The sequence below is a fragment of the Strigops habroptila genome, chromosome 9 (genome assembly GCF_004027225.2).
Source record: "Strigops habroptila isolate Jane chromosome 9, bStrHab1.2.pri, whole genome shotgun sequence".
In the NCBI taxonomy this organism is placed as follows: Eukaryota; Metazoa; Chordata; class Aves; order Psittaciformes; family Psittacidae; genus Strigops; species Strigops habroptila.
The window spans coordinates 19,350,735-19,422,017 of NC_044285.2; the positions used below are offsets into that span (position 1 = coordinate 19,350,735).

The window sequence follows — 71,283 nt, forward strand, 5'->3', positions numbered from 1 at the left end:
CACACTCTACACCTCCTTCCACTGCTGTTCAGGTGAGAAAGAGCCATTCGAGCCAAACAGAACATTCCAACAGAGTAATTTAGGAAGTCTGTTAATTAAGTTACCTACGTGAGATATCCTAACAATAAGGTAAAACCATCATGAAATGAATACATAAGATTAATCATGGAAAGTTACTCATGGAAAATTGGTAATTCACTTCTTGCATACTTCTACATTTTAGAGAACAAAATGAGGTTTTCCTGAAAACACACTGGAGCAGCCGCTCTGCCAGGAAGATGCTTCATCTGGATAAGTCATCTCAGCCACTTTACAGACAAAACCTTTTAAGCCAGTGTGAAACTAGATTAAGAGCTCTAACTAGTCAAAACGACCAAATAAAACATTCACAAGTATTTCCTGCTCTGCTACACCACTGGAATCAAACCATCTATGAGGCAAGTCCAATGAAAGTCATACAGAATTAAATACATCTAATTTACAACAAAGGTAGTTGTTCAGCTGGCAATCTTATACAAGTTGAAGTAAACTTTCTAACTATAGAACCTAATTATTGGAATTCCATAAAGCCTTGGCTCCTGAAACAACTGTGTGTTCTTTTCTTCCTGTCCATACAACTCGTGCATTATTTTTTCCCCAAATATCTGAGAATAAAGTGCTTTAACAGACACCGGACCACCTTTAAGCCACAACGAGTAAGGGGGGAAAAAACTTTGGAGTCCCTTACGAAGCGATTAAAGAAGAACGAAAGCCAAGCTCCACGAAATAAAACATCACAGACCTAAAGTAAACAGAAACCACGCTCTCTGAGAAGAGACCCCTATTAAATTCGAGGTCAGAGATCCACCAGGCAACGCTCCTCCTCCTCCCTGTGCTCACCTAAGAGCAGCCCTGACCCGTCTGTGTTCGGTATCAGCCGCCCGGCACGTAACTAAACCATCGCAATGTATTTACATCGTTTCACTTGCTGTCCCAATCGAAATGCCAGCCCTTCCAGTTTAGTCTCAACTTTACCCGCAATAAAAACAGGCACACAGACAGACGCACCTACAAGTCCAAAATAACCTTCAAGAGAAAAGGGAGCACCGAGAGCCTGGAGAGGATGGAATGTAGCTACACACGTACAGACGAACTCGTAAAGCCTTTCATGTCAGGAATTCGCAGTAATAACAGGGTAAGGACGGAGCCCCGACAGGGACAGCATCCACCTGGCACCTACAGCGGCTTTACCGGGCGGTTCCTAGAAGGTATCCCCGCTCGGGACCCGCGCAGCGCTCCCCAGCAGCGGGGCGCAGGGTCCCGGCGCACTACTTCCCCCCGAGCCGCGGGCCCCGGGGGCTGTCGGCGGCGACCCGCGGGGCGCTCCGCCGCGGCGGGGGCGAAGGCGTCGCACGGCCCCACGGGGGGCCCCGGGGCGGCTGCCGGCGCCAGCCGGACTCTCCGGCCGCAACCAACGACCCGCTGGGGGCGGAGGGCGCCGGCGGGACCCCCTCAGGCGCAGCAGGCGGGACCCCCCCTCGCCTTCCCAACCCGCCGCGGCCCCTTCCCGCTGCCCCCGGCCGGGGCCCCGCGGAGGAAACCCGAGCCGCTGGCGGCCTCCCCTCGCAGCGAGAGGGACCATCACCCCCCCTCTCCGCGCCCCGCACTCGGACCGGCCCCTCACCTGGCAGGGGCTCCCCGGCCCCGCGGCGCCTCCCGCGGGCAGGCGGCGGCGGCGGCGCTGAGGCGGCTCCGCGAGGGCCGGTTCCCTCAGGCAGGCACCAACTGCCGGGACGGGGGCTGCGACCGCGCGCAACAACCAACTCCGGGCGCCGCCGGCCGCGGCCCGGCCCGGCCCCGCCCCCCGCGCGCGCACACCACACGAGGGAGGGGGGGGCGACACCCCCTCCCCTCTTCTCTCTCTCCCCCTCGCCCGCCCCTCCGAGCAGAGAGGCCGCTCATTGGCTGAGAAGCGGAGAGGGGGCGTGGCTCCGCCGCGACTCCAACTCCCAGCGTGCCTCGCGCGCCGCTCGGCCCACGCCTCCCGCCTTTAAAAGCGGCTCGTGCCGGCTGCGCGCGCGCAGCTTCACATATAGTGTGCTTCCGCCTTACGGCTTGAAAGTAGTCCCGGCGTGTTGTTTGAATTCCCGCCCCACGCCGAACTCCTGAGTAAAGGTGGTGGGGCGGGAGGACGGGCGGGCAGCGGCCGGGGCTTCCCGGCCCGCTTGGGGCGTTCTCCTGCGGGGTTTGTCGGGGGAGGCTGGAAGCGGAGGGATACGAGCGGGATTGGGATGGTGGTAACGCGGACGTGCGCTTGAGGGAGGCGGCAGCGGCTGCGCGGGCTGAGGGGAGCGAGCTCCGGCGGGCGACCCCTCGGCCCTGGGGAGCCGCCGCCCGCAGGTCAGTCGGGAGCGCCGCGGCCGCGGGCCCTTCTCTTCTTCTCTCCCCTCCCGGGGCGGGGGCCGGCGGGCACCGCTCCCGCCGCGGTGGGAGCGGGGAAGCGAGGAGCGGCCCCCCTCGCGGCGCTGCCGGCGGCCTGGGGCCGGCCTTCCCCAGCGGCCAGGCCTGGCGGCTTCCCTGCCGGGCTCCCGCGCCCCGAGCTTGCCGGCCGGGTGCCCGTTTGCTTTGGCCCGCCGGTGAGGGGGGTTGGTTTGTCCGCCAGAGCTCGCGCTGGGTGAGGGGGAAGAGCTGGGCGAGGGTCTGGGCACTTGGCTTCCTCTATTCTTCTTTATAACCCTTACCTCTTCCCTCGGTCCCCACGAAGTGATAAGAGGTGGTAATATTTGATGGCTCCTTAATTCTGCTTGTGTTTTGTTTCATTATGTCCATTCAACGTTTCCATCTCAAGCAGGTCATTTGTCATAGCATGGTGTTCTAGTACTTCTTTCCAGGTTTTCACAGTCAGTTGCCTGTTTCTGAGAAACTTAAAGTTTCTTACTATGAAAGAGGCAAAGAAAACCCCGAGCCTGGAAGTGCAAACACTGGAGCCACGTGCCTTGTGAGGCGCCATTCCTTCAAATCATCTGCAGTACCAGGCCTGGCCCTCCCTTCCTGGAGCAAACTGCTGAGTGCTGCCGGAGTGTCGGGCCTTTGGAGAGAGCTAGGAGTAGCTGTGGAGCTGGCTGTCGGGAGGTATTGTAAGGCGAGAACCCCCAAATCATCTTGTGAGTGAGAAAGAGGTGTAATTTGGTGTTAACTTAATGGCATCTAGGGAAATGAAGGAAGGCAGGACAAATGTAAAACCTCCTTTTTACATTTACATTACTCAAAATAAATAAGGAAAGTCCTGTTCACAGGGAAAGGGAGCTTCTGCATTCTAGAGAAGCGGCCTCAATTTTTTGGAGGGCCTTACATGCCTATTAATAAAAACCCCCTGCTTTTTAGCATGCACCCCCAATATATGTGTATTTATTGATTTATCGGTTATCACTACAGGTACTACAGGGACTGGTTTATCAATACAGGTACTACTGTACTGTTGCATACTTAAAAAACATACTCAAATACATAAATTATGGAAGGATAAAAATGAAATAAACCACTATTTTAAAACATTTATTAATGTTTTCTTCTCACATCTCAGTGGATTGTCTTGTGTGTGTGACCAACCTGAGGCCATGGCTCTAGAGCACTGAATTTCCCAGGTTTGGTCAGGACTGCTCTCTTCTGAGCAAAGGCAAGCTGGGTGTCATCTCGTTTTAGTACCACTCCAGGGGAAACTTTACAGTTATTGCCTTTGTCAGCAGGTAGGGTCTTGTTCGATCTTTGCAAACATCATTCTTTGATGTGGAAAGTAAACTGTGTAGGTGGATGGAGCTTGGCTGAGGCCACGTAGTGACAGAACTGGGCACAGTAATGTGGGGGGAACCGTGCTCTAGCAAGTTCATGTATGTTATTGTAAAGTGATCTCGATTTCATAAGAATATAAACAACCAGCTGTTGAAAACAAATAATTTATTTTCATCATCTGTGTTTTGGGGGTTTTTGTTTTGGTTTGTGGTTTGGGTTTTGTTGTTGTTTTAAATCCAGGCCATATGTGGAAGGACACAAACTACCTCATGATTGAAGATATTAGTGAAGTGCTGGTTTATCTTTTTTTTTCTTTCCTTGCACAAGCTTGTTAGAAGGGATGAGAAACTCAGCATTTCTGAAACTATACCAGTCGCTGGCAAATACTGTAACTTTAGAGTCCAGGAAATTGAGGGAAGCTCGTTCTTTTTTTTCTGTCCTTAGCAATCTGGCATGTCTCAGAATAGAGGTTAAGATGACAAATTCTAAGGAGGTCTAGGCTTACAAATGGTGGCTAAAGCAGAGTATTGAGACAAGTCTTAAAATTCTGCTGCTTCTGTGGAGGGTACTAGCAGCTTTCAGAGCAGAATGACTGCAGATTGTGTGTTTTGATTGTGAAGGTTAGGTTTTGCTCATGGTGTGGCACGTAAAAGGTAATGCACCTTTTATGGCTCAGAAAAGGGAGAAGGAATGTTCCTTACATTGATGTTAGTTTAGCACCTGAGAACAGGATTCAGCTGTTCTATGCGTACCTGACTTAGGAGGTGACTATACCAAATTGTAGTACTTTGCAATAAAGCAACCAAGGAGGAGAGAGATTCTTACTGTTTTCCATCTTCTGGTCTTGCAGGACATTTCCCTCACCAAGTCCAGGCTTTCTGTGCCTGATGACCAGCGGCTGCGCAGAGATGTGCTCATTTCCCTCATGCTGCCTCTGAATGAAAGTGCCTGTGAGCCATGTTTTTGCTTTGTACCCGCACCACAAAGTTCTTAGTGTCAGAGCACAGGAACTGAGAAAACTGTAAACTACTGCGTTCAAGTTAACTTTGTAGGTTTTCTTTGTTTAGTGCATTTGTTCACAGTGTATTTAAATAAAGGGTCACTTGGTATCAAGGTGTGCCCAGTTAGCAAGGGATACTTTTGACCTTCCAAAGCAAGCTCAGCCTTCCATAGTAAGTGCTTCTCTTTGATTTAATAGTATTTATTTTAGGGCCAGTTCTCGGATGAGGTTTTTTCTCAAGCTTACCACTGACTGGGACAAAGGTTGCAGGCCAATTGAGCATGTTTCACTACAACAAGCTGATACAGGTTTCTGAACTCTTCTTGTACCTCGTGCCCTCTCCAGGCTGTGATTGAAAAACTTTACTCCCACTCGCTGTTACTGAAGTGTGCACAGAGCTGTGCTGGTTTCTTTCAGTATTGTGGCATGTATTGTGAGAACCAGCTGGATGTTAGAGCACAGGTGAAGAGGCTGCACCTATAATAATGGGGATACTCTTCTGATAATGATGTGTGAGAGAGAAGGGCAACTCAAGGGAACTGTTATGAGGACAGTAAGGTGAGTGAAGAAAGGTGGTCTTTTTTTGATAGTTGTTCGTGTACCCTGGTGAAATGCCCTTTCTATCTATAATTTGATTGGTTTTGGAGAGCTCCCAAAACTAGGTTGTTTTCTGCGTTCCTTTAAGCTTTTTTATTTTTTGCTTCCATGATTTCCCTTGGAAAGAAAAGGGGAATATTTCTTGCATTCATGGGAACTGTTAAACTTCAGTTCTTTTTAAGACACGAAGAGTGGTGAATAAAAACACTTCAAAGTGTTCACTAGGTACGAATTTACTAAGAACAGTTCGTTCTCGGAAACCACTATTATTTCCCCAGTGGATTTGTTCCTGAAAGTGGGTGAGGCCAGTTGATGTCTGAAATATGCAGTGCAACTGGTAACTAAAACTTTGGTTAATAACGTAGGTCAGCGTCCATTGGCAAGATCTGCAATGTCGTGTTGCTGTCTGACTACAGAACTGGCTTGTTCCTGCTCCAGTGGCATTAGTTGCGGGGCTGTTTGCTCAAATGGCAGCCATTAGTTTTTACTGTGTGTAGTCTAGTGGTGGTCTTTGGCTTCTGAGGGCAAACCAACTGGATCTGAGTTTATACATGCACTGCCAGTGTTACTCCCAGTGGGATAGGTCAGATAGTAAGCAATTTAAAACAGACTATAGCCTTGCAATGATCTCTTCCATAATGGGATTGATGGGATGTATCTGTTAAAGCTTTTTATAGGCAAGTTAATCCCAAAGAGGGTTAATTGTCATTAAAGGAATAACTTACATTGTTCATACCTCTCTATTAGGGACAAACGTGAGACTGGCATTCTATTCCTAAAGGACTAAACAGTTTGTTAAGGACAGCTTTAGGTGAATTGCAGCTAGAGTTAGTTTTGAATGACTGTGTTTAGCTGGGAGGAATCTTCATTCTGTGTTACAGGGGAACAAAACCACTAATGGTGGAATAACTGAATGCCTCTAAGTTCTAAATTTATTAGGAAATCTTCCTTGACCCTACTCTCACAAATGCTGATGTACTTTGAAGAAAACTCTGCTTTCAGAAGTGACATTAAGAACATGACTGGCTAGATCTTTTTAATGTTAAATGGGAGCTGTGTGAAGCTGTCTTCAAAGAGCCTCATTAACAATTTTGATCCTAGAAATGAATGATCCTGCTCTCTTTGGCAGGAGACTAGGACAGTAGCTGACTTTCACTGTCTGATTTCAGTCTTTGGGACCACACGTCTTACATGGCACACAATGAATAACAAAATAAATCTTATACCTCTCAAATTCTTACGGCTTGGATTGTTCGTACCGTTTCTTCGGGTGAAAGGGAGTCTGGGACTTTGGCATGTGTCTTCTGGGCAATATGGTTGGGATAAGTAAAGTGGTGAGCAACTGACACACCTTGCTTGTTGTTCAAAAAATTGCAGTAGCCTGAAAATGTGAAGACTTGGTTTAGTCCAAAGACTGAGTGACATAAAGTTGTGTTACTGACGATAAAAATGTGTGAAGTCTGTGAGAGAATGAAGAGAGTGGAAGTGTCAGTTATTAATTGAATTCAAGAGGCTTCAGACTGATAGAATTTATTCTGAATGCTTTTTCCGTTTTATTTCCTTCCACTAACTAGTGCAGAACATAGAGGATTTCTGGGCAATTTAGTGAATTACCAAGGGAAAGTTGACTTTTGTTTTATTGTTGTGTTCACATATGAAAAGAAAAATTCATAACTTTAATGATGCAGCGGTATTTGAGGGATTGTTTGCAGCCAAAAAACTCTCAACAAAGTTCTTAATCATCCTTCAAAATAACCTGTCATCTACAGAACTTGCTAGGACTTTAAGTGGTGGTATATATGACTTGTGCTTTCTGCTTGAGGGTGCAATTCTCAGGGAGCTTGAGCTAGTGAATCTTCACAGCTGTTGCCTTCTGATGCTAGCACTCATGCATGTTTTTGGCAAACTGTTTCAAAGAGCTTATGAGATGAAAACTTTAGCTGGTAAATTAATTTAGGGGCTTTGAGAAGCTGAAAACAGAGCAGTTGGAATGAACATGAGTGTATGCATGAGAAAGGCGTGTGTGTGGCTGCTATGAAGGGAACTGGGCGTAATAAGATGGAGAAGTGGTATGGCCCATGATTTAACTGTAACATAAAACTGATGTACATAAAACATAAAAATGATGTGCAAAATTGAGGGGGTGCTCAACCTTAGCTGCTGCTCTGGATCCATACTGGTACAAGAAACAGTTGCTGAAAGGCCAGTTCTGTTCCTTTTCTGTATCCTTATGCTTAGATGTGGTACATGTCCCAGCAAGTGCAGGGAATGAGAGCAATTTGGGAATTTTCTTAGAAAATGAGCTTAATGGATGACTAAGAAATACTTTTTATTATTATGGTGAGACCTAAAGGGGTACCTCAGCCTGCACTGTAGTTGGATGGGTTCTCAGACAGTCTTAGCTGAATGGTGGTTAAATAGGTCTGACTCAGCTGTGTCTATTCTGTAGTTTCTTTTATTTCAGGTAAGTGGTATGACAGGAATTAGTGGGGGGGTGTGTGATTTTTTTTTTTTGTATTTGTTAAGAAAGAAACAAGTTGTTTCTCTTGAAATTCCCTTGGCTGCTGTTTCAAAGCCTTGGACATAAGATGGTGTGTTGTTTTCAAACTCTGGAGTACTGTTTGCTGAAAACTAGTAATGGAAAAAACATCAGTAATGCAAATGAACTTTTTTGGGGGAGAGGTGACTGTCATTTGGGTAAGAATAGGCTGAATAATAATCTCAGGCTTATGACTCTGGGAACTTAATTATATGTTGATCAAAGGTAGAATTTCTTATATAATGGAGTTAGTCTCCCATACTGGTGTTCAAAATATGCTGTGCCTGACAATATATGGAAAGTGTGAGTCTCCATAGTTGGAAAAGCAGTGGAGAGCTGTGGCAAACAAGTTCTGATAGCAGTATGAGACTATACGATGTAGAAAACAGACCAACACCAAACAAAGTACTAAAAACAGTGAACTGTAAATCTTCTTTAACACTTTTAAATCTGGAGGTTTTCTGTGAAGAAGACGGAATTGGTGGGGAGTGTTCCCAGTACAGGATAAATGGCACACAAAGGTAAGAGGAGAAAGCTTGGTGTACATTTTAGGTTTTGTTTGGGGTTTTGGGTTGGTTTTTTGTTGTTGGGTTTGTCTTTTTTTCTTTTAACTGGCATTCCAACCCTTTTTCTTTGGTACAGTGCTCCTCTTGTGTACCAGATCTCCACAGCTTACTTTAAGAATAAGCATAATCTTCCTTGTTTGCATTTGCACTTCTCCAGCATGTTGACAAAGACATTTTCTGATCCATAAAGGATAAAAAAAATTAAGCCTTCTTGAAGGAAGATATTCCATCTAAAGCTACCATATCTTCACATACACAAGCACCTTGTTGGAATGCCTCATTCATCACAAATTCTCTAGGCTTTTTAGAGCAGAAGAGCAAATCTACTGAATTTCTAAAAGTCTTGAACTACAATAGGTGTATTGGAATGCTCTTTTTTTCCTCCTCCAGGTTGTATTTCTTAACGAGCAGGTTTTACATTAGTTCTTGCTGTTTAGATCTGAATGCCTGTGATTGTCTCAAGGAAGGAGGGCTCTAAAACAGGAGCTGGATGTTTCTAATGCAAACCAGAGTACCAAAGCAGTGATAAAGTGGGAAGAATTTGGAAAACTCAGTGGAGGCAGTGTAGCATTAGAAGATTCCTTGGTTCTTTTGGAGTTTAAACTTTGCTAATGCAAAATTGAATAACAACCACAGGAAGATGATGATGTTCATGTGTGCCTGGTTAGCAGTGTAGTTCTGTAAAAAACATGGCAGAGCAGGATTGTTTTCAGTCTGCAAAAACTTGAGGCAGTTACTATGATAAGTAACCATACTAAAGTCCGTTGGAGCAGATTACTGACTTAGGGTGCATTTACTGCAGTATATTTTAGCTGGTATTGCACATGACTCATGTTACTGAAGAAATGAAATAGAGATAACCAATATTTGACTAAATCTTCACCGTTTCAATACGTGGAAAACATGACAGAATAGACTTCAACTACTCTTCTGCTGAATTCAATGTATATTTGCTGCAATTCATTTTAGGCACACCAAGCCAGTGTGATAAGTATCCCTTGTTAGAAGAAATGAATCAGAGTTTATGGAATTCAAGTTCTGTTTCCAGACTTATGGGAAAGAATCTCAGCTTTCATCCAGGGAATGAATGTTTAGCTTTAGATTGGAAAGAAAAAAACCCTGAATATGTCAAGTCATTTTATGAGATAATCCTAATTTTATCTGGTAGTTGCATTTCCTCCTACTTATGGCTATTTTGGGGCCCTCAGTTACTGGAATAGCTTCACATATTCATTTCTGGCACCATTAGAATTTGAGTGAGAGCTGAATCTCTGGCTATAGGGTTATAGAAATGTAAGTTGCTAACTCTTTGCTTCTTGCATCCCTTTTTCTTCTGCCAGTTGCAATGTCATTGGATCCTTTGCTGAGCCATTTTACTTTTTAATCTGGCATGAACTGGTTTGATAAATGAAGTAAAAGCTATTCTGTTTCTTTAGCATGCTGAAAGGCATGAGTTGTCCAGCAAACAGAGGTGCTAGGCTGAAGATGATGCTATATGAGTAGTTAGTAGTTAAATAGGCTTAGGCTGCCATAAAACGGTAGCCTTAGTCAGTGGAGAGCTATTGTCTGGACCTTCTAGCACTTGGCTTATCTTCATGTAGGCAGATGACCTTTCTGAATGCTTCCCTTATGTCATGTGAACGCTACAACTGACTGCTAGCAGAATTGAGTCCAGAAAGTTATCTTTGGTGGTTGTGGGTGGCTTGTAGCTTAATATGACCCTTTACCACACAAGGAAGTGGGAGTTTCCACACACATTCTTTCTTTAATCAGCTCTGGTATTTATTTGAGCCCTCTGAGTCCTTTCAACTATGTATCTGAGCTGGTGGAAGATACCCAGCTTCCCCTCGTGCCTGCCATTCTCCCAAAGGGAAGAGTTAGGGAGTTAGAACAGCTTTGTGAAAAGTCCAGTAAGCTGTGGCGATTGCCATAACCAAGTGAGAAAGGAGAAGGGAGAAAGACCTTCCCCTCCCTTTGGCAGCAAGCTACTACTCTATAACCTTACATCTAGGTTATAGCAAAATATGTAGAGCTTGAGAAAGAGGTCTGAAAATTGTATTAATCTAATGGTTAACTCATGCCATGGGTATTTTGCTGGTTTCCCATTCTTCATCAGTTGACAGGAGCATATAAATCATTTTGTGACATTATCAGCATTCTGTAGGCTGTTCACCAACAGCAAGCACTTAATCAAAATGGATGCACAAATGATTTTGTTTTAAAGCTCTGAGTATAGGAAAAAGACAGAAAAAAGCATCTGAAATATGTTAGTTTGATCCCTGGCTTCTTAAATGTCAATTTAAAGTCACACCTGGTGACTGCTCTTGATGTCTTTGAACACAATGGCATCAAGTTAAGGCTTCTTGGTTAGTTGGGAGAGGTAACGTGACAGCTACTTTTTCTATAGTTGTGGTTTACTAACCTGGGTGAACTTCTTGTTTTTAAAGACTCAAGCAAACCAGACTTCCCATTTGTTCACATTTAAGCTAGTATATTTTCAGTCCTGAGAATTAATGCAGGTGCTGCATTTGTTTAACTTCTTGAAAGGATACATTAATCAAATAACTTAATAAGAATTTATTGATATAACTTCTTAGCTTAGAGAGTCCAGCCTGTGAAAGCATGACAAGATCTAAGTGACTGCTGCAGTAGGAAGTTGTACAGATTTACTGTGTAACTGCCATGTGGGACAGCTGGTGCAGTGATGCTTCTTTTACTGTCAGTCTTTAAAACAAGACTGGGTAACCATTATGTAGATTTGAATTCCTCCATGTGTTTCTTTTTTTAGCAGGGGGTAGGTGCCAATGCAAATGGGTCAGTCTGGGTGATCACAATCATCCCCTCTAGCCTATGCGTGTGGGTATGCTGCAGCTTTACAGGCAGGAAGTAAGCTTTTTTTAGTTCTAGCCCAGGAAGCTTCCTTGAAAGTACAAAAATCTCGCAAGTTTTCATACTAGGCTAATCAAAATGGTCTTTGGCCATAAGATTTGTTTTGATTGGTCATCTCTTTCCATGTGGATATAAAAACCTATAGATTTAATAACTGCGTGTTAAATTTAGACTGTGAAACTTCACGTGAACTGTTTTGAATGAATAGTGGTCTGAACATCATCCTAATATCAAAGGTATTTTCCTTACTTGAGAAACCTTTTCTGTTAAGGTTTTATTGTCTTAGCCTTAAAAATCATTACAAGCATGAAAAAATGTGAACTCTATTATAGATGGCTTCCTTGTGTTTTCTCCATAGGAAAATGCTTTAAATGTTTGGAGTTTTTTTAGGTACATTGCTTGCATCATTTTATTGCCAATTGTAAAAACATACATTCTGTTCCAATGCCATTTCAACAAAGTATTTCTCAAGGGGAATTGCAGAAAAGACACTTATCAGAAGAGTTTGCAAAGCAGGCAGAAAATAACAGATTACAAGAAACTTTCCATCATGTTCCTAAAGATTATGTTCTTGTGTTGCTGTTGTGTGGAAAATAAAAGTATTGTAAGTATTGATATGCAAGTAAGCACACACAAAGGGTTTAAATATTTATAGTGAGGAAGAGTGGGAAGACAGGAGATTTCTAATGCATAGGAAAGGCATTGGAAAAAACCCAAAACTTCAGCTATTGTCTATGTCTTTATAGCATAGGCTTCTGGGAATTATGTTTAGAAAATGTTTTTACTTTACTGATGCACAGTTCTTTGTTCTCAGCTCTGAGGTCAGTAATGCTTCTCAGATAAGTGTCTATAATTGCCTTTATATAGAGACATTTAAATAATGCTATGTAAATGTAGGAACTTATTGGTCTGTAGCTCTGTTGCGTGGTTGGGTGTTTTTTCCTTTCCAGTGGATCAGTGACTGACAAATAGAAGACTCTAGGCAAGTGATGTGGCAGGACTGTGATAATGCAACCTTGCAGTAATATATTACCTCAGAGTTGTCATGAAAAAAGGTACACTAGTCTGTCATATGCAGGTAAATTATACTCAAATGAGTTGTCAGTTTACAGTACCTTCACTTTTGAGGCTTATAAGTGTTTCTGGTTCTGAACTTGCTTGGTAGCATCTTACTCCTGCAGATGTATTTGTATACCAGTGTAATTAAGAATACAGAGATTTGAGCAGCTGGCGGTTTTTGCAAATCAGAGAAACAAGTTCCCTGGCATTTGCTGCATCTTTCTACTGCTAAATAACTTAGTGCTTGAAAGGTAAATGAAAATAGAAAGTAAATGCCTCAGAGAAGCTAGACAGTACATCAGCAAAAGTGGACAAGGAAATAGAATGGCAATTTATTTGAAGGAATAGAGAAGGAATGACAAATCAGTGAAAGAGTTTACAAATCAGTTGCTTTTTGGATGCTGAATATAAAGAAGCGGTTGCAAGTGTGTTGTGTTAAATACTGCAGTAACAAACCATGATTTATAACTGCCTTGGAGAAACTCAAAGACCTGCTTTCAAACACGGTAACTCCCAGCCTCGCTCGTGGCAGCAGTCGCTCTTGAGTCTCATCTGCTGTACTTGTATTAAGGAAGAAATATTTGGTTGTTTGGGTAGGGCTTGGGAAGGTTGTTGCATGCTACTAGTGGCATGTGTGCTTGGGAGCCTTCATCTCGCTTTGGCACAGATGGTCTCTTCCATTTTTGGTAAAGTGGAGGCTCTGTTTCTTTTCAGATTTAACCCCCTGTTGTCGTGCAGGTAACAAGCATATCCTCTGTGAGGCTAGAAATGAGAACTTGCCTTTTGCTTGTGCGCAATGAAGAGCTTAGTGTTACAGTATATTCTTGGTCCCTTAGTGCCTGCCCCTATACTCTTGCGAAAGGTATACAGCTTGTTGTGTCCTCCACTTGAAGGACAGAATAGACTGAGCAAGTAGATTCCTAGTGGAGTGGCAAGTGTAGGAGCCCCAAGCTAAGCTTTCCATTTGAAGAAAAGGAAAAAACCTACTTGAAGCTGCTACCGAATTAAACCTACTTTGAAATCACTGAAAGTTGGGTTCTGTGTAGTGAGCCTAACATGTAACTCCCCTCTGAAACAACAACTTGCCATTGGTTTTTACAATTTGTTTGAATGGAGGAAATACTGTTTGTTGTGCTTAGAGTTGAGAGTAAATCTGAGCTTTACACAAAGGGTTGGGGAATCTTTGTGTAGGGGCAGTATAATATTGGAAGTCCAGCTCTAGCTTCAGAAGTTGGAGAGAAGATCCTGGATTCCTGGCTAAGGTTGCTCTCAATTAATTTATTTTTAATTACTATTTTCCCTTCCCCCTCCTAGTTAATAGCTCAATGAAATGAAAACTTTCCACCTCTGCTCTGGTGGTAGAGAGAATTGTCTGTTCATACTTCTGCCCTTCAAGCTTCAAGGACTGGGAGAGGTGTTGTCTGATACGCCTCTATTGCTGTGGCCTTTGTAAGGAATTTTTTCAATTGCTTTTCTGTCTTCTATTCATTGCTGTCTCTGTCCTGAGAATGAACAGTGCTTATTTCTTCAGCTGTTGGTAGCCTTCGTAACAAAAAAATGCAGTGAAGGCATTTGATGGGTTACTTCTGTGTTGATCAGAAGCTTTTTAGCTAGTCTGTCGTGGTAGTGTCCACCATAAAAACGACCTTCATTTTGGTTTTGAATAGGTGTTGGGACCAGGTAACCTCCAGCAGTCCCTTCTAGTCCAAAGCAGTCTTTGAGTCATTAAAGACTGATACAAGAGATGTATTTCTTGATTTGTGGAAGTGGATTTAATTCAATATAGCAGAAATTCTGGACTTTTCTCACATGGTTTCCTTTTACTTCCTTCCCAGCTGGGCAGTAACAGCCAACAAAGACGATGTGGTGACTAGACTTAATGCTTTGGTGGATCTCAGTCAGCAAAGATAGTTAGAATATGCAGGGTTTTTTTATATGATTAGAAGATATTTACATATAAAATGTATGATTATCAGGTGATATTAGGAAATGTTACTGGGAAAGGCGTTTTAAGTAGAAATACAGACAAGTTCATGGGGACGAAGACACGGATACTTGAGTGGAGGAAGATTTCAGCATGAAGTGGATGAATGTTTCAGCTGCAAATGAAACATACTTCAATTGTGAAGAAAAATACAACTTTTTACAAGCTGAAATGTTGAACAGTCTTTCCTACTCAGTTTAATGACTTGGTATGGTTTCAGATAGTAGGCTGCTCCTTTTATTTGTCTTTCACATACTAAACTCCAAGGCCTAGACATCTTACGCTGTGGATGGGAGATACTAAGTCGTGTGTGGTGCAGTAGTCCTCTATGCCTCTCAGAACTCTTTATTTACACCCTGCAACTTGCTCTTGGAGGTTTACTCATTGCTGTTACATCTGAGGAAGCCGTAGAAGAGGTGACCTGCCTGTTTTGAGAACTCATTGCTGAAGAATCAGTGTGTGCCTTATGGCAGCCAGGTAAGGGTTACTTAAAGATTTACTAAAGAGTTTCTTCTGGAGTGGATATTTTATCGTGAAAAACAAACTGAACCTGCTGGATTCTTTTTAGTGAGCTTACCAGGGAGCTTTGGAATGCCATAGGCCTGTTTTGTCTATGGTTATACATAGATGACCCTTTCTAGAGGTCAAGAAACAGTTCCAGGGTGGGAATTGGCTGGTTTGGGAGACTGTTAAAGACCAGGAAAGCCAAGCTTTCATTACTGTAGTAAGTGTTTTATTTCAGGAAGTCTGTAAGCTCAAGTATGAATGTTAAAGATTTCATAAAAGCTGAATACTTTCTGCCTTTAAAAATGTAATGTTTCAAAAGCAGAGTCCTGCTTTTTTGCCTTTGTTCTGGGAGATGTGGAGAGGAGCAAAATAACAGATGAGTGCTTTTCCAGAGGAGCCTTTTTTGAACAAAAAGACAGTTGGGTAACTGAAAATCCCCTGATCTAACTGCTAGGAGTAAACGTGGTAGTGGATGCTCAGGTAATTCGTGCACTTACTTCTAACAGGCTGCAAAAGGTAATGAAGGAAAAGTTTTCTGAATGTGCAGCACTGTGCTCGCTCTTGTGTTGCAGTATGTTTAGGATCAACAAATCAAAAAAGACAGATCATTGCCCAAATTCTTGTTTTCTGCCAGTTTGCTTTGTCTGTTCCTGATCAAGGCAGTGAACTTTGGATTATGAGGTTATAGTGAGGTGAAATCTATGTTGTAGCCCTTCTGAAAATACAAATATTTTTTCCTTTTGCCCACTCTTCAGTGCTGTGTGAACCAGTGTTACTGACCTTTTGTCAAGGATCACAGAGACTTTAGTTCTTATTTCTCTTTGCAGTAATTGTGTCATGTGTATTCAGGTCAAATTCTTATGACTTCTGGATATCTGAAACTAAGCAATGCCTAAAGGTTAGTTGAGATGTTCAAAATTAAATTGGTACCAATCTTAACCCTTTTAAGACTAGTTCTGTAGTTAGGTTGTATTCTTAGCTCTCAGATTTCCTATAGGACTTTCTTTAAACCAACTATGCATTTTTACCCATATATAGGGGCATTGGGACAATATTTATGCTTTAGCTCAGAGGATCCTTATTTACTTAACAAATATATATAGAAATGAAATCAGCAAAAGGGAATGTAAAAGCACTATAAATCTTTGCTGTTTGCTAAATACGGTAAATACTCAAAGCTGAATGCCAAATACCTTTCAGAACATTTATAACATGAATTAGGAATCCTTTCAAAAGTGCTTGAGACTTATGTGCAGACCTCCATCCTCATGTCTGTTCAGTCTTCAACCTATTAGAAAAGATTTACATTCTCTTTAGGACTAAATTTATTGTGTATGTAGATCAACTTAATTTTACAGAGCTTATGCATGCTTCCAATTTGCAGTTCCTTTTTTCTAGCATTTGAGGAGTGGCTCTGGAAGAGGGAAGTTGGAAGAGCAGATGATTATAGGTCTTAGCCACACTTTTGCCAGGTTTTCTTTGCTGTTTGGCTCTAAGCAGCGATGCTATGCTCTTAGACACTATTTCCCCCTAGCTTCTTTTGACTTCTTGCCTATGATGTGACAGGATAGGCACAAGGAAGAGATTGCAGCATCAGTAAGGAAGACAGTGACAAGAGGTGAGCCACTGTCCTCAAAGCAATTTGGGCTACTGGAAGTGGCTTGGGAATCAGACAAACCATTGCAAATATTTACCTGATGCTTTGAACACTCAGCCTAGGCTGTTTGAGCATGCTGCTGGCAGGGCTTCTTGCTTTTCAATCCTACTTCAGCTGCAGAATGAAATGTGTTCATTATGTATGCTACAGGTGATCCGGGAATGTGCTCTTTGCCTGCCTCTTCCCATACCTCACACACACCTCTGGATGTCTGATGTATTGCTTACAACTGGAGAGCAGTTGGACTACCCCAGTAGGCTCATGCCATTGTTGCTGTTTTACCTTGATTTCCATTCCTAATGCTAAATAGCATCACTTCCTGGTGCCTCTGGTGGATGAAGATGAGAATGGGTAAAGCTTTATTCTAACTTGTCTACATTCTGCTGTTTATATCACTCAGTTATTTTGTGGAGCCATAGAAGTATCTGGGTTCTTGTGTGACTTTAAAATACATGTGTGCTTTCCCTTTGTGGTAAGAGAATTTTGGTGTATGCCTAGTCAGAGCATATAGTTTCAGTCGTTTAAACTTTCCCTAAGATGTTCTTGTTCATGTTTTGGGTGTTAGCACTGGTCAAAGTAGCTTTCCACTGTTCTGGGAGAGCAGATGCTTTGGCAGGATCCTGCTGTCATTTCTACTTCTGTGTTCTTTTCATGAATCCAGACAAAATTTTGTGAACAGTGTCCACTGATATCTTGGTACGTGCTTGACCCTCATGTCTGTTCTTTTTGTGCTTGTTTTCCTTATTCGTTTTTCCATCAGTCTGTTCCTGAGGTCTGTACAGTTTTTATCCTACAATGCCAATGATACGATGTGTGCAAAACAATTCCTAATTAAAGACTGTTAGAAGAGCCTTGGCTGAAAAGGGATTTTGATGCACTTCATGCAACACGCATCCAGACTTTGGTTTGTGATACATGCTAATTTATTACCAGAGAGCTTAAGAACATATTAAAACCAGATAGTCCAATCCAGGTCTTCACTATTCTTGCTCTTACAAAGAATTAGATAGCGTCAGTTCTGTTAATCTTTTAAAAGGAAAGAAATAGCAGATCAGAGTGAATGTTTATTTACCTGTTGTTTTACACAACTAAGGCTATCTAAAAATTGAGATTTCTTCTAAATGACAAGTTTTAATTGCTCATACATATTTATTTTATGTTGGAATAGTGCAAGGCAACAGCAAGAAAATGAGCAGAAATATATGGAAGCTGACATGTCATGTTTTCTCTGAAGATGGGTCTTGTCAGAAAGCAAGCAGGATTAGTTGCCTGTTTAGTGTGAGAATCACTGATTCTTCCCACACTTCATTTCCTCTAACCTTTGTCCCTGTACCCATATCAGTGTATTTAAAATATCCAGTTCTGTGCTGTCTTTGTGGCTCTTGAGGTCAGAGTAGATGCTTTTGTGTTGGGTCATGAAGCCTGTGGAGAGAGTCATTCTTTTAAGTATACACTCAATTCCTCCTGCAGTATATTCTCACATCCAAAGTATTCAACCCCATATTCTGTGAAATGGTCAGTAATGACTTGTTTTGGTGGGTGTGTGTATGAGAAATTCCAGTCTGTTTTCCTCTGTGGCAGCAGCTAGAGCTTCATCTCCCGTAAGTCAGCTAGGAGTATACGCTGTGCTGCCCTGCTTTTGTGATGAGGTGTTGAGAGAGAGCAGAAGTGCTGCAAGAGATTTGAAGTAACTTCTCAATCTCAGCAGCAGTATCCACTCTGCAATTCTTTTATTTTGAGATCTGTAACTTTTCATTTCACTGGCCAGTCACAATGAGGGTTCTGCAACATTCAGTTCTCTCTACTTCGGAATACTTGTTTGGGATTTAAAATGGTTGTGAGTGAAGCATTAATTGCTGTTTGTTGTTTCACTTGTGTGATGCTGGTAAACGTTAAAGCTGGGCAAACACCATGAACAATTTCAGCCTGGTCATTTGCATTTCTTAATAAACTGCTTTGCTCGTGGCACTTGTGTGTTTGCATTCCGCAAGCAGTGAAATGATTGAATCTTCCTGACATAAATGATCAGAGGAACTGAACTTGAATTCTGAAGGAAAACAACTGTTTACTTGCTAATGGGGAAGCTGACAGGATCTGGGGAAGCCTTGGATGATTTATAAGCACTGTGGTTTCAGAAGAGTGTCTGTGCTCCAGGCGTGGTTTGTGTCTGTTCCGTAGTTGGTGGTTCTTGGGTTTTTAAGGGGTATCCCTTTTGCCTTGTTGATGTAAAAGTAGTTATTGGAAAATGTTGTCCTGTGAAATATGAGGTCCTCAGATCCTAGAGGAACTTCCAAATGACAGAGCAGGTGAAGAGGTAGACTCAATGCCCGTAGTAACTGCAGATTCAGAGGTTTTCACAGGCCAATGGCAAAAGCTAGTGCCACCCCTGGTAGCCACATACTGCATTTACATTAGGTAGAGTGATTAATTAAAAGAAATCTTAAGATTGATTTTGATACTTTTTTTTTGTGATCTGAATGGTTTATATTTTCTCATGTGAGATCTATAACGCAAAGATTGAATGAGTTTGCAGAGTTGTATATGTTAGTGGTATTATTTAAATGGCAACTGATACTATCCTTCAGAAAGTTAATTCAGAGGAAAATGAGCTATCCTAATCCATAGATGCTTAATAGCTGTAATGAAGGGCTGGAAAACAAAGCTTCCCGTCTGGGTACCTGCACCACAGTTAGTGATTTTAGCTGTCTGGGGGTGGATAGCACAACTAATTGTACAGTCATCTCATTGTGGGGTTTTGTTTCGCCTTGGGCCATCTAAAAACCTTGTTTGTTACTGATGCAAAATTTGTTTCATGTATCTGAAGGAGAGGGAATTCAGTGTGGAGCTGTTCTTGCTTTTGTCTGTACAGTTGAGTATATACCTTTCCTGTGTAAGGGCTTAAATTCCAGAAAACAGGAAGATTTTATATATAGGCGATCTGTATGCCCCATCCTAATGCACTTATAAAAATGAGTAGAATATAGGATTGAACGCTTTAAAAAATACATTTTTGCAGCTGTTCCTAAGGTTTGAATATTAACAGGTTTGTTAGCACAAAGATCCAAATAAACTTAGCATAAAACTAACCTTTGCAACTCTCCCTTCTCTCGGCTGCTTGGAAATGCAGTAGAACTCTGGAATTTTTTTTCTCTGCAAGTCTTTATTTTGGTCTCTAGTGCTGCTTTGCTTTTACTGGCAAGAAGTAAAAATAAATACATTGGCTGTTCTCTGGTATATACTTTCTGGCCTGACAGAAAAACCTTCATCCCATTAGGTTTGGCTTGGAATTTTCCTAAAGTCACAAAGATCTTTGTCTAATGAGTTGCCTGTAGGGAAAAAGTCAAATCTGATTTTTACAGTCAAGGATGTTGGATAATGTGCTTCTGCTGCAGCTTGGTGGAAGAAAGTGTCTTGCTGTCAAGAGAGAATCTGAACTCTGACAGCTCCAGAAGCATTGCGGTTTTAATTGGAGATGTTCTTGCTTCAGTTTTCATTCTGATATTCTGGCTACATGTGGACAGAGAGAGGAAGTGATGATCCTATGGGGTTTTCTCTCAGATCATCTGAATTTAAATTACTTACATTCTGAAGTGCTTGGACTCTGATGCTTAGATAAGGAGTGCTGGTGCTCTTGTGTGACATAGCACATGATTTAATTTAATCTGTTATACTCTTAATGGTAAGGTTTGGTGCTACTTGTTCTGGCAAAGAAGAGTTTGGCAAAGAGACATTTCAGGACTAGGAAGTATGGAAGAAAAATCCTCCATTCAGCAGTAATGTTTCTAGAAGTAGAGCTGGCAGTGGAGTAACTGGAACTCCTGCACTGTTTTATAGTGAGGCTGTAAGATTTCTGATGCTGCCTTCATACTTAAATATGCTTAACTGGAATAAATATGTATTTATAACCTTAGCTTTTAATTGGATGGGTACATATTTTAGTAATTCTTGGAGGAGTTTTCTTTTTTTTTTTTCCTTTCCCTCCCCCTCCCCCTCCCCCCCCCCAGCTATCTGGTGTGATGTAGCCATTGGAAAGGCAGCATTGCTAAGGACTCTTTTCACCCTTCTTTACCAGTGTTCAGGGCCATCTTAAGACTCCACATGGCCTTGGGATGAGTAAGAAGTAAGTCTGCATATTGTAAAGGCTGTAGAGTCCAGCCTCATTTCAGGTATGTTGTGAATCACTTTAGAATCACAGAATGATTTAGGTTGGAAAGGACTTTAAGATCATCCAGTTCCAACCCCCTGCTGTGGGCAGGGATGCTTCACACTAGACCATGTCACCCAAGGCTCTGTCCAACCTGGCCTTGAACACTGCCAGGGATGGAGCATTTACCACTTCTCTGGGCACCCTGTGCCAGCACCTCAGCACTCTCACAGGGAAGAGCTTCTTCCTTATATCTAACCTGAACTTCCTCTGTTTAAGCTTGAGCCCATCACCCCTTGTCCTATCACTACAGTCCCTGATGAACAGTCCCTCTCCAGCATCCCTGTAGGCCCACTTCAGGTACTGGAAGGCTGCTCTAAGGTTGTCCTTACGCAAGCAAAGCAAGTTATGTTTTGTGGCTATTTCTTCATCTGGGGTGAGCTGTGAGACAGCATGACACAGTGTTGGAGAAGAACAGCTACTTGTAGCTTGCGTTGTTGGAACAGTCTGGCCATGACCATGTTCTACTGTCTCTAGGCATCTCAAAGAGTTGGAATGCAGATGAGCTACGCTGAGGTGATCTGCTTGGTGCAGTTGTTGGATTGCACATTTTAAATGCTATCTCTGCTGTTTGTGTAAAATGATCTGATTCTTTGAATAAACTTTTGACTGTGACAAATTTCATCATTCTTATTGCATGCAGAAAAGGCTCTTAAGAAAACTTAGGCTTTAAATTATGCGTCATCCATGTGTCTGGCTCTGCTGCCCTGTGACAGTGCTGTTAACAATGCAGTCATGTTAATGCTGTTACGGAAAAGTCAGTTATTCTGTCAAGCCCCTATCATGGATTTGTCCTCACCCCAGTTTTACAACTATCTCCTCTTAACTTTTCCTTTCTACCATACAGATGTGACTAGAAATTGGATCATATGGAGCTTTCAGTCTACCCAATATACAACTCAGCTACTTCAGTTTTCTTACTAGAATAGCGTTACGGTTATATGGCATGACCTACAAAATTTAATGTAAGAAAAAATTAAGAAAGCTTATTTAAATTATACTTCTGGTTTTGAAAGGTATTTGATTACCTACTGTTTGATTCTTCCCTGTGAATTGATGCATGTAGTAGCACTTAGATCTTTTTGCTGTATAAGGTCTTCTCTCATTTTGGCAAGCCATGTTGGCACACTCTGTAGTGTTAAGTATGATCTCTCACTGTGTGCAACTGAAGTGCCCAGCTAGAAAACTTAAACTGAAAGTTCCAACATACCATTGTAGGTTTTCTATTCCACAAAGCCTTTGTTTCCCCTGAGATGAGGGAAGGGAGGGAAAGTAAAAGATAAAGTAAGCCAGATTTTTGGTGGCTTAGGATAATGTAGGATCTTCTCTATGCTCCCAAAGAGGTTTAATATTAGTACACGTGACTAATGGATCACTGGAAATCCTATCAGTGTTTAAATATCAAGAGCATGGAATGGTAGGAGGCTTGTTCTTCGCTGGTGTTTTTCTTTGTCTCATATTGGATTTTTGCCCACACAACTGCATTTTTCTCTGGAGCTCAAGCTCACACCTTAAATCCTTGTACTTGCCCTTTTTATTGGTTTTTGTCCTTTTTAAATATTGGTTGGTAGTGCATCCCAAAGCAGACATCTGGAAACTCCTCCAGCCTCTGCAGTCCAGGTTGTTGCTACTGTTTCACAACTGACCACTGTTACGCTGGCTGTAGTAAATACAAGTTAAAAACCCGTAACTACATCTCAAGTTGATGTGGAGTTTGCACTTGGGAGTAAAATCAGTGGGATTTTACTGGAGAGCCTGGAGTGTTCAGAACGAAGGTCAAGTCAGAAAAATGTATTGCTGACTGGATTGACTTATCCATAGTGCAGTGGGAGGTAATGTCTGCTGCTGGCATTCAGGGAACAGGGTTTCTGGTTGAGCAGTAGAGTGCTTAAAATGGAAGCAGAATCTCCATGGAAACTCCAAGTGGTGGTAAGATTGCGCATTACAGTTCTGGTTTGGCTGTAGTCTTTGCTCCACCCTACAAAAGTTGTAAAGGAAATAGAATTAAGTACATGCACAGTCTTCCAGAACTGGTCTATCCCAAAATAAATCACGGGTTTTCAAGCACTTTATCAAGTGCTGCTGTTAATAAAAAGTCAGTCTTTCTGTATTCCTGCTTAGCTGGTTGCTTCCTTGAGCCAGTACAACTGGTAGTATAGCAGTACAGTGAACTCAGCGCTGCTCTAGTTTCAGAGGTGATGCTTACTAGCATTGAGCTGTAGTGCTTGTAAAGGTTTAGAGTTGAACATCAATTTCAGTTTTATCTTTGCATTTGGGTACACATAGTTAAAAATGAAAATGGGATATATGTTAGCCATTAAAAAAGCTCAATGCATTGTTTCTTATGCCTTGGATTTAGCCAGATGTGTCTTAATAGGTGCTTTAGCCAGAGTTTAAATTGACAGAGCTGCACAAATGTATGCGTAAATATATACACAATATGGAACAAATGTAGATGAGACTTGCCAACTGTCCTTTCAAGTCCTGTGAATTCTGTAAAGGTTCAGGTTTGAGAAACAGCATTTCCCTTTCCTCCCCCTTACTGTTCTTCAGGTTTTGGTTTTGCCTGTTTTGTTACATCCCTGAAATGAACATGTAGCTCTGCAGTGGGGTTGAAACTAGTGGGTAATGGCTTTGGAGCAAAGGCATGGGACAGTTATCCTTGAGAAATGTGACTGAAAGGTTTGTGTAGATTCCGATCCATTCTCAGTGAGCTTTTGGACAACCATCTTGTTTTCTTGCTTTCTGGAATAGATTAGAAGCCATTGGAACGTCACTGATGTTAAATTTTCTTTAGGACATGGCTCAGCATCAACTGAAAGAGTGAATATCTGAAGCATATGGGTTAAATTAAAAAAATCAAATGAAAGAACAAAGTGTGTGTTCTCCCGGCTTCCTGTGTTTGTGTTCTGTTTATATGTTGTTAAGGTTGATGTCCAGCTGCCTCCCTGCAGCCTGAAAGCAAGCTTAGACTCTGCTGCTGCTGACTAGGTCCAGATGTGAACAGACACAGCAGGGCCTGGTGAGAAGGTCACAGTGGGCATGAGGGGCAGAAGCACTTGGTATGTTCAGATGCAGAGGATATGTATTCATGTGGGAGTAGACTTGTAGTAGAGTGTCAGTAGTCTGACATGGTGAGGCTGAGAAGGGGTCCTTGATCCCCTGCTGGAGGTGCCTGGACAACTAAGAAAGCTATTTTGTTTTTTCAGACGTGCATGAAGCTTTTCATAGATACATATGTGTGTGTATATACATTTGTATAAGTAGATTTGCAAGGTTTTAGTCTGATTTCTTAAGCTTCCTTTTTTGAAGATACTAATTTAGGACTTCTGACAAAGCTACAAGATTGTGTAACATGCAGCAAAACTTCATTACTCTCTTCCTTGACAACTGCATGAAGCAATTTGTGTTGTATACTTAGTGATGGTGCTTAAACAGCTTTCTGGGCATCAATGAAGAGCTTGTTCTTCGTATCAGTTGTATTTTCAGGTTGTCTTGTAATACATAAAGCCCCAGCCTTGCTGTAGGTTCGTTGTGTGAGGAAGTATTGGTTTTGCTTCCTTCTTCAAGAATTAAAATCTCACCCTTTTTCCTAAAAGCACTGTATTGTTTGAGGTTTTCTCTTTTTATGTCAGAGATGCTGGTATTTGAAAGCAAGCATGATGTAGAGTTCCACTTCAGAGAACTGCAGATGTTGCTTTGGAAGGGACATCTGGAGGTCATCTTAGTCCAGCCTCCCACTCAAAGCAGGACTAGTGCCAATACTGGTTTAGGTCATTTACAGCTTTGTGTAACTGAGCATTTAAAATCTGCAAAGATGGGCTCCACCATCACCTCTGGTAACCTGCTCAAGCGTTGCAGTACCCTCCTGGTGTCCACTCGGAATGAGAAGACAATGTAACTACTGAGAGTTTGGTTCTGTTTTCTCTGCTGCTTCCATCACGTAGCTTTAGGCACTGATTGGGTTTGCCCATAGCCTCCTCTGCCAGGCTGAGCAAGCCCAGTGCCCTCAACATCCTTCATCAGGTCAGGTGCTCTAGGCCCCTGACCATCTTGGCAGCTCTTGGACGATCTCCAGCTTGGCCACATCTCTGTTGAGGCTGAGGCCTCAAAACTGTGCTCAGTTCGTGGTTTATGATGGTAGAGCATGATTAGATTTCTTCATTCCTGGTCGAGTCTTTCGTATACACAATTAAAAGATGGGGGGTTTTTGCTCGAGGTCAATGTCTGCTCCACCTAGAAGCAGTCTGCTTAGTTTTAATTATTTTCTAGGTAAGGAAAAAGTGGTGGGATTCTTAAGGATGATCTAAGGATCTCAACATTTGAAAAGCAGAAGAGAAAAGGGTGAATGTCATCTGAAAAATGAGAGAAAGTGCTCTTCTTTCTCACGCTTCTATGTGTAGGAAGAAAAGTTGTCTTTGGAAACTTAAATGAACTTCATGGTGGAAATCAGATTGATGCAATGCCTATTTCATGGAGACCTTCAACTGATCTGTTTGAGCAATAACTGGACATTTGCTAAACTGAACAAACTGGAGACTTAGCAGAGATTGATTTATCAACTAACATCTGTAGTAGCTTATGAAGGTGTAGAGCTGTTGCTAAAGGGAGTAGATATTCTTACATTTTCAAAGGGAAGCATGAAATGAATAAAGCAGAGCTCACGATTTCAAAACAGAATGTCAGATGTGTGATTACACTCTTGGTTCCTGAGAACAGCCGTTTGACTCCTGACTAATTTTAACCAAATATAGCTGTAGAATAAATGTCTCTCACATCCTTAACCCTTTGAGTAGGAGTACGGTGCTCACCTGTTTGGGTGGCCTGCTGGTGTGTTGGCACAAGTTTTTCCACCATATCAGATAGGGATCTGCAAGTGGTATTAGATGCAAAAACCGGTGTCATTACTTCTGTCTGTAGAAAACCTTGACCTGTAGAACTGGGGTAGGGTGTGGGAAAACACATACAATGTTAAGAACATGGAGCAGGATTTTGTGTCTTGGGTCACTTTGATTTCAGTGCAGAGTGGAAGCATCCAGGAGAATGCAGCACAGGATCATGCAGCACATCAGATCATGCCTCCAAGCTCAAAGCCCAAGTATACTAGCTGAAAGGGATAGCAATACTCCAATTGAATATCTGCTAGCTCTTCAAAGGTGGCTTCTAAACTGAAGGAGCAGGAAGTTAACTGGTATAGCCTGTTAAAACAGGCTGAAACTGCAACTCATAATGACAGAGTGCGTTTGTTAGGGCTTTTGGGGGATTGGTTTTCCTATAATACAAGGGGTCTGTATTTTAGTAAGAAAGCAGATGAATAAATCTAATTATTCTTTGGATTTCTTATCTCAGATGAGATTCCCATGGCAGACTACAAGGATACAAAGGAAACTAATTCTAACTTGGGAACAGTTTGTGTTGAATGAGAAGTACTTTGTGCCTTAAAGTGCTTGCTTCTGTAACTGTTGTATGGGAGTTGAAGCTTAAAGTAACCTAGCTAACAGTGCTAGATTACTTCAACAGTTACTTTGCAATAACACTCAACTACGTGCACAGATATATTGTGAAAATGTGAATGAGGAATTCTCAAATACTGTTTAAATTTGAAACTTGGGGGGGGACGACTTAGTTTCAGTTTTCTATTGGGGTCAACACCTCCTGGTGAGGGTGCGCAGTAGAGGGTGAACAGGAACTTGGTTTGGAAGAGGGGATCTATGTACCTATGTGCTAGGTATGATGGATGACAATCTCAAGGGCTAAAAGGGCTACAGTGTGATTTCCAGCAACACTGTGAGATTGGCTCAGCTAAGAAGGAAACTCTGAATTGAAGCACCATTTGTGATCTTTCTTCTCTGACCTTAAGCCGTAGCTGCCTGTAGGATCAGCCAGCTCTGAGTGGCCAGTTGGTTTATGGCCAGTGGTATGTTGTGATGTTTAAACTGAAGTGCTGCTGAAGGGAAATAGTGAGATAATAAACTTATAATTAACGTTTTGTTTTTACCAGAGGTATGGAGAACTTGGTGGCTGGCTCCAACCTTCCTCCTCTTTTTACAGATGAAGATGGATCGAAGGAAGGTAGTGAAATTACTGTAACTGGGTAAGCAACTACTTCTTTTTAACCTTCAGCTGAGAGATCCTATCTCTAGATTTGCTAGGGAAACTGTTTCAGTGGGAAGAGGGCATTCTAAGTAAGTAAAAAAAACCCCAACCAAGCAAATAAACCCAACAAAAATAAATCTTATGGCATTCCCTTGGCCTTGACACAACATCACAGGACTCTGTTTAGGAGAAACCAGGACTCTTCTGAACTGGTGGAAAGGATCACAGACTTTTCTTTAACATCTCTTCTCTTTAAAATTTTGCTTCCCTAGGATTTCAGTCATCCAGGCAGGTTTAGGCAGCATAAGTGGGGCAGAGAGGGAGGGTATACCTGTTGGTTGAAGTGGTCCCTGCTAGATAAATTATATTAAAGATACACTGTTCATCACTGATCTCTGAAAATCACTAAGGAAGTGATGTCTTATTTTTGGCAGACTGACTGTGCTTTTACAGACTGGAACAGTGGCCTCTTCTAAAATCACAATGACAAAAGGAGCTGTCTTTTTGGAATTCGTGGAATTCTTGCTGTGTTTTGATACTTGACGTTTCTTTTCTCTTTTGTAAAACACCAAGCAATAACATTCAGACTTTGCAGGCAGGTAAAGCCCTCTAAAATGAATATGGACATGTTTACTTCAAGCAGGGCTGAATTCAGATTTACATATCTGGGACTTCAGACTTGCTGGTGCCAAATGAGGTGCATGTTCAAATTAGGTTTGTGTTTAAGAGGTATTAATATGTTGAATGAGCTTTCATGAGCTTTCGCTGAAAATGGCTGTACAACATTGAAGTTTTTCCTGTGTGTGTAGTTTAGAAAGCTTCCCTGCTTCCCAAAATGTTCTTCAAACCGTAACAGTGATTCTGAGAGACAGTATTGTTCCATTTTCTTTTTGCCACATACCAAATGTAGTTAACTTACAGGAGTATGTACACTTTGTTCCCTTTCTCCCTCCATGCTTGTTAGTAATAGGAACTCAATCTGATATCTGAAAGTCAAGCATGGATCTCTCCAGTGCCTGTGTCTTTACCAGTAATTATGCCACAATTGCTGATTATAGTGAGTAATGAAAAAATGCTGTTCTCTCTACTGGAGACAAATTTTCCTGTAGGCATTCAACTAACAATTCTGTTACTATATCTCAATTTTCTATAGCTGTATTGTACATAACAGGAACGATTATTTTGAATATTTAAACTTTGGCATGCACATAGGCAGCTGTAGATGTGAGTAAATGAACAGAATAGACTAGAAGCAAACACTGCTGTTATAGTAATTTTCATGAACGTAACTGGGCAAGGCCAAGTCATCTTTAGCCTGGCCTAAGAAGGGATTAGAATATGAGTCCCAAAATCTTATCTTAATTTGCCCACTGAACGCAGTGCTGAGAATGATTTTGGGGTTGTTGCCCCAAAATACGTGCTCATCTCTGCCTATATGTGCTCATCTCATCTTCAGAACTATTCCTGCATGCTTGCTTTTGGGGTTTGTTTGCTTCCAGACAACTTGCCCTTTCCTGGAGTAAGGTTGATAGATACAGCTCTTGCAGCAGAATTAAATAGTGGCCGTTCGGGAGTCTGTTGGGAGCCAGCTGTGTTTGTGCTTTAAATACCCACATGTATCAACATGAGAAAACATTGGATGATGTTCAATCCAAAATCATACACAACCACAATCCTCTAAGTGTATTTGTGGAGAAATATATATTAAATGCATCCAGAAAGGTGTATATTGGTAGAAGGTGGAATCATTCATTTTAAATTCCTTATGGTATTCTTGAAGAAGCATAGATTCATGCTTTCTGATTTCTGAAACAAAATAACCCTTTAAAAATCAAACTGTCTTTTAAAGTCCACAGTAACTATGGTGGTTACAGCAGTTGCTTGGATGGAACATCCAGTTCTTCAAAGATTACTCTTTCAAATACTTTTTTTTTCTTGCTAGTGGAAGAACTGAATATATTTGCAACATTTTTGCATGTTTTAGGTTAGGGAGGAAGTGATTTAGCAATGTGATGCTTAATTTTTGTATTTTCTCTTGCTATTATATGCTTTTTCAGACTAGCTCATTCTGAGAGTTCATTCACTGGTGGAACTTCACAGTCTGTGAATAACCCAGATTTGGTGGAGGATTTGTCACAGGTTCAGCAGCTGCAAAATGAGTCCTCTAATACTGCTGAAAACCCTGAGCAGAAGCCTGAGGAGGAGGTGAGATGACATAATAGTGACTTCTCATTGAAGCAAAAGCATGGAGTTTTGTCATTGCAGTTTGTCTTTCCTACTCAGAGTTTTTGGATAGGATCACAAGTTTTCATCCATTTACCATTTTCATGTTATGATTCTCTCTAGTTTTCTCCTGTGTTGCACAACGGCACAGAGCCAGCCACAGAAAGCTGCCAGTCAATGTATAGAGAACAGCACACGTGTCTCTAGCTTAGCCAGCAGCTCCACAGACTGGTGCTGCACTCAGTCTGTTTCTGAAGACTGAATATTCAAGTGTCACAACCTACTTTCTCTCTTGTGAATCAGGAGTGAGACCATTGTACTCATCTGGGAGTAAATGATGTCTTAGAAAGCATTGTGCTTACTGCTTTAGACTACACCTTGTATACAATCCTACACTGATTTTTGGGGACTAAATAATGAAGGAGCTGAAGTTTGACAAGAAAGTGGTTTTGGTTTAATTTTTTTATAATGCATTTGATATTCCACCTTGTCTTCAGCTACGAGGTCCTTGTTTAATTAAAGAATGAGTAAAATTCCAGAAAGGAAACTAAAACTAACGTGATGGCAGGAACATGTTGATCTGGGGAGTGATTAGAAGTACTAAAATACTTGTATGTACACAGCATAAGAAAATAGTATTGTCCAGAGATTGCTGTAGTAGCAGTGTGAAGCCAAGAGGACGAGTGGTAATTATGTTATTCCTGTGAGCTCACAGCATGCTACAGGCAAATTTTATGATGTTCCCTTCTTTGGAGTTTGTTCCTCTCTCTATTGGAGATGATCAATGGGAAAGAAATGGGTTAGAATGGAAAAGCCTGCCTACTGTCTTTTCACCCACACTTTTGGCACATAATGCACAAAGCCAAAAGATGTGGAAAGGGCAAAATAAGTAGTTAACAATTGTTAATTGATACACAGAATCTCTGCAAACATGAGAGAGACAAATGACGGAGGGGAGGGAATGGAAGGGTGAGAATAACTGGAAAAAAACCCCAGCCAAACCCACAAACAAACAACTGACAAAACCCAGTATTTGCAGTTACATTAGCTGGGATGATAATTTCATGGGCTATTAATCCTGCTGGTTTTACAAACAGAAGTTGATGCAAATGTTATTTTATTGTCCCTGTGGACCAGGAGATATGCAAACAATTTACAGCTTTTTACAATGAGACTTCTTTGGCTTTGCTTAGAGAAAAGTCAGGATTGCTCTAAAGTAAGATTAGAAATTTACATCCATGGAGAGGATGTATTGCAGCAACATACTCCTGATGAAAATGTTTGAGCCATGAATATTTATTCCTTCTGGAGGTGGTAATTCTTTTCCTTCAGTCTGAATTTTCTTCCATTTTCATTTTGCAGCAGCAAAGAACTAAACGAGGAGGCTGGGCCAAAGGGAGAAAGAGGAAGAAACCCCTTAGGGACACCAATGCCCCCAAATCCCCCCTCACAGGGTACGTGCGGTTCATGAATGAGCGTAGGGAGCAGCTTCGAGCGAAGAGGCCTGAAGTCCCTTTCCCAGAGATCACCAGGATGCTGGGCAATGAATGGAGTAAGCTGCCTCCTGAGGAGAAACGGGTACCGTTAAACTCCCTTTTCCTTCTTGGATTCTGATTACTGTTAAATGGGAATATTGTTGTTTAGTGAGGAAGTTAACATGGGCTTTTGATTAAAGTTGTGTTTAGGGATATATTTCAAAATAGGGGGCATGTTTTCTCCAGAGTTCAAATAGTGAACCCTGGTAGGACCATAGCAGGTCCTATGACTTGAGGAGAACTGCATCCTCTAGATAGTGCCAGAATATATTGAGAACAGGGGGATTGCTCTAGTGAGACATCTCCCAGTTTATGTGATTCATCTGGATGTAACTGTTGTACCTAATTCAAATACAGCTGTGAGACCTGCTAGTTTTGAAGGCCAGAGCCATTGGAAGGATGGAGCAGGCATTTATTCTCTGTGGCTGAGGAGAACTTGGCAGGATTTCAGATCTGTGTGAAGGATTTCTCAGTTTTGTTTATTTTACAAACTCCTCAGTGTATATAAACATCTGGTGTCTTACTCTGAGACAAGCAGACTTGAAAGGACAGATTACTGAGGGAAGTGGCTGACATGAGTGAACTTTTACACGATAATTTAAAGTATTGCTAGCCCTAAAAAGGAAGTTGACAAGTGTATGGTGGATGGGTTAGCAAGAGTTATGTGTTCTACTTTCTACATACGTCAGGAAAGGGTGGTTTGGATATTTTTTCCTATCTTCCAGTCAGAATGTGATGTCCTCTAATTGGGACTGCTGTGGCTTTCTGCACTGTCTGACCTGTGAATGAAGACCAAGGCAATGTTGGGTCTGGTACTCCTGCTGGAGTGGACCTTGTTATTGCTAATGGTTGTCTTGCCATCCAGGCCTGCCTGCCAATTAAATTTGCACAGCAAAGCAGTAGCTAAAGCACAGTCTCACATTTCTCCTGTTCCAGTCCTGGAGTCTTGCTTCCCTTTGTATTTGGTGAGCATAAGGACAGGTCAGTTGAGCTGATTGGGCTCGCCAGATGATGAGTCTCCCCTAGAAAAAGGCCATTACTATAGTCATAAAGCAAACACCTTCACAATCAGTCATCTTGTTATTTCCCTGTATGGGGTAAAATCTAGTGAGATGTAGAGATGTGCACTAGAAAACCTAGGTCATCTGCTAACAGGTAGTGCAGCAGAACTCGTTCTTCCTGATTCAAACCAATCCATCCAAAACACAAGTTAAGGAGGGAAGAACTTGTGTTGGTTTTGACTCTGTTACTGCGCTCTTTCAGCAGCACATTGCTAGAGCTGGAAAAGAAGAATTACTGTCTTATGGAAGAATACAGTGTGCAAAAGCAGTGCATCACCAAATCTGCACCCAATCCAGAACGTTAACAGTGTCCTCAGCAGGGTCAATTATGCGTGCTGTCAGGATGACTTAATGAAAATAAAAGGCATAGCAGGTGGCTGAGGTTCACTCTGATTTAATACTTACTGCCATTGAATATTAAACTATTGTGGGGAAACAAATGGGAAGGCAACTTTTTTTCTTGGCAGGATCCCATTAGTAAGTGTTCTGACAACTCCTTAAATGGTTTTCAGTTCTCCAGTTAAGCTTATTCTGTTACGTAAATGTGCAAAATATCTTCAGGCTAGGAAAAAAGTAATTTATTTCAACCTAAATGCAGGTAGCTTAAATTGATATTTCCTAGGCTCTTGCATCTTTATGCTACTCTTTTCCAATAGCTGTTTTGTTCACCTCTCGGATGAGCAGAGTGTGTGGTTGTAGAAGTGCTTGGTGTCTGTGGGGCATTAAAACAGGGTATTGGAACCCCACTGTTACAGATCTGAACCTTAAAGCATGACCTGTTAAGGTATTCTTGTTTGGTGGCACTTAATCCCAGCCACAGTTCTTAAGTATTTGGTCTATAATGTGTAGGTAATGCACAGTTGAGTAGCTTGGTAGCAGGTTACTTATACGTCTAACAAAACCTTAACAAAATAGTGATTTGGATTAAAAAAAGAGAGAAAACAGGACACCAGAATATAGTAATTTTATCCAGAAATCTTATGTCTTTGCATCTCACCTACATTCTCATTGTTTCTTCACTCCTTTCCTGTTTGCATAGGTGAAATGGATCAGCACTTCATCTGACAAGTTGTTTTTCTTCCCTTCTTCCTGAAGGGGGGGAAACTCCCTGAAACTCTTGGACTTTTCTGTTTCAGCGATACCTTGATGAAGCAGATAGAGATAAGGAGCGTTACATGCGGGAGCTGGAGCAGTATCAGAAGACTGAAGCCTACAAAGTGTTTAGCAGGAAAGCACAGGACAGACAAAAAGGCAAATCACACAGACAAGGTATTGAATGGGACGAAAATGTGTGCCTACCTAGGGCGATAGAAGATTCCCAGCTAGTCGTTTAGCCTGCAACAGATTAAAGCCTTTTATTTAAAAGCTTGTTAAAAGGGAATGTGTTCTTTCTATGGCATTTGCATCAGCTGTGTGTAAAGTGATTAGATTTATGTAAATCCGACTGTATCTAGATTGTGTTGAAGGATGAGCATTAAAGGCATCAAAATTGGACACAGTTTCTATGTGACTTATTAGGAAAGCTGCACGAGTTTCCTGTCTGTAACAGTTGTATAATTATGGTTGTGTAACTGCTTGAATTATTTGGTTCTTGTTATCTCAAATATAGTGTATTTCTTGTTTGTTTGTTTTTTAATTTTTCAGATGGAGCAAGACAGCCAGCCCATGATCATGAGGTAAACCTCTGCATTTTACCCTTGCACCAGTAGGTAGATTTTCAGGTGACAGATGTTTCTAGTAAAGTCAATAAAACCCAGTTTATGCCAGTTGAAAACCCTTATCAGAGATTTAGAGTATGAATTCTTCCTGTGCAGTTTTTAATCAAAAGTTAGATACAACTGAGTATTTCTATGCTTACAGTAGTATGATGAAAACTAAATTTAATAAGTTTTGGGCAGGTACAAATGACATAAGATTAAGTGGGAGTGTAGGTACCCTTAAAACATAGATATGTTTTGTAATGCTGAATAGATCAATGGAGGTTTATCACTGGAAGGTTTCTGGCTTGAACCTCATCCTGCTTCCCCCTTTGCAAATGGAAGTATCAGGAAAGAGTAATAATGTCTGGAGATAAGATGCCTGTGCTTTAGTTGATGAGACGCATCACAGTGCATCCTGGCCGACTGTGGTATCTCTCCTCTTGAAGCACTGAAGTTTTCTCCAGTTGTATTACCTAGGGCCACAGAGCTTCTTTCATGGTTACCAATAAACTGCAAAGAAAAAGCAATGAAGAATCTTGTTTATACACAGTCTCTTCACTTGAAAGCAATAGGCCTTTCTGAAAGATCTGTTTTTCTTTGTGAGATGTTTTGCCTCCGGAAAGCAATCAAGTTGCTTTTTAATGTGTTCGTGACAATATGACAAGGCTGGGTGCTGCTGAGAGGCAACTTCTGGTCTTGTCTGCTTCAAGGAAAGTAAGTTTCACTTCCAGGAAAATGCTTTGGTAGCATGTTTTTTATAAGCCTTTTTATTAAGTCTTAAAGGAAGTACTTGCAGTTAAGATTAATCTTTAGAACTACGTGGTCCCCCAGATTTCTAATTCTATAGTCACTGAATCAAAGTTTGTCTTTAACTGTACAAGCCCAAGTTACTGATGTTCTAGGTTGACTGTGGTGTTTACATAACCTTTAAATGATACAGATGGCAAGCTACAAATTTGGAGTGTTAGCTCTCATCCTGCTGACTCAAGCTGTCATTGCTGAAATCTCACATCTTAAATCCAGTTTAAAAGGTGTCCCTCGTACTCTGTGGGGCTTTTAAGCTTCATCGGATATTTATTACACGGTTGAGCTGGCAACATGTTAGGCTGGCATCCTCTTCTGAAAGCCTGAGTCTTTGCTTAGCACTTTTCACCTTTATATTATAAAATTCTACATGCTTATCACCCGATAAGCTTTCACATCTCTGCAAGGGATTCAAGTGTTATAATCCTGCCCAGGCGAGGAACGAGCAGAAAAGATTTAGACTGCCTTTAGAAGTTATACTCAAGTTGTTATTGGAAGCAAGACTAAAGCCTTTTGTCTTGCTGGTTTCTCTTATCCGCGTTGACTGTTATTGTGTTTGTGATTAGGTACAATCTGATTAAATTATTTCTTGAGAGAAGGTAAGAAAATAGGGTCAAAGAAACCTTCCCTTCTCCCCTCGCTCCATTTAGGTTTTCATGATTAGTTTCTATGTGTTGAACTTAGTTGAAAATTAGTTCAGTGTTGAGCTAATTTTAAATACTGTATATAGAGATGACCTCCAGAAAGTATTGCAATGAATAATTCAAATACTGTTCATAATAAAAAATAACAAAGGATGAGGCTTGGAAAGGTGAGAGGAAACTTTTAATAGCAAATATAGCTATTAAAAACATGGAGACACTGTCTCAATGAGCTCATCTCTGGGCATGAAATCCTGATTTCATAAGTATGACACATAGCAATGTGCCTTTAGAACTATTGTCATCAGCAGTGCCCAAGCCATTATTGTTCTCCATTGTTCTGTTATTGCTTCTTTCCTCAAGCTGTCCAATTCAGAGTAGGTCTAGCTTCATGTAGTCAGTTACACAATGTCTCACTGGCAAGATTTTAAGGTGTACACACACATGTGAGGGAGATTAGGCATTGCCTGGTAGTATCTACAACCTTTGAAGACAGGGAAATGGCTGCTGTAGTGTGAGCACACAACAAGAAAACCATCTACTCTGAGAATATTCTTTTCATGAAGTAGTATATTTGTTATACCTTTTCCTTATGTGGTCTGCATGTAACCATACAAGGAAGGATGAGCTTAAACCCCATCAAAATCTCAGCTTTCTCTCTACCATACTTCACCATGGCTCTAAGAATTTCAAGTCTGATTTGTTCTGGAACCTCCAAAGATCAACCTCAGTTTTAATAACCTTATGAGAATGCTATTATTGACACTGGAGGCATCTCAATCTTATTTCAAGCAAATGATAGAAACAGTAATTTTGGTTCTCTTTTGATTTGGGGGATGACAAAATGATATGCAACCTGAACACCCTGGGCCTTTTCAATAGGAGGCAATCAAAACTTTATGATTGAGTGTTTTGATTACCTCCTATTCAAAAAGTTTTATATCGCTTTATCTCCTGATTGTTGATATTCCTGTATAGACTATTTCAGCATGTGTCCGTTGGTGGATGATGGAATGTTTTCCAGTGGAAAATAGAAATGAGTTCAGATAGTTCTAAAACTGAATGATTCAGATATGTAATGTCATTAGGGTGAAAAGGTATATTTAATATGTTATATTTCTTGGTAATGTTATTTGGTTATATCTTAAAGGCCAAACTTATATCTTAAAAACCTGAGACCTATCCTTTGGCCTTCTTTGCTAGGAGCTGGAAGTGTCTGCCAGCCAGCCAGCTCTTTATCTGCCTCAGTTTTTGGTCTCCCTTCTCTTTCTATTTTCTTGATCAAATCAATTTCATGCATTCCTGAAAACTAGCAGTATTTAGCTGTGTATTACTCTTGCTTTTGTAGAAAGAAGCAGACACAAAGGAAAGATCTGTTTTTGATATTCCAATCTTCACGGAAGAGTTCTTGAATCATAGTAAAGGTAAGTTAAACTTTTGCAGGGCCTCTCTTTGCTTTTCCAAGGTTTTTGGCAGGTCCTGTCCAGCTCAGGAGTCCTTGCACTCTCCAATCTCAGCTCAATTAATGACTCGAGTATAGTTGGTCAGTGTTTCTGATACTACCTTACCTCTGTACAAACATAATGGCTGCAACAGTAGTTTTCCTGGCTTCGTCTTCCAAAGCTATTCTTCTTGGAGAATGTTTCTGATGTTTAGTTCCACTTGCTGTTATTCCAGCCAGTCTAAGCTGGATCTGCTGTTCTATAGCATTAAGAAATACTTAAGATGTAGCATGATGATACTTCAGGCTAGTTAGCAGGTTTGATTTTATTTTTCCCCCCTCAATATATGGAAGATTCCACTGATACATTTTCTGTTACTTTGGGTTTCGTAGCTGTGTGTCCCAAGAGTTTAGGATTTTTTGTCAGATTTTTCTGGAGACTTCAGATTCAGATACTTTTTCTGAAGATCAATAGAAATGTTGGGGTTTTGTTTTATAACTAGGATCTTGTTTGTAGGCCTCTAGCCATTGCTGCTGAGCTGTGTCATACTGAATGCATTTGAAATCAGTCCTGCAGTCCTCCTGCCTAATCAATTGCCCTATTCAATTCCACTCTGATGCTTTGAGTGTCTTCTAAGATGTCTATCTCTAGAAATGAAATAGTATTATTATAGCACTATCAGCACTCCATGATATGATGCTTTTTCACCTATAAACCAAAACTGCACCATTGGTAGTAATCAGGTGAGCACTCCAGCACACTCAGCTTCATTGCCTACCAATCGTGGCTATGTTGTTCTATCGTTTTGTGACCACATGGGAATGGGTTGATATTCGCAGCACGAGAAGCTGAGCTGCGGCAGCTGCGGAAGTCCAACATGGAGTTTGAGGAGAGGAATGCTGCTCTGCAGAAGCACGTGGAGAGCATGCGTACTGCCGTGGAGAAACTGGAGGTGGATGTGATACAGGAGCGGAGCCGCAACACAGTGCTGCAGCAGCATCTGGAGACCTTACGCCAGGCACTCACAACCAGCTTTGCTGGAGTCCCACTACCAGGTGAGACTCTCTTTTCCCTTAGGCCTGTCTGACATGCTGAATTTAATGTGTAATGTTTATAGCGTTGTGAATTAACAATGTGTGGCTTGCTGGTGTGGTTCTATGGTCCTGGCTGTTTCTGAGCCTTTGTTGTATTAGAATCACAGAATGGTTTGGGTTGGAAAGGACCTTAAGGTCATCCGGTTCCAACCCCCTGCCATGGGCAGGGATGCCTCAGCCTAGACTGTGTCACCCAAGGGTCTGTCCAGCCTGGCCTTGAACAATGCCAGGGATGGAGCATTTACCACTTCCTTGGGCACCCTGTTCCAGTGCCTCACCACCCTCACAGTAAAGAACTTCTTCCTTATATCTAACCTGAACTTCCCCTGAACATTCCTATTAGGTAATGAAATCTTAAAATTCATGCAGGGGAACATTTAGTGTCAGTGATTTATTTCAACATGGCTCTTTTTTTTTCTTCATACTTGTCTTGCTAATAAAGCGAGACACATATTCAGTCCTTGCTGTCCTTCACTTGCTTTGTGAAAATATTACTAAGCAGAAAAGACAGGACCTGCAAGTTCCTTGACTAAATAAAAAGCTTCATCTGTATTGTCAGATGCCAGGGAATCCACTTAGATACTCTGAAGACCCATCTGAAAGAGTTTGTTAAAATCAACTATGAGGCCCAAATCAAAGAAAACCATGCTTCATTAGTCCTGATGTCCTTGGAACTACTCACTTTGTGGAGTTAGGAAAACATAGCTTTATAGAATCTGTCACAAGAGGTGGTGCATGGCAAAGCCACCTCCTGTAGCAGTTTGCATGTTGGCACAAATTGCCCTTAGCATAGTCTTAACTTTATGGAATTGCTGCAGTCATCTAAGTACTCCATGGCTCATGTTACTGTGTTAACTATAGGTAGCGGGGAAACACCCACGATGGAAACTATTGATTCCTACATGAACAGGCTGCACAGTATTATTCTGGCTAACCCACAGGAGAATGAGAACCTCATCGCCACAGTCCGGGACGTGGTGAACAGACTTGAACGCTAGTGACTGGGTAAGTGTTTGCTCTTAGGCTGCTCTTCTTTGGCATCTGTTCTGTACCTCTGACACTGGTTCTTGTGCCAATCACCATATTGTACAATCAAAACGGTTGCTTCCTCAAAGCCCCAGCAGCAGGTTGACCTAATGGAAGTCAAATGAGGTTGGAAATACCCAGCAGCATTAAAGGGTTCTGAAATTCTCCTTAGCTCCAAGATCTTTTGTATAAAGACATAAATACCCATTTGTCCTAATACTCATGTATTCGTTTAAGGTGAATAAGAATACTGGCAGAATGGTGTACAAAAACAAAGAGGGTGACTAATTTAGAAGAAGGTTCCTTTCTTGAGTGAAGTAAATCTGAAAAATTCAGCGTTAAATGTAGAATCTGATGGTCACAGAGCAATTCTATTTGTCTCAAGAGCTTACAGGTGAACTCAACTTGGTTATAAACTGAAAATGCCCTACAACTACCTGCTCTGGAGCACTTGTAGTTAAGCTCTTCTGGTTATGAAGGTTTACATGTAAAGGAAGCACTGATGTGTGGTTCAGGCTGTTACGTAGCATTTGCTGAGACTAATGATTGTGTGGCTTATGCATGCGTTATTACTGAGCTCATGATTCTGTATGTTTGCTTCTGTTTAGCAGCTTAGAAAACTAATAGAGGACTGAGTAGAAAAACAAATCAACAAAGAAATACCAGTCTTTCTGCATTACTGTGCTGCCTTGCAGTTCCCACATCACTTACTCCCTCACTTCCCCTGTGATGCACAGCACCAGACAGCCATTAGGAGTTTGCCTACTTCTGTTCTAACTGTGTGCATACCTGCATTCTTTAGGCATTTATTATGTAGAGATCTACTGTACATGTCTTGACTAGTGCTTAGAAATGCAAATAAAGCTGTGTTGTGCCATCTGCAAATATGAAGACAGGGCTTTTCATCCTTTCTGATTCTGACCTTTTGTGATACTCTGTAGAACAGTTAATTACACATTCCCCATTATAGTGTGGCTTAAGCTAAAAGATCATTGTCCTTCCAGAGGGTAGCCAGATGGAACGGGCTATAGTTCTAAGAGATGACTGAGCTCCCAGCAGAATAAAGAAGTGCCTTTACTGCTGCTATTTATGAAGGGAACAGCTTGTCGATCCAGGTCTGGGATTTTTCAGTAGCTCATCAACCTCCTCATTTTCAGATACTGTTTTCAATTAGCACTTGAGCTCAGAAGGAGAACTGGGGGATGGGAAGGTTTTACAGAACATGTAAGAGGGAAAGCAGTTTCTCATCTATCAGTTATTAGAAGGTTTTGCCAGGCCCTCAAGCAGATGTTTGTCCTTTAAGCACCTTGCCAGAAAAATCCTATCTCAAGGCTGCTAAAATCTAGACTTTGGTTCCCGTATCAGGCAGATTCATATTTCCTAAATGATGGACAACATCTGTGTTCCTAAAAATGTAAATATTTTTTTCTTGGATAAGCTGGATTCAGATGTGATTGGTTTGGAAAAAAGAATTCTTGCTTTAGGATTCTTCCTTCCACTTTATAGTTGAAAAAGTAGGACTCCGTTCCCTTCTTCCCGCTCCCACCAATACCTTCCCTCTTTCCAGCAGCAAAACAGCATGAAGCAATTAAAAATGTGATTAATAATCACCTAGTTTCATTATATAAAGACATCCATGTAACTGGATATAATTATTAAGTAATTCATAGGGCTATTAATTACAGGGATGATCACTTGGCAGTGATTACATTTTGTGACAACATCTTAGAAGGGAGAAGGTTGGGCTTTAGCAGATGCAAACCTAGAGAAAAGTAGAATCCCTCTGGGAAAGAGGGAAGCTTTGACTAGAAAGGCTCAGTTGGCATCCAATAAACTGTACCAGCAAACTGTCTTCATCATTGTCCCTTTATTAACATGCATATGAATTGTACTAATGTACCTAAATATAATCTCTATCAACCAAATGGTCTGTTTGGGGTTGAGACATGTTACAAATCAATTTCACAGGAAAATACTTATACTCTTGAAAACCACTGTAGGTCACAGAACTGGTGGTTTTGGTGGCTTAGTACATCTTCCTAATGTACTTAGTACATTTCTTGCCTACTTGACTATAGTAGTGAATGGTTTTGGTTTTCTGTACTGCATGGTAAAGAGAACTTCTTCATGCAAACAGTATATGGCGGAGAAGAGGAAGGTTTTTGTTTAGCAGTCTGTTCAGTTACAGTTCTGTCTCTAGGCTTCTTTGCTGTACTGCTTCATGTTTTCAGATAAATCACCTAAAAACTAGTGTCACGATGCCTATTTAGTCCTGGCGGATTGTGGGCTTCTAACACTTATTTTTCTGTTTCATTTGCAGGTTTCGTGCCCCAGAGATGCTTTACAATTTTTTTTGGCCAGTGTGGAATAAGAAGCCATGAGGGAAAGACATGGGGTGGGAGGCAGAAGTGCAGGTTTGTCCTGGTCCCTGCCTTTGTGGTTTGTCAGTGAGGCACAGATCTCAATACTTTAAAAGGTCTTAAGAAGCCACGGACACCACCCACTAAACATTTGGAACTGTCCTCTGTGGAAGCATTTAAAGGCATGCAACTTTTGTGCAATCTTCAGTTTCTGACTCCTTTTGCTGGGTGTGAGGGTGCGTACGTTTGTGGACTGGCTGGCTACGGAGATGGAATCTCACAGTTGGTGAAATGAAGTCAGCCCGTATGTTGTAGTAATAACTTTGGTGTGTTATATTGCCTAATGTCTTCTGGTGTCTTTTCTTTTTTCATGTTTATCTTGTGGGATTACCCTCCTCCACTTTCCTTTTCTTCTTTTAATCTTGTTACCTGATACTTGCAGTACTGGACAGCAGCGCTTGTGTTCTCTGCTGTAACAAACAGTTGTCTTTGGTGTCCCACTGTCATGTCCTACCCTGCCTGTTAGGTTTGTATAAGCTTTTCTTAAGCAGAATCCTGTTTTTTTCTGTGTTAGCCTGCAACTTCTACAACGTGAGTCTGCTCCATGCTAGCTGTGGTTGATGCTTTGTGACTTGATTCTACTGTGAGATCGACTTCTCTTTCGCCTCTCTTCAGTCACCTCTCTTGCACATAAGCATCCTGCTCTTCTGTAAAGGTCTCCTGTTATCTCTTCAAAATGTTTGGTGGAGCATTTTGCTACCACAAAGGTCAGTGGTAATCAAGATAGCAAGTGAAATGTTAGTAGTTCTCAGCAGGGAAAATGGGAATCTCCATTTTAGACTAAAACCAGAGAGCTTGCCCTTGCTCTGATGTGTAATTTAATGTTACTGCCTTGTTTTTGAGAGAATGATCTCATGCTGAGAGTGGTGTTCTATAAAAAGAGAAATGAGCAGAGGGATTGCTGGATTTTTTTCCTGAAATCACAGTGCTGGGACACAATATGCCTGGAAGCAGCACATGTATTTTTGCATGAATTATTAGAGCAGAGAAGGTTATTAGCAGCTAGGTCCACATAGCAGGCCTCAGAATTCTACATTACAGCCTGTAAGTGCTTTCACCTTTTGTGCAGTTAAAGTAGAGCCTGTGGAGCCTATAGCATTCAGTGTATTATGTTCCAGGGTGACCTAAATGGCCTTTCACTTGCATCAAGTAGAACTCTGCATGCTACAGTCTGTAATCTTGCTGAGCTGTGCCGCACCCCATGTCAAAGATGAAGGCACCCACTGTCTGCGCTAACTTACGCAAATCATTCGCTGCCCTCTGGTTCCTCTCAGATTGTTAATTCAGACTTTGGCTGAGCGCTTGTTGGACGTCCCTGGGCTTTATGGTAGTGGTTGAAATGCTCTTTCTTCCACATGACAATCTCCTTGCTCCTCCTTAAGCAATCTTTAAGATCCCCCGTTGTGAATTGGAGGTTGCTTTCATTACTGGAGCGTGTTGCAGTCAACATCAGTTTAACGTATCCTTAACACAAGTATCTGAAAATTAAAAAGCAATTTCTTCTTTTCCCACACTGTACACTTGGACTTCATGCTTGCCTGAAGCCATCTCCAGGTCAACACCCTGTGTGTCAGGTCTCTGCTTACTTATGGGTTTACTGCTGTAGCCAAGCAGCAAGGATTTCCATGTAAATTCAAGTCTTCCTTCAGGGAGGAAACTCCTTTCTCTTGTCTTCAGTCTCATTTTCAAGACTTCACAAAAGGAACCTCAATTTGCTGCATTGACTTCCCCTTTCCTTAGCATGGATGAGACCAGCTGATGTTGGTGTGAATGTTTTTAGTGGATTCTATAACAAATATCGTGTGGGGGGAAAAAAGTCCTCCTGGTTAATAGTTTCTCCAGAAGAAGCACTGACAACCTTCATCATCTCCTGTGTGTATCTTGTTTTCCAGAGTTGGTGATATTCGACTTCTATTGAAGCAGCCAAAATGCACTGCATAAGCCAAAAGTTGATTTACAAAATTCTGAAGCTCAGTTTGTGGCATCTTACCTAATACTTGGAGTTGTATGCTATAAAGACTCCAGAAATAGCTATGTAATATGATAGTAGGATGCAATTCCGGGCTGTGACATACACATACTGTAAATAAGATATGGGTGGCTGCAGGCTGCCCCTGCTTACATAAATTCAATGCAGCTATCAGCTCGTGGCATACTGCTAATGGATCATTGTGCTGAGTAGCATGCAAGTGTTATGGGATAGGAAATTTAGTATTAGCTGGGAGCTGACAAATCTCTTGCCTTTTCCCACCAGGAAGGAGGGAAGGTGTTATACCGGTCTTAAAGCATCTGGAGGAAGACTAAGTTCTTGCTCACTGGTGATGTTGACAGATGATGTTTTGTCTCATTAAGAAGCTTCTTATTTACATAGATTAACCCTATAAAAATGGATTTTTGTCTTGCCAGTGTTTTCTAAGTGTCACTTCAGTTTACATTTTTTCAGTGTTGGCTGATTACAAAAAGTAAAATATGAAGTGGGCGTCAAGGAGAAGAGTGGGATAAAATGCTGTTGTCACTTAGAGAAATGGTAAGAGGAATATCTGAAACCAGAATCCATTTGCTGGACTAATGTGTTTGGAATTGTTGAGATGCCAAGTTTTCTGTACAATGTTTTTGTAATTAAACTTTGGAGTTCCTTTGTTTTTAAGAAGTTGATGTGCTTGTTTGACACTTGCTTCATTAAAATTGTTCAACATTGAATCCTTTCTGATTCAATTTTAACTGCATTTTCATGAAGGAATTATTACTAGTGTTGCTCTTCTGTCTGAGAGATTTTGGCAACTCTGTGTTAATCTTTGAAAGGAAATAATGTGCCCTTTCACCCTCTCCATCCAAAGTGCATCTCCCTCTGAGCAAGCTAAAGGAAGTAATTATTTATAGTGATGAAAACGTCAGAGTTCAGTGGTTATAGCGAATTGTTATCAGGGCCCTTCCCGTCATCTTTGTTCCCCAACTTCAGTAACTTTAAAACTGCCATGAGTGACTCTCCCTCCTCAGCCCTTTTTTGACATCTTTGCCTTCCTTCGTCTTCCCTAATTTCCCACCACCATATTTATTTTCTCTTCCTATAAGAACCTTGTGTATCATACTGGTTCCCCTCAACTTGGTTTTCCTTTTCCCTACTGGATTTTTATCACATTATCTTCCCTTCTGCTTGAGTACAGAGTCAAACTGTAGCCTCGTGAAATCTGTGCTTTGCTGTAGAACCTCTGGGGAGGATTTGGATGACTTTTGCCTGCACTGGTGCTCTTTGAGGTCACACTGCTGTAAGCAACCAGTCTTTATGTTCCTTTATGTTCCTTTATGTTCCTTCTTGTTATTTTATTGCCAAATTAATCCTGCTCTTTCCATATAGCAACAGACTTGGTTCAGATGCTGTCTGCTCTCTAGACTGCACATCTGGATTACTTTGGAGTGCTTTGGAGATTTATATAAATTCCCATTGTGAAATGATTGAAGTATAAAAACCAGAAGGAATAAGAAATCTCCCATAGGAGAGGAGCTGCCATTCATGTGCCACTGGGTAGTCCAGAGCTGGAGAAGTAATAGCAAAGCAGGTGCTTACTGGAGGAAAAAGTTACTGCAAAGCAGCAGTAAGTTCATTATAAAGAGGCTCTAGTTCCCTTCTAAGCTGTGGTGCTGTACATGGCATCAGGGGCAGATGGTGATCCATCATGCTCAATTGAAGCAGTGTAGTGTAATAATTTCCGCTGGTTTTTCCTGTTAGTTCCCCCCTGTTTACTCTGCTGCTGCTCTATTGGACTGATGATTAATCATCATTTAAGGGAAGTTAGGAGATTGAGGGCTTTTTTGAGAGGAAGAATCACTTCCTCTTTCCTCAGCAGGTTCCTGTTGATAATGTACTTGGAATCTGAAATTAGGTCATTTTTCTTTTTGCTTCAGTTCATTGTATCCTCGAGTCAGGAGTACACTCAGGCCTATCCTCCCCTTCTACAGTAGACTTTTTGCTTCTGAACCATGAACAGTTTTTGCTGCTGCTTCTTCCTGATAGTATTGAGGGTGGGTTTCTTTTACTTTTTAAACTTCATCTTTTTTTAATATATTCATGATTTCCATCTTTATGCAAAATCTTTGGATTTGTCTGTATGGTACCATTTTGTATTGGTAAAGTATCCACATCTGTTACATAATGCAAGGAATAACATATAATGATATATGGGTTATATTAATAAACCTGTAATTCGTATGCTGTGGGGTTTGGTTTTTTATCATTTAATGTACACATTGGTGGCTTGTGTATCTAAAGATACAGAAATGGGAGTTTGTGAAGGTCTGAAGTGTAGATCTGTATTATTACTGGCAAATGGAGGCCTGTGCAATGCAAGCTTTTGAATGTTTGTACCAAAATAGTGACAAACAAACGTAGGTAGGAGATTTCTAAGCACAGTTTTGGAGGACACGAAAACATACGGCTTCCTACTCTGAAGTTCTCTTAGAGAAACACCTTAGAGAGGTGTGATGCTGATAGCAGTATCACTGAACTGTGGCTCCTGTTGAGCTCCACTTCAGCTCACACCCATGTTGGGTGGGAGATGGATGAATGGTCTACTCTTCTCTCATTTTCCATCTTGACTGACATTCACCCTAGTATGAGGACAAATGCAGCACAGGTTTATTGTTTTGGTGTCTATTTGGAGCCACACCGCAGTGTTCAGACAGTTCTGTAGCTTTGAAAATCAATGTTTATTTTAAACTATCCAGATTTATTTGCATTTTTGATTTGACTTATGGAGAATGTGAGCAGGATCCTCTTCCAGATGTACTACATGCATATGTTTAATTTGAGTATCTTAAGCATCAATATTAAGCAATGTGTTTAGAAAGCATTCCTTATGTCATATCTGCTCAGGCCCGGTAACAGGTCTCTGGTGGTGATTTCACCCTGGCCCTGGAGCTTCCCTGTGCTTATCTTGGTACAGCATGGTTGAAATTTGGATTAATCAAATGGTGTGTATATTATTGAATAGAGGTTATTCTAAGAGAGATTCTAAGATCTCTGGTTTTTCTTTCCTGTTATGAAAGGTTCATCTCCTAAAGTTGTTCAAATATTGTTAAAGTTTGTAGCTTCAGTCACTCAGCTCTGGAAGGTGAAAGCATATTCACTTTCCCCTAGAAGCATGTCTCTGCACTCAAGCCCATCTGATCTTTTTGTTTGTAAATGGATCCATATACTTGTTGTAAGGAGTTTGCTGTTCAAATCCTTGGCTGTAGATACTCTGGCTTCCGTGAATTGAGAAGAATGATACGTGAACGAATACCTGGTGGCTGGGAATCAGGAAGAGGTCAGTTTTCATTCTGGAGTAGTAGTACCATGGAATTTCGATCTCATATTGGCAGTTTCAGTTTATATATATCTGTTCCATATTAGTCAAGAGTGAATTCCCTCACTTCTGGTTAAAATAGTATTGCTTGAGCCCCGGACACTTGCAGAGAAATCCCAAGCTGAATTCTAGCCTATAACATACTGCTTGAACTCCTCACCCTTCAAAAATGGATGTTAACAACCATATTAGTATCTCTTCTTCACGGGGAAGTTCTTTCCTCTATGACTTCAAATTCCTGCCCAAGTTTTTTAATTTCTTTAATTTGGAGGAAGAGAAGTAACAGTTTGGACTAGGGCAAGAGTGGGAAGTTTATCCAGCGCAAGCCAGCAGATGGCTGGGGCCAGGAAGTGAAAACCTCTGGAAAATGATCTAATGCCTTTCCCAGAAAGGCTGTGGCACTTGGAGCATGAATTTGTATATCTGGAGCAGTCAGTGCACTTGCTGTTTTCCTGGTATAACTATGATATGGAGAGTGTTGACTTTTTCCTCAGAACCCTTCAGTTCTCTTTAAATACTTCTGCGAAGCAGAGCATCTGTCTTTAGAATGTAGCTGTATATTGGCTTCGAGCAATACTGTAGCTTGAGAGCAAGAGGGAAGGGGTCATTTTGTTCTGCTTACTAGTACTAATGAGTGGCTTTGACATATTGTAAATGCACAGAGTCAAATTCAGTTTGCAGCCCATTGTTTTTCTGCTAAAGGTATAATTACCTTCTACCCATTCCTTTCCAAAATCAGTTGAGGACTTTTAGGTTAAGGACAGCAGCAGTAAGGAGGCAAGAGAAATAGAATTAGCATTTATTCTTGAGGTTAACGTTCACCTACTGCCGGTGCATAAATGGTTGAGGTTACCTCAGTAAGTTTGGATTCAGACCTGCAAATTCAATACATTTTTAAAGTGCTTTTGAGTAGAAGAAGTATGAAATGTTGAAAATGGAATCCAACTGCACTCTAGTTTCAGGACTAACAGTACGTGTAAACGTCGTTTTACAGATGTCTGAAATCTCTATCCACGTAAGGGAAAGAACCCATTTCTCTACTGGGGGAAGCAGTGCCTCTAATGATAAATTTGGTATTAAAGAGTGAAAAAGCCTGTTAGTGGGAGCCAGCCAGAGAGCTTCTGCATGTGAAACTTAGTTCTGTGTTTGTTCCAGCAGAGTAGTTTCTTGGGGTTTGGTGGTGGGTTTTTTAATTATTATTTTATTTCTTTGTTTCATGCAGATCATTTTCCTTCTCTGCTGCTTTGAGGCTGGTGGGGGAAGTGGTACAGCAAGTATTGGTGTTACAAGGAACGCTGGGGCAAAATAAAACATGACTCAGTTTGCATGTCTTTGAAGTTGTCATTCTGACGCAAGGAATTGCTGTGATAAAGGTTTCTAGTTGGCTGAAGCTGATTCTGTGGTTGGCTGATACGTAAAATCAGCACAGCTTGACTTCTCTCTAGCTTCCTGACTAGCAGGCTGTAACACATAAATCCATGAATGGAAGCTTTGCAACTGTTGGTATTTACATAGCACTGTGTCTTTGCAGGGCTGGTTTTCATTTTGGGAGCCTGCAACAGCCTCACACTCCAACAGCACTGCCAGCTCTCTGGGGCTAGAGCATATACAGCATGGTGGTAGCTGCTTTACTATGATCTTACTCCAGGCAAAGCACTTCTGGCCAACTGTGAGCTTCACAAACTCATCAAAGTGGTAGAAAACTGCCCAGCTTTTTTTCTTGATGAAAGTTTTGTGTGTTCTGTGAATCATGTAGAGGTCTGGCAAGCACCAGCTTTGTGCAAAATAAGCAGAGGATCAGAGAGGAGAGAAGGGAGAAGCAGGAAATCCTTTCTAGAGGTATCTTAACTTGCAGTTTGGCTTATTATTTCATGAAACTGTGCTCTGAAATGAAGTGGGAGCACAGACTAGAGAGAACCATCTTCTTTCCAGCATCTGAAGTTGTCAGTAAATACATGACAATCTAAATCTAACTCCTGATTTCGTGCTGTTGCCCTTACCCGTATGTTTTCCTGTCCTGCCTGCCTTTCCCTCTCTTGCCCTCTTCCTTTGCGCGAAGCTGCTTGAGCTAAAATTGACCAAGTGCCTCTGCCAACAAAGATTTTTCCTGTAGAGAAAGTTGTTTCTCAGTGGCTGTCACTGAAGGAGCAGTGAATTTGGAAGGTGCCTACAACTACTGCAATAGAAATGTTCAGCAAAGGCAAAACTATGGAAATAAGTGTTTAAAATTGTCTTGTCTTCTGTGAAATGGGGGCAACAAATCAACCCAGCAACTGCCATTCTCTCTGGTACCCATTTCCAAGCCAGATACTGATAAAACAAACTGAAGGTATAGAATCAAGACTGTTTCATCTGGGGTGGGGAGGGGGCAAGGGAGAAGATCTTGTTACTGATAAAAGCAAATACACAAAATAACAAATTCCTGGCTTTCTCCCTTGGGATATGTTCAGTTGTAGAAAGAATGTTTATGGAAGAATATATTGTGCTGTTTAAGCATGCTTCGAAGAACATCTCCTTTCTTACCTTGTAGAAATTCCTCCTAATGGAATTCATTCCCAAGCATCCAAGCATCTCAGGTTTTTTCTTTTCCTTTTTTAGACCATCAGTCAGTAGAACTGATGTATATTACCCATGGGCCAGTTTGTAGAGGGGTAGCTTAATCTGGGCACGTCCTTACCTTCAGTTGCAAGTCTGTTGTATTTAATGGGGTGTTAACTCAGTTTATTCTCTGGGATTTGTGCAGTAATTTTATTGCCTGCAAAAGGAGCAATTTGAAGCCAGATGAAGTATAGGTAGACTCTGTAACATACCTGCTTAGCTTGGCAATGATGCCTGGACATGCTTGCCTTACTTTGATATTTGTATTTTCTCATCACATCTCTTGCATCTCTTTTTGTGGTAGTCCTGCTGTGAGTCTCCTTCTTTCAGGAAATATATCTCTATGTACTGCATCTGGTCTGTTTGCAAATCTAGTAGCCCATCTTGGACTAATGCAGCCCTTTGATTTCTGCAGGCTTTCATGGGCATAAGCACAGGCAGGATTTGGTCTCTATGTCCTCCTCAATGTATTCCAACTCTGACTCGATTTTTGTCCCTTCTCACCTTCAGTCCTGGCCTTCCCTGTGACACTTCATGGAGCTAGAGTTTGCTCTTTGGCTTGCATGGAGTCATTCATTTAGTGGTTTCTCCATCTCTCTGAATCCTTTTGACATTGCATAAACTTTCTTTCCTTGTTTGACTGCAGAAGGAATTCCAAGATCCTTTTCAGGAAGCAACTGTTACACAGAAGCAGTTTTGCTTTGGTACCAGCCAGCAGTACCGAGTGTCACACAGTATTTCATGGACAATTGCTGTCTAGGCATTCAATTTTTCAGTTACACTGTGCTGTAGACTACCATCTACGGAGGCTTATCACACTCTGGTTTTATTATTCCTATCTTGTTTTGTCCTGATTCGGTCCCATACAATAAGAAAAGATGTGTCAAATGTTCTTGGCAGCGCAGACAAGCATAAGAATAACTGGTGGGCTCTGAAGTCAGCTTGTGCTAATAAGGCTATTTGGTAGTTGAGTTCAATGGTGTTGTAGCAGAACCGACAGTGAATTACAGCCCAAGACAATCATAATGTTAAAGAAATAGGTTCCTGTAATGCTGGGGCACCAGCAGAACAAAGACAGAGGGGAAATCAAAGACAAAGAACAAAAACCAACTTAAAGTTGACTGACTGTGCAATGTGGCCGAGTTTTAAAAAGACTTTGCTGCGATGCAGCTGTTCCGTGGAGGAATGGCATGGATCAGCATCCGTGCCTCAGGACAAAGCTGAATTGTTCAGTCCTCTTCCATTGGTGGTCTTACAACTTCCTCGTGATAAAAGCACAAACAGTTTCATGAACATTAAAAAATCATTTCGCTAGGCAGTATGTGTTTAATGTGAATGAGACACACAATGTCACCTCTCTTGAACTGTGAATGCCTGAAAGCATTCTGTGCTGTTTATGCTTGTTGTAGAGGACAGACAGCACTAAACTCATCAGAAACTCTCCTGGAGCACACCGATGCCCTGAACTAATATGAAGTATCAGGTTTGTTTGTCACAGTTGAGTTTTGTTGTCATGTGGCTTTGACATTTTTAATCTAGTAGCAGGTACTTCACAACTAGATCAACTGTTCTGTAGAGCCGAAGCTTCCAAGGAAAGCCTTGAAATTCGTGAAAACTTTGTCAACTGAATTTGCTGGAGCCAGGATTTCATCTGCAGTCTTCAGCAATTATATATGTGGTTATGGATTACCAGCCTGTAGGGGAGCTGAAACTGGCTCTGCAGCTTTTCCTGGGCTCATCCAGTATCTCCCATCCTGCAACAGAGCTTCACAGAGGAATCTGCATGGGGTTTCTCCTAAGAAAAAAAAATCAAAGAGGAACTCCTGCAATGCATTACAAGACTGTGAAAGCCTGTATTTCTTCAGCTAAAATAGCAATGCTCTTTCACATATAATGGGGTCACTGTTTCTCTGCTGAGTTTCTCATGTTATCGATACTTACTAGCGGGGTTCCAATTCGATGATTAAATATCAGCACTTCAAAATCGTAGCAATGAGAGAGTTTCAAATGACAGAAATATCAGTCCTGTCACTTAAAGAAACACTTCTGTTCCTTTCCACCGCTGTTGCTACTTTTTCTTAATGGTAGGAAATACCAATTCGATTCTGAAGCTCTCTAGTAGTAAATTCCCTGAATCCAGTATGTCACTATCCAGGGCCAATGCTTTTTCACATCGCAGATCTGTTGAGAGGAAGGTGTCCTCAGGATGAGGTGGGAGAACTGAGCCTGGATCCGCATCATCTGGGTTTGGTTTCCAGGCTCCGAGACAGACTCTGTGTGTGACATACTATTTCTGTCTCATGGGCTGGTCAACATATTAGCAAAAGATACTCAGATACTTCAGTGATGGGGATGATAAAAGAACTGATGTAGATGGTTCTTGGGCATGTCATTTATTTTTCTCTGCTTCAGTTCTTCATTGTGCAAATGGAAAGAACAAACATCATCCATTTAGACAGAGAGCTGCCCAAAAAAGGGGCTGTCTTAGCCTGTGTGCCAGCAGTGTCCAGGAAATAGCACTGTGATCTGAAGCTGTAGGCAGTGTTCTGTTATGTCATTTGCCTCCAATGGTAGTTTTGGATATGGTTAAGAGATTAGAGATTGGAAGTGGTGATTTCTTGTTTGCTTTTTTATTATCATTTCAGGTAGACTTGCAATATCTTTTTTCTCTTTGAGACGTGCTGCCTAAAATAGAACAGATATTGCAGCTAAATCTCATTTTCATTATTCTTTCTCAAGCTCTGGCCTTTAAGAACTCAAGGAGACATGGTATCTATACAAGGAGGTGGCAGAGGTCTTGTGTAGTCTTCTCAAAACAGTCCTTTTCCCTTTGTATGGTGTAGCAGTCAGAAAATGCATCAGGAAGGTAGAGATAAAAGAGAATGAATGACACGAGTGCAGGAGCCAGAAATAACCTTTTGACTGGGCTTGTTCACCGAGCCCAAAATTATCAGCATAATGAAAGTGTGAGGTTGAGCCGTCTTTAAGTGTAAAGATTTAGTCTGCCTGGACATGTATTTGTCAAAATACTTAATTGTGGTGTGGATGCATTAGTAAAATGAAAGGATGCAATATTAAAATCAGTATCCATACAGTCTTGCATAATTTAACTATATCAGGTTAGAAAGGGATTTTTTAGCATAGCAATGAGCCCTGGCTGGGTTTATTGTCTACAGAGACTGCATAGTAAATAATACATTACTAGAGATGTGTTTCTCAGGATCCTAAATTCACCACTCTCCACAATCTGTACCTTCTCTTGACTGGACTCCTTAGTCTCTTCTGAACTGCAGTCCTGCTCCTCACTCCGGTCAGGGTGAAGCGCATTTCCACTGCTTTGTTGGGGATGCAGAACAAACGACAGGCTGCTACAAGGGGAGGGTGAATACTGAGTGCTGTCCCAGCTAAGGGAAGAGTTGCACTGCCAGGAAACTTGCATTGTGATTGGGAGCTGGTCATCGTGCTGGGAGGATGGAGCTGTGTACAGCAGAAAACTGGTCAGTCAGAATGATCTTTGCCCACCTTTTCTATGTAAGGGGCAAATCACAGGTGAGAAATCTGGTTTTATTAACCCAGTCTGAAGTTGGGAGGAGAAAACAGGATAAAGCAGGTCAGCTTTAGGCTTCACTGGTAGATCTAGAGCTGGCTCAGATGCTGCCTGTGAGGGAAACCTGTTCCTGTCAGCACCAGATCTCCCAAGAGACATTGTTTGCTGAGCTTCTGTGATGAGAAGGTTCAGAGCTAGTGTCAGTCTGGATGGTTCATTAGTTTAAATGTCTGCGTTTGGGAGACATGTTCTCAAGCAAAGGCTTCTAAATATAAAATAGTCTTGTGAAGTTTTCATCCTATGAATATTCACTTGTTGAATTTACATTTTGTTTTTTATCTCCAAGCTTCTAGAACAGAGCCTTCCACAGAGGACAGCCCTCCCATCTGGCTGAATAAACTCGGATGGAAGGATTTAGCAAACCCGGTCGCTTGTTTAATATGTTTGCACCCTTCGGTTGGTTTCTTTCAGAGCACTTTGGAGACCCAGCCATTGACACATGCAAGCTGTAGTAAACTAGGACTTGAGCAGAGTTTTGATCTATGCACCCTTGAATGTGTTGACTGAAGTGGTGGAGGCGCAGGTGGAACTTGAGAGACTGAGGCTATTTGGGTAGCTGTTGTCAGTACAGAAAGTTCTTGGTGAACTTGGGAGAGAATAAACACATCTTTCACATGCCTGTTGGGCATCTGGAGTGGATGCTTTGGAACTACAGGGAGGACTATCTGTTAGGATGGATGGTTATCACTAGAGCTTGCAGAGGTACCTGCCTTTGCTTATCTAGACATGCTCACCATGGATGATGACGTCTTCTGAGAGCATTAGCTATTGCTGTCAGTCCTCTGCTTTCATATGCACTGCAATCATTTGAAAGAGAATGAAACACATAAATAAAGGTATGAGTTCTTCACAGCCTCCCTCACAATGCTCTTGGATGCTTGATCGCTTCTAGGCAGAGGGGTTTCTTAGACTGTTCTCATTTACTTTCTTTTTTTCAGCTATGTATCAAGTTATTTTGTGATCCAGCTTCGTGTGGTGGCTAATGGAACAGAATCGATGCAATTGCTCCAAAACAAGGCTTTTAACCAGTAGATCCTAATTAAAGCAACCCTTTTTTTTTTCTTTTCAGAGCAGAAAAAAAATATCCTTCAAAGAGCTACACTTTCTTTGTATCAGCTGAATATATATGCAATAATTTGCCAGCCTGATGGAGACAGGAGTTGAAATATACTTGGAGCAGTTATGTTCAACCAGATGTAAGTGCTGGCACTACCTGGAGCTTATTTCTCCCACAAGGTGATATTTCTACCATGTAATCTTGCCTCTTCCTGCTATAGGCAGTATTAGGGAGAATGTGTCAGAAGATTTAGTCAAAATGGCTTTCTGTCAGGAAATTCCATTTCAGTTATGCCCGTGGGGAAAGAGTGCGTAGATTTAGGTAAAAATTCATAGATCTTGGGTTTGACCAGTTATAGGGGCAAGTCCACATGCCTGATTGCAGAAGCACTTGCATTTACAAATCCTACCCTCAGGTTCTCTAGGGAGATGATTTCTTTCATCTTGCCTGCTGCTTCCATGTGCTTAGTTGCTGAAGCAGGGATGGAGGAGAGGAGCTTTTCCTAGTGGAAAAAACCCACCACACCTATAAAGATGATGATTAAAACTAAGCAATTAAAGTTCACATGTGTGGTAGGTTCTCAGTGTGCAGGTGCAGCCATGAAAACAGTGGGAAGGGGTCTGGGCTGTAGCTGAGGAGCTGAACTGCCTTGGTGTCACATGGAGTGCTCATTGTACAGACTGGGTCTAAACTGGTGGTGGTGTTGGGGGGGAATTACCTTATCTCTAAGCCTCATCTCCCTTCCAAATGAGCCTGTAACCTCAGACTGAGAAAGCAGTGCTCAGGAGAAGGGAGTCATCCATAACAAATGCAGCTTCCAAGTGCCAGGAGCATTTGTAGAAAAAACAAGCCCAAACTTCCTTCTGTATTAGTGAATCTATTTAACAAGCCTTACCAAGGTAACTCAGTGCCTGACCCACAGCCATCCCCAGGAGGAGAGGGTGATGGAGTGAATGAATTGCAGCTAATAGTTACTAGCTTCCAGACTTGGTGAAAAGACATGGTGGGTAAGTGTGCAGGAGACTCAGTACATGAGAACCTCTGATTTTCTTCCCTCTATAACTGTCCCTGTGCTTCAGAACAGCTCTTCGTAATTCCTTTCCCTTACTGTCCTTAAGACCAAACAGCTTCTTACTCCCCGCTTGAAGCATTTAGGCTCTGTTGATATGGAACCATTCCCTGTCGCTCCCTCCAGAGCCCAGTAAGTTATATCCCTGAGAATCCTTCTGTCCAACATTCTGTGGTATAAAAAAGAAATGAAAAAATCCTTTTTCTGCTTCTCCCTTTCCTCCTGGTCCCTTGCACCTGAGCTGGCTGTATCTGTGAAGCTCCAAAGCCTGTAAGTGATGCTGATTGCTTCTGAGTCAGAGAGGCTTTTAAATCTGGGTGTAAAATGAGACTCCTACAGCAGTAAACAGAGTGATCATATACCTCCTTTGAAGTTACCATTTAAATAACCTCCAGGGCTTTACTAATGCAGGAAGCGAGCAAGAGGAAATAATTCCCTCCTTCCTCCCCTCTCCCACTCCCCTCTCCAAAGCAGGGAAGATGAAAATGAATTCCCTGGCAGAGGAGGGACCCTGGTTTTCAGGGTATTGCAGAAGAGATGAATGGCTTTCACTTGCAGCTCAGTTAATGAGTCAGCACATATTCATACATGGACACAATTTATTAACCCCTAAACACTGCAGATGATGGTGCTATTGCTGTGATAAAGTAATTTTAATTTGCTGTGTAATTTATAAGGTAGCTGCTCCATCAGGGGGAAGCCTGTGTCCCGGCTTGGTGCCAGGGAAGGGAGGATCAGGCAAACAGCAGGGGTCCTAGCAGGACTATGGGAGCTGACCTGGTTGCAGACCATTTTTTGCTGGTTCCTCAGCCCTGCTCACCCTGCGTTGTTCCTGGTGCTGCTAATTCATGAGAAGGTAGATGCGTGTTTTCAGGCCTCCAGCTCTACGTCTGAGTCGATGCTTGGATTTTTCCTAAAGGACAGACACATAACAACAGCACAAGTGTGTGTGCATGACATCTGACAGCACTGGAGGGGTGTTCAGTGATGTGCTGGAAAGGAGTTCGTCCTGTGCTGGACAGGATACTGTAATGTTGGGTGGCAGCATTATATACTCTTGAGATTATGGTAGGGTGTTCTCTGTGGGTCGATGGCATATGGCTACCAAATATGTAGTATAACCTTCTGAGACCTTTGTAGTTAGCGTGTGCTGCAAGGATATAAGGAGATGGCTTTCTAATGAGATAGCAGGTCTACCCATTACTGGAGGGATTGGGAACTGAGGAACTTGGAGAAGTAACACTCTTATTTGCCTGGATATTACTTGTTAGCCAGGGAGGTTAACCAGTCAATACCTAAATAAGTTCACTCCTTTGTTAAGTGATTTATTAAATAGTAAGATTTATTCCAATAATTAAATAGGGTTTATTAGTGTAGCAGATTAACTGGAGAATGCCCTAAAGACACCTTAGTAAGTCTGAAGCTCACCGAGCTGCCTGAGGTCAGTCTCTCCTGGGATCAAAGATGCAGTGCTTGCGGATTCCTGTGTTTTCAGACTGCTCTTAAGCAAGTGTTTGGGGCTTACGTTTCATGAGGAGAAATATGTGCTTGCCTGAGCATGTTACTAGTCAGTCCTTGGCCTGACCGAAAACTTGGGGAGTTCCCAAGCCAATTATACCTGCACTAATCATAATTTGCTCCTTAATCTAGAAGTATTTGCCTCTGTGTCTGTGTTTATGTGAAGTTGCTGAACAATTTGATTAGGTGCTTGGAATAAACGGTGTAATTATGCCGTAGATATTCCTGATGCGTGCCTTATTTTCATGCTCTAAGTTATCACTGCCCACTGTTTTAATGCAATAGCAGATGCTGCTCTTAGAACTGGAGCTCCGTTGTGCTAGGTATTGTACAGACACAGAGTAAGAGGCAATCTCTGTCCTGGAGAGGTTGCAGCTTTACTGTACTGTTGTACAATAGCCCATTATAGTGTCTGTACAGACATCAGTGCCCATAATAGTTCCATGGGTTCCATAGTGGAAATGGCACAGCAGACCTTTTACCCTGTGAAGGTAGCGGTGTTCCTGGCTTCACCTTTGTCCATATTCTTCCAGCATTATCAGTGCTGAGGTTGTTAGAATTTTAGGAAATTGTAATTTCAAGTGTGCTTGGAACTGGGCACTTCTGCTTTCTCAGCGAGTCCTCCTGAGGGTGGAAGCTTAGAGCCAGCCCATCCTCTCTTATCTCCACAGCTTGGGTTCTGTTTTGTCAGATGCGTTTTATTGCAAGCTGAATTCTTTCCCAGCTTTTGTGTGCTTCTGCAGATTCCCTTGACCTTGTGCCAATCAATGATGAATTGAACAAGTCCCCATCGAAAACACTGCAGCAGCCAGAGGAATGCCAGCCTGACTGTGTAGTGCATTAAGTCAAAATATTTTAAGCTTAAGACTGATGGGTGTGATTCTTCTATTTCAATCTGCTCCTTCAGATTAAAAAGCTGCTAAAAGCATCGGCTTGTCTTGATGCATCTGCTGCTTCATGACCAATGAGTGGCATGTCCAGGACTGGAGGCTGTGGGTAGGAGGATGATATTTTGTGATAAATGTATCCGATGGTGGTTTATGTTCAGAAAGTATTTTTTAAAAGCCTTCTGCAGCAAATGATCAATCTGTTGGAGATGGCTGAAATAGCATCCAGCACTCCTTGACTTTGAAGAACAAGGAAAGCCTAAAAGGCCCATAGACCTCTAACATATGCAAAGTCACTTTTTGCTTATGCCTCTTTCTTGCCTTCCCCTCTGCACTGCAGTTACTGTGTTAGATTGGCCATAACTGCAGAATATCATTCTGTAATATGTATCAGATCTCTTATTAACTCTGTAACACTTCTTCCAGTTTTGTGGCTCTATGATTAAATCTGCAAAGCATTTATATGAAAAACTATAAAGTAACAGATTACTGTTATTTTTCACTTGCCCTGCATTCAGTTTTCAGTGTCAGAGGTTCAATGAGGCACATTCTGTGGTGATGGGAATCAATGGTGGTAGAGTTGATTGGTTTGAATTTAATGGTACGAGCCTATGAGGATTTCCTGAGTAAATAGGGAGGCTGGAAACATGCTTAAAGACACAGCTGGTAGAACCAGTCTGTAAAACCTTTGAAATGATGAAAAGGCATAAATATCAGGCTGCTTCCTGTCAGACTGCTGTGATCTGTTGCAGCACCAGTGGTAGAAGGAGGAGAGGAGCAGAGGCTACAAAAGGCAACCCATATTTCTGGAAACGGCTGGTGGGACTTGGAACTGGTTTTAGCTCGCACGAAGCTTTGGGACTGAGGCCAAGCACTATTTCCGGAATGTGAGGTTGACCCACAGCTAGGATTAAGGGCTTGAATTTCATTTGGTTTAAATCCGAAGCTGAACTTAGTTGACATCTACTTAGTTGGGATTCTAGGAAATCAAAGCAAGCTTCATTGACTGGCACGAAACTCAGTTTGCAAATACATTTGAGTCATCTTCCAACAACAAAATGAGAGCCAAACTGGTGATGCTTACGTCTGACCTCAACGCCCTCATATCTTCTGTGTTTTGGAACCTGGGGAGAGGGGAGGCATAGAGGAGAAAAAGATGTCTGGCAAATAGAAATTCAGTTGGCTTAATATACAGAGTATTTTGCTGCAGCCTAACCGGAGCCTCTTATTAAGAATCTGATGGCACTTCTAAACAGGGAGAGCTGCTCCCTTGGAGGGGGCAATCTCCAATCATACACCAACATTGCTTTTGACATATTTATGACTCCAATAAAATCTCCCATCTGGTATATTTTAAAATAAAATTGAAAATTTATCACTTTCCCTTAGTTGGGTTGTCGTTCTCCCCGAGAGCAGATAGCCAGGCTGAGATTGCTGCAGCGGCAGCCTGTCAGCCCACGTTAGGCTGAGGTGTGAGTTAAATTTCAATACTTTCCACATTACAGCTGTCTGGGGTGGGGAAATTACAAGGAGAAAAACAGAGAGTCTGTTATTTTTATTTGTTAGTCTGTCCTGATTTGTTTTGGTTCTCTTTTGGTTAGCTCTGCTCACCCCATAGGGCCCCTAAGGGGGGAAAAGGTACTCCCCTTTTGTCTGTGTATCCACTGCCTTTGCTTTGTCAGAGGCACTTGAGAAGGGGACAGGGCAGAAACTGGGTGCTCTCTCCCTCTTTGCTCTGCCATTAGGCTGGGCTGTGATAGCAGGAAGAGATCCTTCTCCATATGTGGTACGGGGCAAGTTTATAGCATTTATAGAGCCTGTCTTAAAGGCTGTAACTCCTGGCAGAGCAGAGCTAAAGGAGCAGTGTTGATTTTGATTTCCCCGACCAAGGACCAAAGGAGAGATGTGGATGGCATTTTGTTTCGCTGAAGTTGGACAGCTGAATCTAAGAAAGTCTAAATTTCACCACAGCAGGGAGAAATGGATGTTTCTGGAAGCAGGAGCAAGCACAGTGTGGCTATGCCTGGCTGTTTCTAAGTCTTTATGATGAGTTTAGGTCAAGCACTTTGAAGCAGTCTGCATTAGATGAAATGATTCACTTGCCACAGGATTGCAGGGTCCATAGCTGAAGTGGGTCTGGAATGTGAAGCGGCTGAAGCTGAGACTAGTGCTCCAGCTGCCCGCCAGACCGTGGCTCCCAGTGGATCACTGGGATGTTACGTTTAGCCTGTAGCGGACAGAATGTGTGGAATAGGGGTGACATGCAGATAAGGTGCTTCCTGGCAAAATTGTAAGCAGATCTTCCTCAAGCAGAAGACTGTCTCTATGCCACACAGGGCCCAGGCAGGCAGCAGTGTGTTCTGCCTCCTGCTTTTGATTAATGCTGGAGTCATGCCTGGCTGGCTGGCCTGGCATTGCCCACTGATGCGTTTGATGAGGTGCATTTGTTTCTGTTTAGATAACCATCCGACTGTAAAATTATCAGAGGCCTTATCTGGGCAATATAGGAGAGTAAAATGCCTTTATCCTCCACCTCCTGCAATTGCTTCATTGCTCAGAGTGTGACTTGAGCTACCGTGGGACTTGTGACTGATGCCCTCCGCTGTAGTAGGTAGTAAGGTAGGAGAGCACAGTGGTGATTAAGATGCCCACGTGAAGGTTGCAGTAGTTTACCCCCCTGTAAGCTCAAATCCTGAGTCCCTTAATCAGGGGGGAAGAGCAGGAGCATTGCAAATGAATCTCTAAATGGTCTCGTGGCTGGTGCAGCAGCATGGCAGTCCTGCCACTGCTCATACATAGTTATAGGCTGGCTCTGGGGAATGCAGGTGCCTGCTCTGGGAGAAGATTGAATTCCACACACGGTTTATGAACTATAGGTATTGAACCTATGTGGGGCCAGCTGCGTCCTCAGCCCATGCTCCATGTGCTGGGCTCTGAACTGCAGAGTCAAATGCAGCCCCCCAGTGCTCTAGGCTTATTAGATTCAGCCTTCATTTGAGACTTATGAATTCTTTTCTATGGAGCACATATAAAACTTATGCATGAGCTGTGTTTTTGTGCAGTGTGCTTCTCATTTCAGAACGGTCCATTTTGGGCTCCTTCTGTGCAATGGGCTTTTGTTCTTCTAATACGTATTTGTGCAGGTGAACATATGGTTAAGGATCTGCCTGTGTGCATTTGAGCATGACATTAGTGTATGGATAAGTCTTCTGAGAATACTGTTTATGGTGCTGTGCTTTCACCAGTGTACATTTTGTACACATGCAGTGCATAATTGTGTGTCATTGCACTCTTGATTGTTTATTCCAGAAAACAGGAAACCAGAACAATTAAGGGTGGTTTTTGAGTGCATCGGATATATTATTTCCTTTCACAGCAACTGTACATTTGCTAATATTGAATTTATTCTAAATGGATATACAGGTGCAATTCTTGATTTAGTATATCTTCATTACATAGAGTGATTTTATTTGTATGCTCAAGGTATGCATGCTCCCTCAGTACCCATGCTCTTGTTGTCTATAGAAACAAGAGGTGCTTTGCGCTGAAAATAACCTGTGCCTGCCTTACGTGCTCTAAATGTGTGGTTGTGAAGGTGGGGGTTATGGCATGTGTGCCCAGTGTGCAGTGAAAGTGTGGCTGATGTCTAAGAATCAGTGTGCTCAGTTTTGTGTTTGTGCAGGGTAAGCACATATTTCCCTGCATTTGCTGGCAGAGGTACAGGAGTGTTGAGTCTTCATATTGTTAAAATCACACACGAGTTGTCCACATATTTCCTAATTCTTTAAAATGTCCTCCAGCTTCCGTGGTTTAAGTTTCGAAGTGTCTGTCCAAGTGATCTATGTCAAAACATCAGGATGGATATTTAAGCAGTTATGTCAGTGGAATGGAACAAAGTCATGAGTTAATGCTTTTCTGATGCTATATAAAAGGGAAAATGGTGAAGAAGAGCCACAAGTGAAATACAAAATGAACCAGAGCAACCAAGGTAAAGTCAGGAGGTTTGTGCTTAAATTGGAGACATCTGCAGCAGAAGAATGCACATGACGAGATTTCTATTTTATGCTATCCTATGATCATACCATCCTGTCCCCGATCTCATACCCTCTCGGGTCAGACTCCAGGAACCAGGAAGGATGATGTAGCCCTCCTAACCTTGTTGCTTCCTCTTAGCTGTCCTGTCAGGTGCTTTGAAAGTGAGTCAAGGCCTTCATTATCCCACCATTTCTTTTCAATGGCATTTAAAAAGGCCTGACACAGAGTAGGAATGATTGAAGCACCTGCTGCTTTTCTCTGTAATTATCCAGTTTCCTTGTTGGGACTGAAATTATTGCCCTGCAAGAGTGCAACGTCCCTATTACCACATAAGAGGCAGCCAAACACAAACCTGCCTGGCTGCAGCTCGCACCATTGTACGTATTCACACATTAAAAAGCTTTTCCTTGGCTGCTGGGCTGTACTGTGGAATACGTGACCCAAACTAGAGTGGTGGAGCTGGAGGGGAGGAGGTTGGGAAAAGGAGAGGGAAGGAGCACTGGGAAAGGAGTGGGCAGAGAGAAGGAATGACAGGAGGCAAGTAATGCCAAGCAATAGGACAATGCCCTGAAGACAAGGATAGGGGAGCTGCATGGCTTTGGGAACAGGGAGCTGTGAAGGACTTGGGAGGGCTGATGCACCTGGGGGCTCCATTGAGATGGCTCCATCAGAACCAGGTTCAGGGATGTCTCCAGCCTGCAGGGTCAGTGCACCAATATGAGCACCAGAGCAGCTCCATGCTCTCTGTGGAGTGCTAGTAGAGTGCTAGAAGATGCTTACAAGCTGCTTCTCTCCCTTTTTCTGCATGTCTCTCTTTTAATGGTAACAGCAGTACACTGAAACAAGAGAATATGCCTGAACTGTAATTAGTCCTCAAACACCTTTTACATATTGCCGAGCTGCAGGCCTTGCATGTAGCCTGCAGTAGGAACAGGAGGACAAAGGAACAAATGTGGGAAAAATGAAGAATGGCTTGAAATGAGCGGAATAAAATGATGGTTGAGGAAAAGCCTCACTCAGTTATGGTGTGCCTTCATGCAGCGTTTGCTTCCTAGAAGGTGCTCAAGGAGCGTGTGCAGCCATTGCCAAGGGAATCTAGATCTGGGGATATGAGGAAACACAAAAACTGGGAACAGTTGAAGCTTTCTCAGCCCTTCAGCAAAAGGCAGGAGTGTGCCAGGGATGGTGTGAGACACCAGAGGGAGCTGACAGGGATTTCTAGAGGTATTTTTTGGCCAGATGCTATTTTGTCTTATCCTGAGGGCTCCACCTGGACTGTAAACTCACCTCTAGATGGATGCTGGAGTGCTAGTGGATGTGCAAGGTGAGAGAAGGAGGGAAAGAATGAGAGGATTAGGCTGAAGATCAATGCAGTCAATTACTTCCATGCTCTCAGAGAGCTTGCAAGCTCTCTCTAATAAGGAAGGAGGCAGAAGGAGATCCTGTGTGTAGCCTCTGAGGTGTGTGGGTAAATCCTGCTGCAACCTGCGGGGTTTTCATGGAGCTCAGCTGCCTGGCCCTAACTTCCCACTTCCCTTGGCAGCCTCTCCCCTCCAATTCCTTGTGACAGGCTTATAAATCCTGGGACCCCTGATGCTGGAATGGCATTTTAGCCTAGCTGGAATTGTTTATAAGCACAGAGCTTTGATGCTGTCTCCAAAGCCTCTGGAGAGCTGAGAAGGGCTATTTTCCATGTGATGCTTTTGGAGAATGCTATGGGAAAAGGTCAAGGGACAGAGTGGGAACGAGTAGGTCACATACTCATTGGTTTAGGGCACCACAACAACATTGGTTCTTTAAGATCTCAGAGCCTGCATTGTAAAAATAAGCACCTCTCGCTGAGCTGCCTGGGAAAGAACAGGGACATGCCTGCAAGTGGATGTGCGCTGCGCTCCTCTGGGTTTGTTCTCTTGCCTTGGCAGTCGCTGTGTCTTGGCGGCCCTGTGAGCCGGACAGAGCCCTCAAACAGTGAGCAGCATCTTAAACAGCCTGTCTGCTTGCTGCTCTGACCTTTGTAATACAAGGAGAAGTGGTGTGGGAGCAGGGGCTAGAGCCTGCTGCACCTGACACAGGCACTGTCTTTGAGCGGGGCCTGGGAGCAGCGCTGCAGGATTCCTTCCTCCATCCCTGTGTCTCCATGCTGGGTCCGTAGGCAAAAGGAGCTGAGCCCTGAACAGCTCTTCAGCCTTTGTTTTTGCGTGTTATCTTTGCTCATTTAAATTGGAGTGGGGGGAAGCAGTCTGACAAGGATTGTCTCGTTTTCCTTTCTTCCTCCTTGATTCACACATACTAGAGATATCAGCTGGAGTGTGGGGAGTGTGTGAAGGAACAGGAAGCAGAGGGGTGAGGCAGCAAGTCATTTACATTGGAAATATAAGCTGAATGTGCATTTCCCTACTCTGCTGCCATCAATCACACAAATTTCCTGTAAGCTACGGAATAGAGGAGTGGAGTTTGCTTGCTTCCCGCTTCCCCTGGGAATGGAAACACTCATTTGTTTCACTGCCTAGAAATGCTGATCTCTCAAAACATTTATTGTTTCAGAGACACATGCAGTTCTGGAGCTGAATTTTTCAGCTTCCTCTTATCTGGTCTTTGGAAACGTCATCAGATGTCCTGCAGACCTGGAGAATTGCTCTGCTGGTGCTCTAGCTCTGTTAGGGCTGTAAAGGTGCTGCTGCAGTAGTACAGAATAGCCCATGGCTGGCTGAGCAGATGCTTTACTGCAGAGCACTGGCAAATACCCTCTGTTCCCCATCAGACGAGTTGCTTTAACTTGTTCGTGTGACCTGATCCAGTGAGGTGAGGTTTTCAGAGGCTCAAGTCCTGCTGTCATTGGAAACCTTTTAGTGACTTCTATGGGGCTAACAAATCTGCTGAAAGAAAATTACCAGGGGGAATTACATGCAACAGACACATCAGTTGTGCTTGCTGTTTAGCTCTGTTGGAAGGGATGGGAACAGTAGTAGAAGCAGAGCGTGGGACTGGGAAAGGAATAGAAAAAGAAGAAAAATGGGAGGGTTAGAACAAATAGGAAAGTGAATGAAAAGTCTGTCTCTTTCTATAGCAAATAGCAGAAATTAAGTAAGTATGGAAGAATTCAGATGGCTTTGCCTACTGAAGAGGCACAATAGAAAACGCCCAACTGGGTATTCATTCACCTTGTGATAATGCTAAGGTCTGGTGTACTTCTGTGGTTTTTTAGATGGTATCTGGTCTCTGATTAAGAAACAGCTTCCTCTCATTTAACAGTCTCTCATTAGCCAATTTCTTGTCCTGCAGAGGAGGTGCTGGCTTAATTCCTGCGTGGGAGCACTCTGGCTATGGTCAGTTTGGGACTCGTAGGTAACCAATGGGATAGGGCACTATAAAACTGTGTGTGATTTCAGCAGCCCTTGTTTGGTTCTGGCATGGTGTCTCTGGGAGTGGGATGTTGTCGGTGTTCAGTGCAGTTGCTGTAATAAAGAGGCTGATGAGGCACCATGTCCCTGGAGCACGGTTGTGGCCAGGAAGCATCTCCTGGCTGTGGGGGACCGGAGCCCCTTTCCCTGGGGGGGTGATCTCAGCAGCCTTTATGAGCTCAGCCACTGTGGGTCTGGGCAGTCACTCACCGGGGAGACCTGTCGGGAAAACCCAAGGGCTGGAAGGAAATGCTGCTGCTGACTCAATAGGCAGAGCTCTTCCCTCTGTTGATGTTGGAGCTGAGCCACGCAGACACATCCCTCCATAATTACCCACTAGTTACTTAAAGCCCCATGTTTTGTAACCGCTGGCATTCTTGTTGTCCATGCATCCAGACACGCGAGGCTAGAATCCATACCATAAAATCTGGTCTCACACTGATGCTCGCAGCCTCCAAGAAGCAAGGATGTGTTTGCCTCTAGAATGAGGCATGTTTGGCCCACGTGTACGCAAGTCTCAAGCGTGTAGAGATGTCATGACCATAGAGACAGACCATGGGCAGTGCTCACTGCCATGGCTCCCGTGTTCTGCTGGCCCAGGAAGGGTGGTGTGCAGGATTGCATGCACATGAAACCCCAGGAAGATGTGTCATTAACCACTCGGTTTGAGATGGGTGAGAGGAGGCGATGTGAGGTGGTAGTGGTTTGGTGCTCGGGGGAGCTGTGGGATGGTGTAGGTAGCATGGATGGGGGAAGGGATGAATGAGGATGACGAAGTAACGTGACAGAGGGAGGAAAATTTCGGCTGTGGCCCACATTAAGCAAGAGAGACCCTTAGCGGTCACCCGGAGAAAAACAGTGGTGCTGAGTTCAGTGCTGTGTGCAGGATTTCTTTTCCATTTGCTCAGTTCAAACATGAAGTCATTGCATGACTTTAGAAATAAAAAGTAGCTTGGGTTTCAGGTGTGTTAACTGCAGTGAAGAGTTTCACTTTTTTTTTTCCTTAATGATCCACATTGAGATGGGAGGTGCTTTGTAAAACGGACAGATTTTCAATCCATATTGATTGCCGTATGATTTCCCCTGCTCTTGTGCTTCCATCCAGCCACACTGGCCCCCTCTTCTTCCTTGCTGCCCTGTGCTTTTGCCTGTGACATCTGTTTGTGAGAACAGCCTCTCTAGAATTTGCTCAGGTAATGATCATCAGCAGGAAAATCATCCCCGTTCCCGTGCTCTTCATGGGGTTTGCTCACTGCCATCTCTGTGGTCAGGTACTGCTGCCTTCCAGGGCATCTGTTGTTGTAGCTTGATGAATGACAGTCTGTGAGTTGGAAAAGATGGGCTGGACATCACGAGGGGTGGCTCGTTTTTGGTAAGTCACTTTGGTTAAATCACACGGAGATGTGCAAAACAAGGGTAATGGTCTGACTCACCTTGGCAAAGAGCTTAAAGAACTCAGCTGGAAAGTGTTTTCAAAGAGCTGTCCCAGTGACACTGCCTTTTGCTGCCACCTCCAACCCCAGCAAAGGCAGCCTCTCAAGACCTCCCTCAGCACTCTGCCAGTAGGAGTAGGGAGCACAGCACTATACTGCAGGGCTCTTCCTTATTTCTCTGTCTCTTCCAGTCATGTTCAGTGGTAGTATACAATTTATCACAAAATCATAGTTGCCATCATTAGGTTGCTGTGTGTAATCACTACTTGGTGTGTTCATGGAGTCAGCTCTTTCCTGGCTTCCACATGTAGAGGTGACTGATCAAAACTAAAATGATCCTGTGAAAAGATCTAGAAAGCTGAGATTTCTCTTCAGCCCAAATTCCCTTCCACATGGTTTTTATTATTGTCTACCAGTGCTGTAAGTGAATTTTTCTGAGGTTACATCAAGAAAAGCTGCAAATGATGCTGCATACAAACAGGTGATGTACAGATAAGCTTAGAACCACCATGGGATCCCCAACAACTTCTCTGTAGTTGGATAAAGGATTCCAGCAGAGACCAGACCTTAAAGTTAGTGTCTTGGTCACTGACCTCTTCACAGAACCTCCTGCCTTTGTGTCTGTAGCAGACAATGTGTGTAAAGCAAGTGGTGGTGGTTTCTTTAAGGCCCCCCTCCACTGCTCCTTTCTTGGTATCCTGCTGACACAGATCTTCCTCTTGCTCAGTTTCAGTGCACCTGCTCATATAAACTAGGCTGCGTAGGGTTTGCTTAAGCTGAGCTTGTGTATGGTAACAGAAGCAGCACCCAAAAGCATATTCATGGGCTGAGACGAGTCATCAGTATGCAAAGTGAAGCCTGACTTCAGCAGCTCCACAGGTGACCCACAGAAATTAGTGACTAAGTGAAGATGTGCCTTTAGTTAAAGGTCAAATCAACTGATACAGGAAATTGCAGGGATATTTTAGAGAATTAGTGGTTGAGCAGGAGGCTTACCTATTCAGTCTGCCCATGTATCATTATTATTGGCTTATATACTCAGTATGAACCTACCTATTTATCTCTGTATGCTAAAGGCACTGCACTCAGATTCAATATCACAGAAGACAAGCTGACTTGCAGTGTGAATTACCACTTTTTGTTCTACTCGAGCCTCCAGGACAAGCTGCCTTGTCTTCACTCCTGCTTTAATCTGAGTTTACTAACTTGGGTTAGTCAGCCTGCACATATTTTCATTTTCCCTTTTATAAACTCATCCCTCTGTAACCAGAAGGACTTAAAGATGGTTATGAAGAAGACCTTTGTGGTTAAGTTTCAGGAAGCTGCAGTGTGCTAGGTGGGAATTGCTTAGAGGGAGCTGTGTAGGAAGCTGGCAAATGGATGGAGAGCCCTGAGGATGTCCAGTGAGTCCGTGCATACTTCCAGGCTGTTGTGGTAATTAAAAGCATAGTCATGTAAAATGTTTCTGTGAGGGCTTGTTATACCACGCTGCATGCCTGGAGAAGGGAGTTACTTGGTCAGAAAGACAGGTATGGATGAATTTCTATCTAACTTCTGAAACACAGATGCGATCCTTGGCAGGATGTTCTTCCTCCCAGCTTTCCGTGTGGCAGACCTCCCAAAATGCACCGCCTGGCACATTACTAATACCATTCTGTGTTCTTGGCTGTTCCCCATGGCTTAGGGGCTCTAGCACAGTCCCAAATCTTCCCCAGAGCGCTAATGCGAGTGTGGCTTAAGAGACTTGGGCAAGGCCAATGCGATTCAAGAGAAAGCTGAAGTGCTCCCCAGGCCTGACAAAATAACTGTGGTGAGGTTCAAAGTTACATTGCAGGGAAGGCAGGGTTCCGTGGAGTCTGGGGGGGGGCTAATCAATGTACATTCATCATTAATTTATGCATGTAAGGGGGTTTTGGAGTAGAGTTGTCATGCTGGTTTTGATAATGCTAACTCCATCCACCCTGCCAGCTGCTGCGATGTCGTGGTAGTTTGTGTTGCCGCATGCAGAATTATGGTGCTTTTGTGGGAATATTATGTTCCCTGAATAGAGCCCCACAGAGCAATTTGCTTCATCCTTACAAACCCATGCAAACAACTGGCAGTGCCTTACAAATACAAAACAATTGAGAAAATAAATGTATTATACTGTACATCTGTGACAAAACAATGCTTTCGTGTACAAAGAGAGAAATGTGTTTGTTTAACTTACGGTCTCCCATTTGGAAATAAATACATTCATTTAAATCAAAATGGGATGTTCTTCACTATTACAGTATTTTGCATGCCAGATGTAAGAAATATGCTGCTTGAAGAGCAGACTAAAGACTTGGAGCAGTTGATATTACCAAAAGCACGCATGTGCTGGCTTATTCTAGACGCTGCCTCTCTTCCTGCAGGGTGTCCTCTGCACTGGAGTGGGAATCTCTGGCTTTGCATGTGAGTGATCTACGTACAAAAGGTGTAGGAGTGTGCTTCACCCTTATGTGGCAGTCTGGTGTCCTGTGCACACACAGGAGAGCCTGTGTCTCACCTGGTAGTGCTCAGAAGAGGGTGCAATCAGTTGCCAAGCGTCACAACTTGGCATTGCCGTGACCACGAAGCAAATTCCCTGCAAGAGTTGGAGCAGTCCAAAAGATGTTTGATCTTTCCTGGTTTTGTGATGAATGTTAGTTGCATTTTGTGCATTTTGTGATAAATGTTAGTTGCATTTTGTGATAAATGTTAGTTGCATTTATATGCAGCAGTAGAAGTGTTAGCCAGGGGAAACATAATCAATACAATACAGGTTGAGCGTTCCAATATTTGGTTTTAGATGTGCCCCATCTTGTAATTTTCATCTTTTTAAATGGTTGAGCTCTTGCAATGAAAGTCTGCTGCAGTTGAGTTTACACAGAAGCTTAACGTCATCAAGCCAAGTTTGTTCTGGGAGTTAACATTTGCATTTTGGAAAGCAGCAGCCTAATCCACAGCAAAACCGGAGGAGAATGGACTTCAATACAGCACATTACCAGCTGCCTACTGATAGGTGTGAACATCCTCAACAAGGTGCTGAAATATGATGTGGGTAGTTTTCCAAGGCTCTGCAAACTTAATTGGACAAAGCTGAAGATCACTGCTACCAGTAGCAGGAGTTGCAAACAGGAATTCTACTCTGACAAGAGTATTAGAAGGAAAAATAGCAAGAAAAAAATAGCAGCTACATCTGTGCTTTTCTAACCTGATTTTTTAAATAATAATCATAATCAGACCAATTGAAATAACTGCTCGTATTATAGATGAGAAGGAAAGAGGTAGGAGTTTTAGTCTGTGCTGGCTGACACACACTGTCATGTAATGCTATTTTTCATGTGTAGTGTCAGGTCTGTGCATGTGATACTATTTGTGTGTTAGCAGCTGGAGGGCCACAAGTGCTGAGAATCACAATTCAGCAAGTCTAGCATTAATAAATACTCTTCGGTTCAGCTTGAAAGCATCATGGTCTGCATTTGAAGTGTTCTATCTATCTTATCGTTATATCCAGCCAGGCAGAGGACTGGTTATGTTATACCCCCAGGAAACATGTTGCATTTCTGAAAGCCAGCACCTCTGTATTGACTGATTGACCAGCAGGGCTCTGCAGCAAGGGTAGTTTGGCCTGGCTCAGTTTTTCCTCTGGATTGATGAATCAAATACTTGAAATAATTGCTGTAGTTGTGATTAATGTCAACTGCATAACTGATTACCCAGGAGGTTAAAATGACTCTTTCTGCTAAAAAATCCCCAACTGTCAATGAGTTAATTATTTACTCTGCTCACCTCTCTCACCTTGTTGAGCTTGTAAATGCATGGAAATATTGATCTTGGAACCAATTTTGGTGTTAGCCATCTTACATCATTTAATTAGGGGTTTCATTGTGACCCTACGTGCTCCGTTTGACCAAGCACACGCTCTTTCTACTTTGCTTTTGTGTACATTGTGAGCATGGGGCTGAGAGGGACCGTTGGGGTATAACTGACCTCCAGGGTTTATAGGACTTCTCTGCTTTAGCACTGTTACTACTCAACCTAAACCACTGCTGGCTCCTTGCAGCAGTCCCTTCTTGACCACGTCTCTTGGTAGCAGAATCTACCACCCAGTGGCTGTTACTGTTAAAACAATCTTCTGTTTCCTCAGTGATTTGTTTCCTTCCATCAGCTTCAAGTCACATCTAATTTTTCCATGTTCTCAGTCTGTGAGTGCGTTTTCCCCGCACACACACATGTACAAACCACATTTTAATGACATCCCTGGTTGCTGTAAGAGCTTTCTCCACCGTGACAGCACAATGTCAGAAGGCTACAGGTTTTTTAACAGAGATGCCTGCCATATTCACCACCTTGGGACAGAGGCCTGAGTGCCTCCCTATGTAGTTGGTTCAGGCAGGGCTTGTGTGCCCCATCACTTTTGCTCTCCCAGACAACAAGGCCTTGTGAGTTCCTAGCACAATGTGGGGCTCCTTGTCAAACTGGCAAAAGAATGCCAATTTTAGGAACATCACCAAGAATGTACCACTTATTGAAGGGGCAGCAACCCAGAAAGCTCCTCTGCTCTAACGTGTAGATATAAGTAAAAGAAGCTTTAAGGCCACCTGCTGTTTGAGGTTGTGTCAACTCCCTGCACTTCCATTTCCGTGCATTTTTGTCTTCAGTATTCCCAGTAAAAGGTTGTGTGTCAGCTTCTGGAAAGGCTGTTTCAGATATTGCCAAGCTCAGGTCTTTGGCCAGCTGTAATAGACTCTCTTGTGTGTGTGGCCATCAGGATGCTTTGGTGGAACTGTGTCTACCTTGCTGAGAGGCATTAGTATCTCTTCTAGAGCTCTGCTAGAAACTGCTGCCATTTTGTGTTTACTTCACTGCAGGCTGATGCAGAGGAGACACCATGGTGTTCCCTCTGTGTTTGGGGAGACTTGCTGTAAGGCACTGGTTCTTGTCTTATTGTATCCCTTTCAGAGAATCATTACCTTCCCTGGCACCGAGGTCAGCTGACAGGGCTGTAGTTCCTTGGCTCCTGCTTCTGGTCCTTCTTACGGATGGGCATCACTTTTACTCACTTCCAGTCACCTGGGACCTCCCCGGTGAGCCAGGACTGCTGATAAATGGTGGAAAGTAGCTCCATGAGCACTTCTGCCAACTCCCTTAGCACCCTTGGGTGCATCTAATCAGGCCTCATAGACCTGTGTGTATCTAAGTGGTGTAGAGGGTCGCTGCCCATTTCCTCTTGGATTCTGGGAGCTTCATTCTGCTCCCTGTCCCTGTCTGCCAGGTCGGGAGCTGGGTACCTGCAGAACACGCGGTCTTACTATTAGAGACTGAAACAAAGAAGGCATTAAGTACCTCAGCCTTCTCTTCATCCTTTGTCACTGTGTTTCCCCCGGCACCCCACTAAAGGATGGAGATTCTCCTTAGCCCTCCTTTTGTTGCTACCATATTTACAGAAACATCTTCTAGTGTCTTTTATGGCAGTAGCCAGATTAAGCTCTAGTAGGGCTTTGACCCTTCTCATTTC

At 42.5% G+C, this 71,283-nt stretch overlaps 1 protein-coding gene across 6 annotated transcripts; it reads left to right on the forward strand.

Annotated features, from left to right (window-relative positions):
- Positions 1 to 2,263: 2,263 nt before the first annotated feature.
- On the forward strand, positions 2,264 to 54,861 carry HMG20A (high mobility group 20A). Of its 6 annotated transcripts, none has more exons than XM_030498528.1 (10): positions 2,264 to 2,379; positions 26,772 to 26,864; positions 28,924 to 29,071; positions 30,452 to 30,667; positions 32,822 to 32,954; positions 33,330 to 33,361; positions 36,179 to 36,254; positions 37,112 to 37,327; positions 38,228 to 38,371; positions 40,713 to 43,512. In XM_030498528.1, the coding sequence occupies exons 2-9, from the start codon at positions 26,776 to 26,778 to the stop codon at positions 38,362 to 38,364; spliced, it is 1,047 nt and encodes a 348-aa protein (XP_030354388.1). In that variant the 5' UTR covers positions 2,264 to 2,379; positions 26,772 to 26,775; the 3' UTR covers positions 38,365 to 38,371; positions 40,713 to 43,512. The 6 variants fall into 6 exon arrangements, 3 of the variants coding, with proteins under 3 accessions (XP_030354388.1, XP_030354387.1, XP_030354385.1); XR_003993329.1 differs by lacking the exon at positions 2,264 to 2,379 and adding an exon at positions 53,429 to 54,861 and having other exon boundaries at positions 40,713 to 42,894; XR_003993331.1 differs by lacking the exon at positions 2,264 to 2,379 and adding an exon at positions 53,429 to 54,861 and having other exon boundaries at positions 40,713 to 40,806.
- Positions 54,862 to 71,283: the final 16,422 nt, after the last annotated feature.

What these genes read in the sequence shown, in the direction of transcription:
- HMG20A (XM_030498528.1), top strand. Translation starts at nt 26,776, where the DNA reads ATGGAGAACTTGGTGGCTGGCTCCAACCTTCCTCCTCTTTTTACAGAT. An exon ending in AGTGAAATTACTGTAACTGG is followed by an intron (nt 26,865 to 28,923) that starts GTAAGCAACTAC and finishes ATGCTTTTTCAG; the next exon opens with ACTAGCTCATTCTGAGAGTT. An exon ending in GTTCTTGAATCATAGTAAAG is followed by an intron (nt 36,255 to 37,111) that starts GTAAGTTAAACT and finishes TGATATTCGCAG; the next exon opens with CACGAGAAGCTGAGCTGCGG.